The 72089-nt window shown below is 41.7% G+C and overlaps 2 protein-coding genes and 1 long non-coding RNA gene across 5 annotated transcripts in view; 2 read left to right on the top strand and 1 right to left on the bottom strand.

Moving 5' to 3' along the window:
• Nucleotides 1-1319, top strand: part of LOC124049645 — a 12300-nt gene extending 10981 nt beyond the window's left edge. The window contains exon 4 of the long non-coding RNA XR_006841439.1: nucleotides 896-1319. This is a non-coding gene — a long non-coding RNA (uncharacterized LOC124049645). The remainder of the gene's footprint in view (nucleotides 1-895) is intronic.
• Nucleotides 1320-25523: 24204 nt separating this feature from the next.
• Nucleotides 25524-33561, bottom strand: zic4 (zic family member 4). Its single transcript, XM_046371287.1, has 2 exons — nucleotides 28915-33561; nucleotides 25524-26823 (listed from the first exon to the last, which is right to left on the bottom strand). The coding sequence occupies exons 1-2, from the start codon at nucleotides 30077-30079 to the stop codon at nucleotides 26384-26386; spliced, it is 1605 nt and encodes a 534-aa protein (XP_046227243.1). The 5' UTR covers nucleotides 30080-33561; the 3' UTR covers nucleotides 25524-26383.
• Nucleotides 33562-34032: 471 nt separating this feature from the next.
• Nucleotides 34033-58770, top strand: zic1 (zic family member 1 (odd-paired homolog, Drosophila)). 3 transcript variants are annotated; one of them, XM_046371288.1, is made up of 4 exons: nucleotides 34033-35290; nucleotides 35748-35911; nucleotides 36408-36598; nucleotides 58655-58770. In XM_046371288.1, exons 1-4 carry the CDS (start codon nucleotides 34330-34332, stop codon nucleotides 58680-58682), a joined length of 1344 nt encoding a protein of 447 aa, XP_046227244.1. In that variant the 5' UTR covers nucleotides 34033-34329; the 3' UTR covers nucleotides 58683-58770. The 3 variants fall into 3 exon arrangements, with proteins under 3 accessions (XP_046227244.1, XP_046227246.1, XP_046227245.1); XM_046371289.1 differs by having other exon boundaries at nucleotides 34036-35290; nucleotides 36411-36598; XM_046371290.1 differs by lacking the exon at nucleotides 58655-58770 and having other exon boundaries at nucleotides 34035-35290; nucleotides 36408-36964.
• The last annotated feature ends 13319 nt before the right edge of the window (nucleotides 58771-72089 follow it).

Below are 72089 nucleotides of genomic sequence, written 5' to 3'. Positions count from 1 at the left end.
CATGCTTGTACTCGCTCGAGAGGTGGTCCAGCACATTATTTCATTTTGATTATTTCCTTTCATTTTTTTCCTCCCCCTTTTTCTCTCCTTGCCTGATTCACTTCTTAATCTCCTTGACATGCTGTCCTCTCTTTGCGTCAGCAAAGCAAGGTTTGAACTGGCGTTGAATGCAATTAACTTTCTACTTGTCGTGCACTTTTGTTTAATTTTGAATAACCCATTGCTCGTAATAAGGAAGCTATAAAATCTCATAGCAGAGATGCATGTGGTGATATTCATCGGGGTTCACACCTTGCTTTGCTCTAATCTATTTGCTCTCTCTGATACCCCAAATATTGTGACACCACACACAACACCGAGGCCCCAGCATTGCAGGCCCGTTGCTCGGTGCGCCACCCAGAAGCATGTTCACAAAGAAGAGACATTCACAACCCAACTCAGGAGGCAAGGGTCAAGCTCTCAATCAAAGGTAGAGAGAGAAAAGGCCGTCAGACGTTTGGTAATTAGCTGAAGCTTGCTGGAGTTGCACCGTGCCAACACACGATGAGTGCAAGTGACACATATGCTCGATCCTGTATCTGCGCCACTAATCAGCCGACTTCAAACTAAAATAGATGTGTGACTTGCCAACTTGTCTGCAGACGTGTTGATAAGTGGCACATATGTCAAGCCATTATTTGTGATGCAACTCTGAGGGAGAGAGCACGCCAAGAGCCACAGCAGCACACTGTACAAGAACAAAGAGCAGAGGTGAGGATGGGTAATAATCCCTTGCTGTCTTGTGGGACCATTCACCCATCAGGGGCCCCGTGTGCATTCCTGGAGCAGGTCTGAAGAGATGTGGCATTTTCTAAACTGGCCAGACACTTTCTGCCTCCTCTGCTGTTTCTCTTAGGTGGCAAGAATGACCCGGACTCCCTCCTGACCTGCCTCCGTTAATGACCGTCATACATCATGTCTTAAGTGCTGCAGCCCTCGTCGGCTGATGTCGCCGGCCTGTCCAGCGCTCATTTCCATCTGACCCACCGAGTCCTGGACTGGGGCCACGGCAGGGAAATTAAAAATGCATCATGTGATTCATCTTCTGAATGACTCCCGCCACATGAGGGACCTGACCACTGGGGATAAGTCATCACAAAGGACCTTGGTGGCTATCCTTTCTGGTCGAGGTGTCAGCCAGTGATGCTCAGACTTTATTATGATTTGATCAGCATGCCAAAAAATACCCCAAAAACATATCATTATCAAACTATACGTGCAAGTGCAGAAGGTCTGCAGTTCAGATAAAGATCATTACTGACCAAAGATGGTGTTGTTTTTTAAAAAAATAATCAGCTCAAACCTTCTAGACAACACATAAGAGCAGCTTTGAATTTTGCTCATCGGTGATCAATAATATCATATTTGCTGACATGTTGACAGTTTTAATTTCTCCTGAGCTGGAGGATAAAACACCTGTCAATATTAGCAGAAAGTCCACAACCCTGAAGCTGAAGGGGTGGGGCTGCTCAAACGTTATGCTGCCGCCACCTGCTGGTAAGCAGCTTTTGAAGCCTTCTCCCCCTCCCCTTTTCTGCCATTCAAGCTCACCAACCCCCCAAAGTAACCAACAGTAAAATCTCTCCTGCCTCCAGCTTTTTTTTTCCTTTTTCTAACAAATCCCAAAGCTGGAAAAGTGTTTATTTTTTGGCCTGTAAAAAATATTTCCTTTCACCTCTTAAAAACTTGTCTGCTGTGTCCCACATACTTGGGAGTAGAAATATGGGCCTGTGTAATTCTATCGCGCACAGTGATGGGTGCAGACAGGGTGGGGTTGTAGATATGAAAGGTCAGCAGATACACAAACGGTCAGTGATGGTGAATATCCGGTTTCAAGTTACGCAACGTTTATTATTCTATAAGAAAAAGCGCCTCTCTCACATTGAGGAGGCACCTGATGAGGAGGCCATTGTGCCCCGTACAAAGGCCACGTGTTTTCCTCACATCTCTTTTAAGTCGCCACTCAAACACTCCTGAGGCATATCTGCAGCAGGCCCGGGTCCAAGATCAGACAAAGACAGTTTCTCAGCCATTTATCTTTAAGCTGGCATAAGGTGCCTCCGCCACATTACTCTAAACACTGTCTTTTCAATCGAATAAAATAAATTCTAGTGCTCTCGCTAATGGTCACACCGAACACTGACCACGGGAGGTAAGTCTAACAAAATTAGTATGCAAAAGACCTGCCCTCGCGAGGCCTATAATTTCCTTGCAAATGATTTCTGTATTTGAGGATGAAAGGGGTGGAGAAAAAAAAAAAAGACAATGGCTTTTTTTTTTTTTTTTGAGCTTGCGTGCGTGCGTGTGCAGCCTCCCAATAGAAGCTGCATTTAAATAACTTAACCCGCGTCAGCAGGTGGGATCGGATGAAATAAGGTAAAAATGCAGAGTGGAAAGATCCGACACTCTGCATCTTTGATGCTTGCTTGATAGGCTTTGGCATGACGCCCCGACGGTGTGAGCTGAGGACAAAAACAAGTGCCTCAGAGAGCGTCCAGCTATAAGAAAGCTCTGCCTTTGCTCTTTCGCCTACATTATGTGCGACGGGCAGGCTGGTTTGCGGCATGCTGTGACATCTTTTTCATGAGTTAACTTAATTAAACGTATATCCGCCTTACATTGTTCGGCACAGACAGACCTTTAACTTCGATATAAAAGTCTGTCACAGCCCGCGACCGTTTTCCAGGAAAAAAAAGTTTTATTTTTCCAAGAAAACAGCTAATAACAACAAAAACAATAATAAAAATAATAACAATATTAATAATGATAGTCTAATGCTTTTGCCAAACTTAATTAAAGTATCTCTGCATTTTTGCTGAGCTGCACAGGCCTACAGGCTCCATGCGAGGCTGCATTTATTCAGACCACGAGTCTATGAATGTTAATTGCATCGTTTCCGAATCATAAATACTAACATAAATCATCGGACTATACAATATTATGCTCTACTTATTTTTTTTTTTTTAATGTCCCCTACGTGGTCTGCAGGACTACACCCTCATCACTATAAATCACATCCCTGCAGCTTCCGGGACTGGTTGCAGGGACCGAGCAGTACCCGCGCACTCTGCACAGCTTAGAGACCATTTCTTGGTATTAATTTTAATGTACTTAAAAGATAAAGCTGCACCTCCCATGTTCGATGTCCATTTAGTAATCAATCATGACTTATAATGGATCAGTAGGTATATTAAAATCCGGCCTGGGTAATTGCAGTTTCTGTGATAAGTCAATGAAATAAACTATGGCAGAGGAATCCGTAACAGTAATAAAATTTTGAACTATTATTATTATTATTATTATTATTATTATTATTATTATTATTATTAAAATGCAATTTCCGTCTAAGAAACATCTTGCTTTTTCATTTTTAATCTTAAGATTTATCTGTGGACCATTCATTTAATATGCAAGCATTTGACAAGCACTCATAATATTTGACAGGTGTTAAAACGTGTGGACACTGACTGAGATGCTGCAGTATTTCACGAAGGATCTCAACCTTTCACACGAAAGAGTTTTGCAATTTTCCAAAGTGTCTGACATCTTGAAAATTCCAGATCAATTAAATTCCAAATGTTCTTGGTGACTGATATTTCCTCTCCTAGTTGGGTCCCCTTATTTTAATTTCAGAAGAATGATATGCATTTAAATAAGTTGAATTTTAAGCAGAATTTCAATCTTTAAAAATTAATTTTGGGGTCATAATTTATTAACACTTGATAAAATCAAACTGGTTCTCACATTAATAAGACCAGAAAACAAAGAAATTCTTGTTTTAACTTTTTAAAAGCTCTCTATCTGTGGTGATACTGCAAAAAAAAAAAAAAAAAAAAAAAAAAAAATGCTGTTGGAATTGGAAAATCAATTCAATCCAAAGAACTCCATTCTTTGGAATAATTAAACACTGACTTCCAATGTACGAGTTGCTTTAAAAAGCGGAAACAGATTTAAAAGATGACCCAATACATCAACAACAAAATTAAATCAGAAATTAACATTTTTTTATTATGGTTATTTTATATTCTAGCCTTTAAGTTTTCTAACAAATGAGAGTTCAGTGATAAGCTTTTCTTCAACCAAACTACATGCAAGTTTTGGCTGTTTTCCGTCTGCTGCACACAACAGCAGAGACTCGAGCAGAGTGGGCGCCTCAGCCCTCCAGTGTACGTGTCTCTCTATGTGTCTGTGTCATAACCTCCATCAGGGTTTCATATTTCCCTCTTCCCTCATCTGTCCCAGCATGGTAGCCTTAATATGCATGTCTCCGCACTGACACGCTCTAACTAAATGGCCACATTTGCACATCTTTTTTTTTTTTTTTTTTTTTTTTGCAGCCTATGTCCAATCCCCTTGCTCCGTTAATGTGAGTTAATTTCTTCCTCCAAAATAATACTTGGGCAAATCATTCTTACAAAGCGCTACATCATTTATTGTGAAGACTTTGGTGAACTTCTTTGAAAAATTAATGCCTTTAATTTTGGTTGATGGCAACATCAGTGCAGCTCTGTAAATTGCACTTTAATGAGATTTTGCTACAGGGGATAATCTGCAACTGACAGAAAAAACATCTTGAAAACATCTGTAGACCTATGATTTCAGTCTGACGGTTCTACCCCCTGTAAATCTCGGAGCCGAGGGATGAGCAGAAAAATGGTCACTTGATAAGTACAACTTTATGATTCAAACTGTTCAAAGTTAAACTATAAGAACTAAACTTAAAGTATGTCTTATCATTAGTCTGAACGTGCAAGTAGGACAGGAAGCAGAAGGACAGCAGGGATCTTTACTAAGATGAAAAGTCAAAATAATATTCATTATCAACTTGTGTAACACTGTGACATGTTTAAATGAGCGTAACTGACAAATCATCAAGTTACATCAGACATAAAAAGAACTGTGCAAACTTAATCATAAAGAGAACAAAAAAAATTTACAGTCTAATGTGGGGATCAAAAGATTGTCCAGGCTGACGAAGTACGAGAACAGCTGGGGAACTTTTGCATTTGATGATGAAAAAAAAAAAATGGAGACAAATTCCATGCAGATATTTAACAACGATCATAAAAAAAAAAAAAAAATCAGCACTTCCACCCTTCCAATCCAAACTGAGCCCATCTGAAGCGCTGTGGTGTAGACTGCCTTCCTTAGGGTGTCTGGACAAAGTCCCATGGCCCAGTAACTCATCCAAGGAGACAGATTTGGACGCCGTCCAGCAAAAGTATGGACCAGATCATCTGCAGCCTGAGCTAAGCCAGAGTCCCCCCAAATTAAAGCTGACACATTCAATCTCGTCAACATGGTATTTTTAATGTGTCTTTCTCACACTGTCACCTGATCTCTTTGCAGCACCATGTTAATCTCATTTCTTTTAAAGATCGCCCCCCCCCCCACTTCTGTAGCTTTAACCCCACCGCTCTCCAGTCACTGTACAGAGGAGTGGCACTGAGAATCTGCCAGGTGAACTGTGAATGTCTCATTACTGTTTTATAGATGTGTCCAAAATGTCCACCTGGTCTGTATTTTCCCCATTCGCTCTTTATTTCCCTGTCTGTGTTTTGTCTGCCTCTTGCTTGCTCTTGCTGTCATGGAAACAATAGCTTGCCTGAGCTAATTACATAGCAGACAGCAAACTGCAAGGTGGTGAGGAATGTTTGTTCTCATAATGAATGCAACGCCGGATTGGCGGCAAGTGATGGAGTCCCACCCTGTCTGATTTCGTCCCGCTCTCCGAAATTCCTGACATTTATTGGCCCATCCTTATTCAATCTGTAAAGAGCTTAATGTTTTCCATGTGCTACCTCACAACCCTGCAGCGGAGGAAGACATGTTTCCAAATGTTTCATGGTGAGAGCTTGTCTCCTATGAAAGCAGTTCCTTCACTCAGTTTCCACGTCTGCCTCTGATAACAAACAACATTACACCTATTGGAGTGCACACCCTACTATGACAATTTGAGAAAAGAAAAGAAAATACTCCACGCTGGAGGCTGAGGAGAGATTTTTCGTCTCGTGTTAAACTAAAGGTGTAACAATAAATGTTGTTTTCATGGTTTTGTACTCCACTGCAACCATGCCTTTCACTTCTGTTTTCCCCAACTTCTTTTTTCCCCCAAGAGTGACACAATTAAATCAGCTCTAGTGATTGGTGCTGTGGTCAGTGCCAAGTTGGGATCACGCTCCCAGCACGGCTCTGGGTCTTCTGCAGCTCAAGCAGACAACTCTTGTCTGGTTGGTGGCCGAGCTGCGCTGTTGGGATGGCAGCACCTGTCAGAGCCAGGCGCATCATGCCAGCATCTCGCTAGGAGCTCCTGAACCCAAGAGAAATGACGGCCCTGTGCTGCATAAATGTGGCATCTCTCCTCGGCCGCAGACACTTCAGCCCGAAATAAACCGAGCTCAGCCGCTGAGAGCAGTGGAAACACAGTGTGGTGTGTGTGTGTGTGTCATGTGTGATTGCAGGCCCGTGTTGTGCAAGTTGGTCTTGGTCTCTTGCTCTCCCTCTCTGTCTCTCTCCATCTCTCGCATGATTTCCCTGACTCCGGCTCCCCAGGGGTTAGTCATCTTGGTCATCAGCTCCACTCGCAGGTCAATTGTAGCAGCAAGTGGTCGGCCAAACAATGCAGAAAAAAAAAAGGAGAAAAAAAATTGTTATAGCCATGATCCACCGCCTGTGTTCACATCACCGGTGCATGACAAGATCAGACCAGAAAGCTGGCCATAAACAAACCAATGAGTGGTGTGAGAGATTTGCTGAAGCACTTAAAATGGATCAAGAGAATGCGTTAAAAAAAAAAAAAAAAACAGAAACCTGCTATATATATATATATATATATATATATTTGCATCAAGTGTGTCTCTGTGAATCTTTGAGTGACTGAGGCAGGCTTTTCTCCTGCTGATCTCCAGTAGGGGAAACAGTCCTGCCGGGGCAAATTAGCTGGAGAGCCTTTGCACACAGGCCCCATAGACTAATGAAGAGGCCCAGAGGATATTTGCAGGGTCACACAAAGGAGGTGGTATAGACGCTGAATGAAAATTGGGCATTAAGCAGGGTGCCATGGGTAGCTTCAAACTACTGCAGGCCTCGCTTCTAGGGAGCCATCACTGAGAGAGGATTGCCACACTATTTTTTATTTATTAAATTTCTTTCAAGAAATGAGATGATTATTCACAGAGTATCTGCATGTTTAGCAGAGAAACTGTCATCATTTCTCTTACCCCGCAGAACCAGGAAAAGAAGAAAAATTAACATTTATGCAGGGCCACGGGACTTTTATTGGCTCCATATGCAGGCTGCAAACCCACAGGAAATTTCAATTTGAAGCCACTTAACTTCAACACCATTGCAAGTGTCTCCAACAATGAGGCATTTAGGTTTTTAAGTATCAAGGGGGAATCCCAGAATGTCAGACGCTGTATTCCAGTCAAATGCAGTGGCCACAAGGCATCACCGTCAACGCTGGCATCCACTAATGTTTTACAACACTGCTAGTTACAGAAGGATTCCGACTGTTTGCCCAATATGAGGTAAAATGAAATTAATATCGTTGACCATACATTTTGTGTTAAGTCCCACAAGCTATTGTGATTCAGAAACCTGCGGTGTAATATTACAGCAGTTGTTGAGTTATTGTTGAGTATTTGAGGATTATAATAATATTAAAAACCCATTTCTTTTTCATCCATGCATAATCTGCTCACAACACAATCGTATGCAGCCATATATCCTCCGAGCTTCACTTTTCTTTACGCTTTTAGTTTGCCCTGTGAATATGCTGTGTAGTCGTTTTCCAGTGGCGATGTTATTCAATTGTTCATCAGATTTTGGATCTTTTTTTCTTTCCTCTCGGCCAAAAAAGAAGCAGCAATTACAGAATCTAACTATCCGTTTACTTGATGAATTCTATTCCTCCGTGTTGTTTGATAAATAAGGAAATACGTCAAGGCTTGCACTATGTACAGTAATTAAAGTGAAAAATACTGTCACAATGTAAATCCTTAATTGGACACCCAGAGAGATATCAAAAATTTGTCTTTAATAATAGGTGATGACTGGGGACAGAAAAACAAAGCGAGCTGAAATGTGGCCTTGGAAGTTCAATTAATCACAACATAGAAAACAACCAATTTAGCATAGCTCATTGAGGGAATCACCAGGCCCAGGTAATGCACTTTTAATCATCTCACTGCAGCACCTCAGCACAACAGTGAAAAGGAGAGAAGCCTCACTCTCTGGGAGGATAATGTTTCTCTGGGTGTTGCAAAACGTTCCATTTTAATAGGACACGATTAATAAAGGAGTCGATAAGAGGTCTGCCATCCCCAGACTGGGCGTGCAACATTTCTGCAAAAGAAATCAGGCTGCTGAGCCGGTCATCCGAAGACTGTAAATGCTTCCAGTAAAATGTATGACACAGAGTCCATGAACTGTGTGCTAAGTATCTGGGCAGGACCTTATTAGCAGGGGTCAATCAAATCGTATGTGTGAATTGCCCTTTTGCACTCCACTGCTTTGACAAGTTCGAGCGGCACACTTGGTAAAACAATCTCGCATCAAAGATAAAAGTTTTCTGGTGTTTACTATTCTCTCATTAACAACGCTCCCAGCCATCTGTGAAGTGCTGCAAACACACCTGCTTCACCCTGGGCTTGTAATGGCTTTTCTCAATGTGCATGTGGGTCTCCAACTATCTCAAGGGGGGTGGGGGGTTGGGTGGTGGTGGTGGTGGTGGTTATAGACCTGTCATTCCAGGATCATCAGCCAGACGCGCAGCACCTTGTATTCCACTCGCATAATTATGGATATTGTAAAGCATTCAAATGATCAATTTAGCAGACTCTGTCATCGGAGGAGTTATTAAGCCACTTTGTGTTGATTTCAATGTTCATAATGTGGTGTTTTAAAGCACGCCCGACTGCGTGGATTCGCAGCCGTGTTACAGAACACAAACTTGTGCAGCTTGAGGCAGAAGTGTGTTTTGTGAGTCATTTTAAGCAATATTCATGTTGTTTGGGCTGAGGCCAAAATCAACAAAATCTCTAAAAACCTTCACATGTTGCCATCCACAATTGTCACTGTACTCAGATTCTTGTCCTCATCACATAAACCCATTGATTTCAAAATTGTGATGAGCTGAGGAAAGTAATTTGGAATATGTGAAAACAGATTTTTGTTCAGTGGTGAGCAAACCGGATGCTCCTCGGAGGGTGTAAATTTTACTTTGGCAATGCAGTTAAAAAGACTCATTTCAGATTTTAAACAAAAAAAAAAACTCTTAATAAAGCTGCAACCTTTGAAGTCTTGCACTTTAAACAGAAATGTGTCATGACACAAGGAGCAGTGAACCACATCAGGTGCTGAGATGAATGAACCCCAACAAATGAACTTTGGCAAGACCCCTTTGGATCCTTTGAACTTGCTATAGGGTCTGTTTCTGCTCTGTCAGGGGAGGGTGCAGTGTTGTGGTCACTCTGTGGTATGGTCATCAGGCTTCGGCCCCTCCGCTCCTCTCCGCCAATGTATCTGTTTCCAAATGGGACTGACGCAGGCCTTAGACGTACCCTGCTGAGGTCCTCTGAAACCAGAGACCCTTGAAGTGGACGTCTGCCTGTGTCCAGTCTGCTCCCACAAACCCTTTCAGATACAAGGACTCCAAATGTGGCCTGCTCCATGAAGACATTTTGGACACAGCCTGGTCGGTCGGCTATGTCCCTGCCCCCGACGCCTTGGCCCTCCACACAACACCACCACCACCACCACCATCTCTGCCATGCTAACCACCAGCAGTCTCTCGCAGACCAGGGAGCAGACCACCCTGGGCTGGTCAGCAACCCCTGCTTACACCTGCCATAAAACTTAAAAGCTACAGTCTCATCCCCCAGCTTTGAAGTGTTCAAAGCATAGCTTAGTGACCTTTGATGCGACTTTGGCCGCAACACATGTTTTGCACCCATGTATAAACGCAGGCCTCTCAGTAGACAAGGCGGGATTGTTTACCTACATGTGCAAAGCGTAAGGGCCAATGCACGGCAGCCATGCATGGAGCCTCTATTCCCACACGTCAAGTTCCCCGTGGTGGGAAACTGACATGAGTCGAGCCGGACACTGTTTTGAGCTAACACACTCAACCACCATGTGTTCAGCATTACTTCAACCACTTTCTCCATGTCCTCGCCCTGACCACAAGGCCACAGTCTCTCTGAAATATCACGGAAGCAACAGTTGCCTTTGAGATTACACTGGATATCCAGAGATGAAAAGGAAACAGAACACATTTAGTCAGTGCTGGAAGTACATTTACTAAAGTACTGTACTTAAGTGCAATTTTGACATACTTGTATTTTACTTGAGTATTTCTGTTCTGTGTTACTTTCCCCACTACATTTCAGAGGGAAATACTTTACTGTTTACTTCCCTACAGTTCTTTGATACTCACAGTTACAAGTTACTTTTCACATAAAAATATGCTTATATGACATGCAGATGCAGTGCTATACTACTAATCTACTCAGTATTATACAAAGTATATAATTCTACTACCCCACAATGATGACTACAACATTAAAGCGCTCTTCCATGGATTTGTTAGTGATAAAAACTATAAAAACACACTGATACAATATTCTATTATAATTTAACACTGTAAAAGGAGCCGTTTTGCATACTTGACGTATATTTGCTTGATAATACTTAGTCAATAAAATCAACACTTGAGTAACATTTTGAATTACACTTTCACTTGTAATTAATCATTTTTAGACCATGGTATTTCTACTTACACCTAAGTTAAGTACCTGAGTACTTTTTCCACCGCTGCATTTACTTATGTATACTTACTTGGTACTGACCATATGTGTCTGTGGCTCCGTGAAAGCTGTAATGTACTGAACGCATCAAATGCCTCATCAGATCGGCAGTCCTGTAGACTTATTCTTTCGTCAAACATATACTGTTCTAAAACACAGTTACAACTGCAGTACTCAGATGCCAAAATGTAAAAAATACTCTGTTACAATTAAAAGTCCTGCACTGATAATAAAATCAGCTCAAACATATGTGAGTATCATCTGTAATAAGCACTGGTCCAGTCCAGTGTGTAAGATTTAGTGGGATCTATTGTCAGAAATGGACTACAGCTTTTAGTGGCCGAAGATGGTTCAGTTGGTTGCAACCACACCAGACCACACTGGACCTTTAAGTATCCAAAATAACAGTAGTTAGATAGAGCCAAACAGCTTCTGTGAGGGTTATGCTATCAGTACATTATTTTTGCAGATGTAGGCCTAATAACGTGTAACCATGCATCAAAATGACTTGTTTAGCTTTTAAGAGTGATCCGTCTAAAGGTTTGTGTGCACGACTCTAACTTGTACCACACTGCTGCTTTGCTGCTTTATCGTAATTAAAGGATGTGAACTCCTCTTTCGCCATTGTGCATGTCATTTTCACGGTTCAAATCGCAGCAAATGCATGTAAGTGATGTTAAATTGTATTCTTTACTTCTGTGAAATGCAGCGTGCTTTGTTCCACCGAGTGCCGTAATATAAGGGTGTTGTTTTTCGAGTCCAAACGTGATGAGTTATTGGCGTCTGCTGGCATCTTAAACTTGCGTACGGTTACGACTATAATCATGTTTACTGTGCACATGTCAAGGATTATATTTTAACCCCCTTCCTCTTCCCCTCTCACAGATAGCATCGCAGCCTTCACTGTACATTATAAATAGCTGGCTGTTTTACAAGGCATTAAATATTTGACTGAACAGTAAGCTCATAATTACACGAGACCATGGCTGTGTATAAATGTCAAACAAAGCAGGCTGATATATAGCTGACCATGGGGTTTACATGCTTCACATGCTAGTGTCTGAATGACAAGGCTCAAGATGATGTAATTATAACACGAGAGGCTCTATAAGTGCGTGAACAGTCACAGTATGCACACAGAATTAAAATAGCACAGGCTTGAGTCTGGAATAACCTGGCAGCAAAATATAGGCTCCCCTCTATTTACACAATGTGTGCGAGACCTGCTGCGCATGTAGTGTAAGTACACCAGTAATGAATTTCAATTACAGTGCACAGAGAATAAGTCGAAACATAATCAGGCGGCAGAATGCTTTCTGATTTTGCTGTTCCAGCTCCCTGCAACAATCGGAGAGCTGGCTGCGCCGGTGTCAGTCCCGTCGCCGCTCAGTGGAGCCACAGGAGCTGGCCTTTTGCTAACTATAGACTGAGAAATCCCGAGCGTGTTTCTTTAGGCTTCGGGGCTCTGCGGCCCACACAAATGTTGATGAGGATGAAACGGCGCGGCTGCGTGGTGTCTGCACTGTGACCTATGGAATGTGCCTTCAAAGAGGATTCTCAGGCTGCGTGGATTTCTCTGAGGATTTCAGTCCTGTGGCACAGTGTTAAACCAGCATTTATTCACTTGGGTTTGGCCATTTATAGCAGGCTCTGACAATGGACGGCACAACATGAAATGTCATACCTGCTCTGTGCCGCTTTTCTTTGCACAAAGAGCCAGTTGCATGAGACCAAAGTCGCTCCTGTCTCTTTACTGTGTGTCCAAAGGCCTGAAAAATGGCATCTGTTTGTTTGCAAAATATTGTAAACTTTCACACGGCTGATGCAAAGTGATCCGGACAGGAAGTCACCGCGAGCCAGAAAACCGTTCTGTTCCTCAGCCCAGAATGCGTGGAGAGCATATACAACACATAAGAGAGCGACAGCAACGTTTAAACAGTGCGAGCAAGAAGCTGTCAAGTGTGGCTGTCAACACCTCTATTTCAGCAGACATGACAGGCCCTTTAAACCTTGATGGATATAAATCAGGAGGCCATTTTGAAACATCAGGGTCATATTCGATCCTTGTTGAAAGTGTGTGTGTGTCCACATAAACCCTGCCAGCATGGGACTTCCCCGAGGGCACGCTGGCCTCCCATTTCCATCTCTGCCTGGCAACAATTTCATATCCAATTCTACTAATTGTATCCAATAATCTCTCATTACTGTTAATTAAAACACTTGGCCTTTAAACTCATTTCTGCAGTTTATGCATAACTTTAAGGAATTGTTTTTTAATGAATATGAAGAAGAACTGGAGGAGGGATTGTATATATCTCAGCAAGAAAATGTTGTCTGTGGCCTTAAATTAAATCAAATGAAAACAGTTTAGATTTGCTGAAAAAGGTGACTGCAGTTGCATGTAATAGACAGACAACGTCTTCATAAATTGTTCTCTAGTGACATAGATGGCCATATGGCGAACACACAAGAATTTTTTTATGACATTAGGTGGTTGTAATGAAGTAGTAACACAGTTTAAGCCCTGTTAATATGATGTGCAGTATAAGTTTAGATCCTGCTGGTTAAACAGGTGAGCAGACTCTTTTCTGCTTATTAAAGTCTGGGTGCGTTTATCCATCCACTCCATACCTAGTTAGGAGGGGAAATCAAGCACAACAACAAAACTTCCGCTCTTTCTCTAAATCTTTCGACCCTCTTTCAGAAATGTCCAGCCCCTTCATTCCTTTCACTCAGATGGGACTCTACGGAGAGCCTTTGTACTCGGCAGATCAGGCTGTGTCCACTACTCCCACTCTTTCAATAGAGAGCAAGAGGACTGCTAAGGGCTGGAACGACAGTGTTACCCATGCAAGCAGAACATCCCTCTCTTTTTGTGCAGTGGGTTGGTGAGGGGGCAGTGGGGAAGGATGCGGTCAGTCTGCTCCGGGATAATGGAGGGCTGGGCAGCTGCCTTTGGCACAACAAAGGGACTAGTCTCCTGTTAGTCCTGTTTACTTTAGTGTTGTTTCTCTGCCGCCTGTGCGTGTCAGGGTACCTGAAAGGGCGCATGGATGAAAATGTGCGTAGGCCTCACAATTGAGACATTTCAGCCATCCGCTTCCTGTCGGCTTTTTTTTTTTTTTTTTTTAAACAGGCAGAAGAGAAAAAATAGTTTAACTTGACTTTATTTATATTCCAGGTGTGCTGCTGAGGATCTTTTAAACCACGCTGTTTGAGAATATCAAATTTAAAAAAAAGGTCTTTTTTATTATACGAAATAAATCTTAATCCGTGCAGTTAAAGTGCGCTTGAGAGGAGCAGAACGTATAAGCCATCTTAGTGTCGACTTCTTCAACGGAGTTTGGATCGATTTCTCTCAAAATGCTGTGGGTTGTTTTTCTTTTTCTCTTCTTTTTCTCAAAGCATTGATAATGTAAATGAGGTCGAAATTTATTCATGCAAAAATAAACAGCAACTCCCGCACAGTGAAGAAATCTTGGTGTAATGTGCTTTTAAGGTCACTTTCGCAGATTGTGGTTGGACGTAAAAAAAAAAAAAAAGTGTCTCCAAAATCTTGCCAGCACTTGAAAGTCAACAGCGTCCATCTTTTCTTCACGCAAAAAAAGCCATCTCGAGCCCAGCCTTTGATCCCTTTGACCCCCCCGCACCCTTACACCCCCTCCCTCCCTACAACTGATCTGTTATGCGCTAAAATTCTTTAGTTTTCCATAGAAACGTGTCCTTTCCGCGGGGATATTGATGTTTTTTTCCTCGCAGGGGTTATGATATGGTGAATCAGAATTTCAAAGCCGGGGGACAATACTTGCATTCATGCTTGATTTTTTTTTTCTTTTTGTGTGTGTGTGTGAGAGTGTGTGTGCCTTTGTCGTGTTTTGTCTCGATGTTCAAATCCTCATTTCTCAAATGAATACAAATATTTATTCTGTGAATGTCTGGGCTCCAGTCACTTCGGATGCTTTTCAACTGTTAAAGTCTTTAGTGGAGCAGCAGGTTGCAACGCCGAGACGCTCCAGCATGTGGACGCAGAGACTCTCTCTCTCTCTCTCTCTCTCTCTCTCTCTCCCCCTCTCTCTCCCCCTCTCTCCTACACACAGACAGACAAGATTAGACTAAACGCCCTCATTTTATTTACTTAAGGCGTCTAATTTCATGGCAAAGTTTCTGGATTTAGTCACACGGTCACCGCGCGTCTTCTAAGACGCGCACTGTTTGGAGGAGATTTTTCTCTGTGGCTTCCATATGATCAGTGCTGAATCTTCCCCTTTCCACCAAAAACAAAATTAAAAAAAAAAGTTTAAAAAAATCACAAAACCTACAATATCAAACCTGGACTCACTGACGCCCCGTTGTCGCCTGTGTTTAGCAAACACACGCGGATCACAGAGGCTTGGTGGAAGAACGCTGAGGAGAAACCGACTTGGCCACAGCTAAAAGCTTCAAATTCCTCCAGTTGGGGTATTAAAGCGACACCCAGGCCTTTCTCAGCCTGTCCTCCCTCTCCTTTCTGCGGGCTGACATGTCTGATAGACCACGCTTTTCTCTCTGCATTGTCGCCCCGTCATCTCAACAATGTACATCTTCGGGACACCAATTTCAGAGGCCTTTGATCTGCAGACCGAAAGGAACAAAGTTATGGAGAGAAGGAGATGATAGAGGAGGACTTTTCCCCCCCTGCTACCCCCCTCAGCCTCGGTTTGAAAAAGCAGAAAGACAGAAATTGATTATCAGCACAACCCATAAAGAATAACACTGCCTGCACTGTCATCTCCCATGAAAAATAATCATTTTAAACAAGCAGCCCACATGTTAAATTTATTTAATTCTCCATGCAGCTACTGCACAAGCAAAGAAACATGTCAGCTGAAAGTCCTGCAGGAGATACACAAGTCTGGTGTGTTTGCAGCGTGCAAACATTCTGACAACTACATTTACTGTTTGCATCTCTCCGTGTTCTTAAGGAGATGTAACAAACTGTAGCCTTTAATTACTGTGCAAAGAGGGAAAAGAGAGTGAAAATATGACTGAGGAAGTGTGAGCAGTGACTCAATTTGCAGATCTTTCTGCACAGGCTAAATAATAGGCATATGAAATTCCACACATTCCCTTTGTGCCCCGAAGGCCGCCAAAGAGTCTACATTTCAAATCTACCCTAAACATTAATTATGATATTCTGGGTATAGCCTCGTGGGAGCTTTAACATTTGACACAGTCTGGATGATCCTTGTTTTCACCTTCTGGTCTTCACCTCTGAGGCACGCTGCAAGAACATACAGGAGCGAATGCTGTAAAGGGTGCAAAAGCTCCTCTTTGGTGTAACACTCCCTACACCCCTGAAATGTGTTGGAGGGCTGCTGTTGTAGCGCTCAAGTCGTGTATGCATTAGTAACAGTTTATTGGTGCCAAAATATTCCCAAATCACCCTTTGAAGGCACTGCACCTGTGGCAGAGAGTTTGGGTATCAGTCTGTAAACTTACTAGAGCAAAGGTTGCCTGAGTGGCCAATAAACTCAGAAAATTAAATGTTTTGTAGATATTTATTGCTTTGGGCAGTTTAGAGATTTAATCTGTGGCTCGAGGACTTTGTTTCTGTGTAATTCAAGGTTATGTGGCTACTTAATACTGATGCATTTAAGAAGGATGCAGCCCATAGGAAACATGCACTTAGATGCATACTTGGATTTCATTTCACCCAAGTCAAGAGTCACCCAATGAGCTCCATTCTCAAAAATGAAAACCTCAGCTTTTATATTTAAATGGCATAAATCTGTGCATGCATGAGAAAGATCACCTCCAAAATGAAGGCTGGCAGTAAAAATGGCAACACCTCCAACACTCAGCAGTGTTAATTATCATCATATAGAGTCGTTTGATGAAGCTTTATGATGAAGAGGAAGAAAAAAAAAGGGGGGGGGGACAGCTTCTGCTGTCTCTGTTTTCCATGTCATCTCACGCGCTGCCACTCCTGATAAATGAACACATTCCCGCTCCCCTATAGGCTGCGAGCAACGCAATCATGTCCCCCCTGTCATAAACAGCAGTCGTTTTACTGGCTCCGTTTGTATTTCTATCGCTCCCAAGCAACTTTCCCGCAGTTTGCTGAGAGAGTGCTGAGAGTTACTGCAACGTAGAAATAAAGACACTGTGAAAACTGACAACTCGAGTGTTATAACGTGTCAAAAGCCTGTTGGAAGGAGGGTCAGAGCCCACTATGCTGTTAGAGGGTGCATCAAAATAACTCCCCCAGTGATGCTACAACATATCTGCGCGCATGTGCCTTTCTTGTTTGGCTGATTTGTTGGAGTATTTGTGGTACCAACACGATCCATTTTTCTTGCACGGTTTAATCGCGTTATCATAAGTCCAAACGCTAAAATTCAAAACATGTGAGGCACTATAGATTTGGTATCAGGGTGAGTGACATTGTTAGACTAAAATAAGTCTCTGTATAATAATAACTTTTTTGTTTGTTTGTTTGTTTGTTTTTGTTTCTTTTTTTTTTTTTTTACAAAAAAACGTGAACATGCGCTGTTAACTGATCACTATTAGACTATTTACACAATTTGTTTAAAAATTACTGGTTAAGAAAATGAAATGAAAATAAATAAATAAGTCAGATGGACGTTGGGTGTGAGGCAACTTGTTATTGCGCGTTATTTTATCTATTTATTTATTGCGAGTGGGGCTTAGATTATTTTAATTAAAAACGATATATCTGTCTCTTATTGAATTTGTGATTTATTTTCTCCCCGTTGCTGCTGATTTGCCTTACAGTGGAGCCACCACACGACTGCGTGTAGGCCAGTGTTTGTTTACAGTCAAGCCATGGGAGAACAATGACAGAAACCTGGAGGAATCCCACCGTCGAGAGCTCCACTGACCCGTACGACCATCCAGCAGAGACGTATGTGGGTGACAGGAATGGTAACAAGTTTATCCCTCCCGCAGTATGGAGCGTGTGCGTTCAGTAGAGGTCTTTAAACGCGTCTTAAACGTGTTTGCGGCACACAGAAGCGAGAAATGAATCACCTATGGGGAAACCTGAGACTTGAGCAGTACATTCTGGCAACTTCTGAACAATTTCTGCAAGGTTTCTCTTTTCATCGCGTTGCCAATTTTCTCTCCACGGTGGGCCGTTTTAGCGTTTTCAGGGAGCAGACCATGAGAAAGTTTACAAACACCTACGAGCCATTGAGGTCCTCTCCAGTCCGTCTGACTGCGAACATCCATCCGCTCAATAGGACGTGTCACGGCAGCGCATGTCCCCTCACAAAAGACAATTGTGATTTAGACAAACATTGGGGGGAAAACATAAAAGCAAAGGTCAAGTCCTCTTTCAGTTCAAGTGTGCTCCGATTCACCTACAACACAACGGGGACAAAGAGTTGCAGCTACCTCCGTTTCTAAAGGGGAGGTGATTACACGCTTTACGGCGGAGGAGGAAGAAGATGCTGCTTCTCAACCCGATTCACATGAAAATAAGAGGACGAGCATTCTCCACAAATCAGCAGAAGATTCTTTGGGCTCCTTAAAGCAACTCCCCACCAGCAGCAGCAGCACCACCAGCACCACCCGCTTCTCCTCCTCACCTCCTCCTCACCAAACATAGGAAACATAGAAAGGGAGGAAAAGAAATTAGAACCTGAATTCCTGATAGGACACATGATAAACAAATTATTATTATTATAATTATCACCCCCCCCCCCCCCAAAAAAAAATCTACAATGTAGGTGCGTGTTTTTTTGTTTTATTATTGCAAGTACAATTATTTCTAGAACAGAGGGATTAGCAGAATAAGTAGTGTTAATTGCGCGGCAGGTATAACGAGCAGGTCTAATCCTTCTTCCCCCCTCTTTGTATTGAGTTTTTGTGGGCTTAATGAGTGGCAGGTAGGGCTGCTTCCTGCTTTCTCACATGCTCAAATAGGCCTCTCACTGCTTGCAGTCCTGGACCCTGGCTGTGTACAGGAAACAATTGATTTTGAGCATAAAGTTAATTATGCCTAGAAATTAGACAGCCTTAACGCTGGGTAAGGACTCAGAGGCTGATTTCCTGACAGCTCTTAACACACGTTCACGTATAATTCACGCTCGTACATTTTTACTATAGGTTGTGCAATGTTGGGGGGGGCACTTACCTCCTCTGCTCCCACAGTGGTTATGTTTATTTTTAGCGTATTCCTTTAGATAGAAGTAAAAAAAAAAATACTCCTCTAGTAGTCAATTTTATCCAAACCTTTATGGCGAATTTGGAGAAATAAATGGACAAAACATCCTTTGGGCTTGCTTCTGCACTGCTCTGAGTAGTTTCCTAGGCTACACAAATCAGCATTATGAAGATAGCCTAAGCTCAAAGAATGTCGCAGTGGTCGGCGTATTATTGAAAGCGAGAAAAAAAATCTTTTGGAAACTTTTTTTTTTTCTTTCTTCTGCTTCTTTTGATGAATTAACTCATGGACAAGGAGGATAAGCCGCGCATGGCGTCTACTGCGCTGAAGTAGGAATATATTTTTTTTTTAAAGTACATCTTTGTGTTTCTTTAGACAGGATCAAGTGCCTTTAATTCTTCAGTACTTTTGAAGACCCTCCAAAATAAGAGTTTTTAAGCAGAATTATTGCGTAAAACGAACTAATATTGTTATCAGTGTCGCCGCTGCTGAAGTGAACAGTGGCAGTGGGGTTTTCACGGACAGATAAAGACCCACTGACCCCTCAGAGAGGGACTTTAGCCTACATATGGTTTACGCGTCAAACTGAAATTGCCTGCCGCTGAAAGGGTTTTCTTTAATTCTATTACCGGACGTGGGCTCGCTTTGTTTCAATACTGTCGTATCAAAATGATTGACAAAGTAATAAACGCGTCATGCTGCTGCATCTGATTATGCTGCGGCATTTGCATTGGACATTGAGGAGAATATGACAACCTTGACACGCTGGGGATTTGCTCTGTCAAATAAACACGTCTCCAAGGATCTATACTGTCGCGGTGACAATACCTCCCATTCATTGAATTTCAAAGTATTTCAAGTTCGTGTAGAGGTTTTGATCAGCGGTCCAGTGTGTGTGGATGCGCAGCAATAGCCAATGTTTGGGCCAAAGGAAGAAGAAAAAAAATAATGATATGAACGAATGAATAAATAAATGGTTGGCCTGAGCGGAAATTAAGTCTACAATGGCGACACTCTTCTATAATTAATACCCCTCCTCTTTTCCATCTCCTCTTCCTGCCTTTTCTTCGTTTCACAGGTTCAGTCCTCCAAGTGGCTCTTGACGTTGTAGTGGTCACATAAGCTGCCTTTGCAAAATATTCATTTTTTAACAAATCATGGATTACAGTGTTTAGATTTATTTACTTTTACTCGAAGGAAATGGAAAATATCCAAGTGGGATTTTTTTTTTAAATCATTAATTATTTTTCTTTGGAAGGTTAAAACTAACCATAATAATATTAATGACAGTCATAGGCGTTTTTGTAGCTAAATAATTTTTTTGTTCAGTGTTAGGATGCTTGCAGAAAAAAAATATTTATTCATTCGTTCAAAAGCAAACAAATAAATAAATAAATATCTAATATCATTTAGCACTTTTTCTACAGGCTACTGGCATTATAGATGGAGGCCATTTGCGTCCCACGGCGTGCCCACCTACAGCAGGTGATCCTGATGTCGTAACGTGTCAGCGGTGGCCTGACATAAGTATAATAATAGTTAATAGAGCGTGATAGAGAGAATGGTATTAAACCTAACAAAGATGTGTCAAAAGCAAAAGTCTATGTCTTCATTAGCTTGATCTCCAAGGACCGTCGAACATTTCATTAGTTTGTAATTTATGAATGTTTGACAAATATTAAAGAGTATGTAAATATGAGAGGCGTAATGTCTTTCCTGCGGGAGATGGCGAAATGACCCAAAGTCTTCGATACTGCTAGACTGATCACATGCATTATGTTTCTTCTCAAACTGTGCATTTGCTTGTCTGTTTGGAACATATTTCCCATCTGACGTGTGAAATAGTGCAGATAAACCAATGATTCATAATGTTGGCAGCATTTGCATCCCCTAATACTCTGTGTTATTTTGATATATGATGATGTACTGTCACTTTTATCGAGTGTGTAAACGCACTTTTGCCATTACGGCTTTGGCTAAATCAGTAGGAGGGTTTTTGTCCTAAAACGGTCCATTTCCTTGTTTGTGAACCACTTCCAGTGCGGAGCAGGAAGAAAAAAAAAAGTATTTTTATTTCAATAGCTCTGGCTACTTCAAAACTTTCTGAGCCACATACGCGGAGTCGTTTTGTTCGGTGCTGAAGCTCGAAAGGCCTCTGGAACTTCAACAGTTTATGTCTTTAGTAGAATTTCTCTGAATTGAACACACCTGTTCGTCATGACTGCTGCTATTGTCAGACATTAGAGTCACGGAACAATCTCAGATCACAGATCAGCAGATGATAAATCCAAACTATGATAAACCACTGCACCACTCAATCGCCAAAGGGCAAGTCCTCAAATTCACAATCATTTATTCTGCATGATGCATGACCCACTTTTCTCAGTGTGATGTTTTCCTACACACGCCTTTTTCAAATATTTGCAATCGTGGCTTTTGAAATCTAGAGTAATTCCTCTTAGTCTGTTGTCGCGAAACAGTGAGAAATATTTTATTTATTTATTTTTTCTTTAAAGAAAACTCAAGAGCCTGTCAGAGCTCCCGTGTGCCATCAAATTACTGTTTATACAAAAAGAATTGCACGTTTTTAATTCCCCACATTTTTTTTCCCTTCCTCTTCACGTGCACACAGGATGCGTGACGAGACTCCCGACAACGTTTAGATGTAGCCTATATGTTTACAGCAACAAGTTCCCCTGCGCGTATGGGAAACGTAACGCCGCCCGCTGATGAAGGAAGTCATCACGGCTCTCGCTAACTCTTCAGTTCAGACTGCGGAGAAGATCAAATGGGAAGAAGGAGAGATGTTAGATCAAAAGAGAGCAAACAAGCGGCTCGCTGATTCATTCATGCAGCTGCATTGAGACCAGGGCCAACAGGCGTATCACACACTGAAAGGGAGCTGCTATTCAGAGCGCAGGTGTGAAGTATGTGGCACATTCTGCCATATAATGTGGAGGTTGTTAGAAATCCGTGTTCGGTCCTATAGGCAGAGGAGGGGGTCTGATTCCTGGAGCCCGCTCGCCTATGAAAGTAAAAAAAAATAACTTCTAGAACTAATCTGCGGAAGACGGTAATCCTAAAACCTGGGGAGTGGGATGGAGGTGTTGGGTGGGTGGGTTTAGGAGGGGGTCTGTAACGTCTTACTGGCACAGTTTTTTTTTTGTTCCAGCCTCTCCTGATAGTGACTTATGTGAGGTTTGCCTGCTATATACAAAAGCTACCGCAGGGGTGTAGCCTTAAACCTGCCGAAACTCTGCTTGCTCACCTTTTTATATGCGGAATACAGTTAAATAGCTTTAAAGGTTGTCATAAATCTTTATGACGGAAGCTCATGGTAACCTATACATCACGAACCATGTGATACAGTAAAACGCCCCCCCACCCCAGCCACCCTCTCCGAAACTAACCTTGGGTGTTACTCGAATAAAATATTCAATATTCACGACAAGCTTTATGGTTGTAGTTAACTTGTGGGGGCGCATAGTTTGCCTTTTGACCCCACTGCTGCACACTCGATCAAAGTCGAAGAAATAAAGTGCAATGCTCCTTTACGGAAAGGAAAACAGAATTAATCCTACGATAATATTTTGATGGAGACGAAAGGAGCAATGCCGTAAAACAGTGCTGTTTTTGCATGTTTTATCCACATTTAATACGTTCCAAGTCAATTTTTTTTCCTGGCTATAATAACTGGTGAGACTGATGCTGATTGTTTTCTTTGACCACGTCTTCCCAGGATGCCAGCTCTGTTCTAACCACTCTGTCCTGCTTTTCCGGTCTGTTTATGGTGGCTCCATTGCACCTGTCTCTCTGTCTTTCTCTTTATTTTCCAAGCCAATTTCGGCCACTTCATTCCTGATAATTATGACCTGGTTGGTGTCGGAGGTGCTGATGGTGGTGTTGGAGCGTGGGGTGGGCGTGGAGGAAAAGGGGAGGGGGGTGACGAGGAGTGGTGTGGAAAGGGGGAGTGTGGAGGGGGGCTGAGGCTTTTACTCCTAGACTGCTAATCCCCCTATTAAAAGGGTTTTGTTCAATAATGCCGGACAGTTTCCGGAAGTCGGATTACCGCCTCCTTTATTTTACAAAGAAATGATATTTCACACTCAAATGAGCCTTAGGATGCAGCAGTGGTGGTGAGAGGGCCTTGGAAGAAATGACATGGATTCATTTTCTTTCTTTCTTTCTTTTATTGTTGCGCTTTAGAAGCTGAATTCCTCCCCTTTTCTTTTCTTCTTTAACCCCCCCTCTCTCTATAATTAAAGTGAACATGTATATTTCCTGTGCAACTGCAATGCTGCCATCAGTTTCCTGTTTTGCTTCTTGGAGAGGGCTGGCTGTGGTGTTCTCTCTCTCCTCCTCTATCTCTCAAACAACACACACACACACGCGCACACACACACACACACACACACCTGTTCTTGATTCTTGACCCCATAGCTGATATCAGATCAGAGGTTGTCACTCAGCTGAAGGTGGGAAGCCCTGATGAGTGAACCCAACGGGATCAGTTGTCAAAACTCAGCTGCCGGTGGTGTCCAGTGTCTGCACGCCGGGAATTCAACTTTTACAACGAAAGCAAACCATCATCTTATTTTTATTTCTTCTGCGGTGCAAACACCGCTTGTAACAGCTTCTATTGTGACCAAAGGCAAGATGTTTATATTTAAGTGAAAGTCGTAAATTATTACGCGTAAAGGTCACTAAACCGAGTAGACCTGCAGCTATGATTCATTATTTTATTGTACTTTTTGGCTTCTAAATGAATTCAGAATCGTTTGTCCCTCGTTCCTGCCTGCAGTGAATATCAAATTCAGGAATCGTCTGCTGAAGAAAGAAAAACAGAGTTTTTCCATAGCTCACTGACTCATGCTTTAACTCTGCCTCGCTCGCTTCTGTGGCTAATGAAACAAGCCTTTAAATGTTGCCTATCCTTCACGTCCAGCGCTGAATGGAAAATGTTTTTACGCGACTCAGTTAGTTCTTGTCCATTTTGACGACTGGAACTAAAAGCTTTAGACGGCCCAATAGAGAGCAGCGCAATAGAAAGGAGCCCAACAAATCGGTGACAAAAGGCTTTCCGTGTCATCAACGTCGTTCAGACGACCTAGAAGAATCCCTCTGATATCAACTTTCACTTCAAAGACTCCCACTTTCAATTGAGATCCAACTATCTTGTTTTTTTTCCTTCCTTTGTTTTTTTTTCTCCTTTACGCACAAGAGCTGGTGCCAAAAGAGGCATCATGATCATCCTCGTCATCTTCTTCTTCTATTTGCTTAGTTTAGTGTTTTTTAGTGTTTATTCTTTTCTTTCAGCTGGGCCTCTCGCACAAAGCAAGCTGTCATGCACTTAACCAAACTCCATGAACGTATCACAGAGTTGTAGCTCTGCTGTTTCCACCCACTTCTGCCTCAGTCAAGGCCGGAGGGGTTTTTTTTTTTTTTTTTTTTTTGACCTCCTCGGCCAAAAAGTTTTCCCAGCACAACAGAGCTCTTCAGGTTTTTGGTTAGCTGCATGTTTTCACTCCTCTTCACACTAATTTGACACTTTTCATTTTATTTTATAACCTAGTTTTGAAAAAAAAAAAAAAATCTGTCAGAGCAAAATACATGTCTGTGATGAACATGTGCAGTTATCATTACGGGCAGTGGAGCTCCTATGGTTTTACACATTTCACGTAAAGAGCCTAAAATATGATTATGGTTAAACGTAGGCCTGTTCAATGGGCAGTTCGGCCCTTTTGCAGTGCAAGTCTATTATGTGGGACAACTGCGTTTTATAGCGGCTTCTCCTTTGATTGTCGTAAAGTAGGCCTGGAGCAAAAGAATATATTTTTCTTCTTTATACTGCCCTCGTCTGCAATATAAAGGACATAGATTACCGTTTCCTACCCCATGGGAAGCAAATATTACATTCTTTAGAGCGGGCTTTTGAGTCCACGGACTTGGCCCCATATCATTTGAGTTTGACTTGGCTATTGCTATAGAAATCTTAATTCACCATGAGGATTCACCGTCGTGAAAAAAATGGCTCTTTGTACGAAATGCCCTTTGAAGTCTGGATCAGAATATTGTAGCCCTTCATCAGTCTCTGCCCACGTCTGCATCAGACCACAGCTCAGCTGAGGGAAGACTTTGACACAAGTGGAGCCACAATTTAACTCGCCACGTTTAGCGATGGGCTACAGTACAGTCTTTAAATGTAATGTGGTCATTACATTTCATTTATTTATGTATCTGTATATTTATTGTTTTTTTGAGAGGGGTCATTTCAGCAGGAAAAGTAGACGAAGGTATATTATTACTGGAGCTTTCATACAAGCTGTGCGTAAAAGTGGCAACTGTTTTTCTTTTTTTTTTTTTTTAAATGGAAATAATATTTTTAGAGACACACCAAAAAAAAACACATTAATTTTGCACGTATTCACCATAAAACTGAAGAATTCTTAAAATTAGAAACCGGATGTGAATTCCAGATAGACCCGAATGGCTCAGCAGATTGTCACTGATTCAATTCAAGATTTATTCAAAATACTCACAAATTACAAGGCAATTCGGTACGCATTTTGAGTGCCGCTCTTTTTCAGATATTCAAAAAAAGGAAAAAAAAAAGAAAAAAGACGACAATAATACAAAACCACAAAATGCCCACTTTGATAAAACATTTATAATTTCACGGTCGTATATCAAATACTGCAGGCTTATTAAACAGTTCGATTGTTGATCCTCTGCACAAATGGAAAAAAGAGTTGCTGTAAACATAAAATGTTTGTACAAATAACTGCAGTGATCAGTAAGAAACTGCTTTGAAGCAGATTCTCACAAAACTATCAACATCAACACATCGAAACTTACAAAATTTACAAATGTACATTTTTGCCCCAATTGAAACATGCACTTTGGTTCAATAATACAAAAATCCTCCAAGATCAGATTGAAAAATAAATAAAAACATATTGAAGTCAAAACCCGAATTTACAAAATAACTTTACACAACATGCCTACCCTACTATAATGTATCACAGAGTGTAACGGATTTACACGACTCTCTCCACAAGTGGAGCACTGGGCCGTCAGATCGTGCAGGCACTGAGCCAACCATTTTGGATCGCTGAGGTTTGAAAATATATCTTTTATTGTGCCTGGAAATTAGCACGTCTTTAAGGTTTGCACATTTTCCTTCCAATGTGGTTAAAATGCGTCTGTTGGCTCAGGGTGTCGGCTTGGTGGCTCATCCGAAAAAAAGGGGAGGGGGTGGGGGCACGTGGGCCTTCACAGGCGTAGGCTATAGGCACCAAAGCCAAACCATTTTTAATAGTTAAGCCTTTGGAAACGTGTTCTGTCACTTCTGGCACCGTGTTCGATTGGGTTAAAACGCGTCCCTTGGTTCCGGGTTTCTGTAAGGTGGCTCGTCTGTGGGGTCGGGCGAGGAGGGCCCGCTGGGTGGTGTCTGGGCGCCGCTGGCACCTGAACTGTGGCACACGTACCATTCACTTAAATTCGCGGGCTGGGAGGCTCCCACCGGCTCCGACAGCACCGAGGATCCTCCTGGCTCCCGGCCCAAGTCTGAGGAGGGGGAGACCAGGGACGGGGTGGATGACTCGTAGCCCGAACTGGGCGGGGGTGACTTGCAGTGCACCTTCATGTGTTTCCTCAGGGAGCTGGGGTGTGTGTAGGACTTATCGCAGCCTCTCACTTTACAGTTGTACGGCTTATCGCTGGTGTGGACGTGGGAGTGCTTTTTCCGGTCACTGCTGTTGGCGAAGCGTCTGTCGCAGCCGTCAAACTCACATTTGAAGGGCTTCTCACCTGTTAACATTCACGGTGACAAAATCAAATACAGATCAGTAAATTAAAGAGACACTTCATTTTATTTTTACGAGACCATGCTCTGCCAATGTCTCGATAGCGGAACAAATCTCTAATGTCTGAGCAAACTTTTACAAGGGCCAAACTAAGCAACAAGTGCCCAAAGTGTGTGTGGAGCAAAATGAAAGCTGGCACTTTGATTATTTTTGTTTTCCCTTCAAACTCATATACTGTTATATAGATTTTCTTTCAGTAAACACACTTTTTGCCCCCCCCCCCCTCCCCCTCCACTTGCACTTCGAAAAGTTTGGACAGACCTGCCATGAGTCTCAGCCTGGTGTAAACAGGAGGGGGGGGCTGAACCCCTACCGTCCTGGGTCTATACCTGGCGTCTGCATGCACCAAGACATACGTCAAAACAGACAAGCTATGAGCTCAGACGCAGGCCTAAAACGAGCTGAAACCGTGCTAAATGAAAGCACAGCCAGGCTTCACCCACTGCGTGCCAACGGCAGCCTGTCTGCTGTTTGAAAATCCTGCAAATGGTTGTGGACTGCGTCTAATTTTGCGTCTTAATAACATGTATTCCTACCTGATTATGACAAGGCAAAAAAAAAAAAAAAAAAAAAGACAATCTGAATAAATTACACGGAAAATCATCCACTGCTGATTTTTCTCCTCCGATTAAAGCTTTTGAGAATATGTAATTGCCTCTGTCTAATTACACTTGCGGGTTGAATATCAATTTGACCTTCAGCTGTTGGGTTGAGAGAGCCAATCAAGGATATTAGTGTAGTACAAGAAACAGTCGAGGAACAGACCCCAGGGGCAGCCCCAGTCATAACCACACTTTCGGATAGGTTTTAAACATGATACCAAAGACCAGGCCCCTTGGGAGTCAACACGCAGAAATAATTTAACAGATTTGTACTTAGGTAATGTGAGCAAATTATATGAATAATACATAGGATGCAGAAACGGAGCAGAGGGTAGAGGGGTGGTGGGGAGGTGGGGTTGCCATGCAGCCACCGAGAAAAAGGAATGTAATCACAGTATTCATTTACAAGTCTGACTCGACATTTTGAGGCCTTTCTCTCTCTCTCTTTTTTCCTCCCCCTTCTTCTCCCTCTCAGTAGCTCCACAGCACCTCGCTGAGCCACAGAGGCAAGCGGCCATATTGTATTAATATACGTTTTTTAAAGTTAAATTCAACTTGTGCACACACACACACACACACACACACGCAGTCAGATCCGCCAACCTGTTGGTGAATTATTTTAGCCGTCTGCACTCGTCAACTTGTTGCTTTGGCTACAGGCTATCAAAGGGCTGGTGGTCACTGCAAAAGCAGGATTATTACTTCACCGTGCATGCAGGTCACATCACTGAGAAACAGCCTGAGTAGGAGGCTTCAAATGCTCCAAAATAAAAGCACTCCTTTCTCTGTAGCTTTAAATAAGTTAATATCGTTATTATTTTTATTATTATTGGTTTTTGTTAGATTTTTTTTTTTAAAAAAATGCACAAAACAGCTGACATACAGAGCAACAAGTTTCTGCAAAATCAAAGAAAAAGCATCATCACTGCATCATCGTATCATCGAGCTAAACGTGAGGATGCATCTTCTCCAAAACGCTGCTGCCAGTCATGTCTGGCACGCACTAAGCTACATGGACAGGACCTGACGTGGGCCCCAGTCTTCGTGCTGTGGTGTAAACAAGAGGTTGAACCGTCAAACGCCTGAGTGAGCTGTACCATAATCCCCCCCACAAGCTAAACCTTTGGAAAACTTGCAGTGCAGCTCATAACAAACAGGTGGCTCAGTAGATGCTGCGTGCTGATGTATCAGCAGCACAGACTAATTAATTGGCACATCGGAGTATATTTGAAAAAGCTTAAAACCAAAGAAAATAAAAATGAAAGCTGATAACAAAACGGTCATAATAATTATGCAAAACATCACTTAACTTGTGTCTCACTACTGTGCAAAGCCTGCAATTGAATGTCAACATACAACAGGATGATTTTATTTTATGCTTCATATTTCTCCAACCTTTCTACAACATTTTCTTTGCCGGATGTAGCACTGACCTGTGTGCGTCCTTTTGTGAATCTTAAGATTCTCGGATCTTGCAAACACTTTCCCACAGCCAGGGAATGGGCATGGAAACGGTTTCTCCCCGGTGTGCACTCGAATGTGATTTACAAGTTTGTACTTGGCTTTAAACGGTTTGCCTTCCCTCGGACACTCTTCCCAAAAGCATATATGGTTCGCCTGCTCCGGTCCTCCGACGTGCTCCACCGTCACATGCGTTACCAGTTCGTGCATGGTGCTGTAAGTTTTGGAGCAAAGTTTCTTCGGCGAGTGCTCCGGCTCCAGCCATTTGCAAATCAGCTCTTGCTTTATCGGCTGCCTCATGTAGCGGAAAAAGGCACCGGCTCCGTGGTGGTGGTGGTGGTGGTGAGCGCTAAGATTCATGTTCAGATTCAGACCACCGTAGCCATGCAAAGGCGAGGCGGAGAACGGATCAGCCCTCGAGCTTGCCACTTGACTTAAGTGATCAGACCTAACATACATTTCTCCAGGTAGTCCTAACCTTATTTGTCCATTCAACGCTTGGCCACCCGGTGATCCGCTAGAAGGCTGGTCGTGATGGAGTCCGGAGAAGAGGGTATGGTTCCCAGCGTCAGGGTGATGACCATAGTGTCCGGGATAGCTACCTGTTGTTGAGACAAACATTCCGTGGTGAGAGGGTGAACCAGCAGTCTGGTCAGTCAGCACTGGCATGGCTTGAGCTGTCAGATCTCTCCGGATGAGGAAATCCCTACCTGCGGATAAAGCCTGGGCCGTGTGAGACATAGAATAGGGGACCGATGTCGCCTGAACCGGGCCAAAAGCTCCCGTTTGACTGGAGACCACTTCACTGTGGCCTGCCATATGATGATTGTGGTGGTGGTGATGGTGGTGGGGATAATGATGGGCTGGGCTGATTTTGAGGGCCGCGGAGTGCCCCATGTGTTCTGGCCCGAATGGACTCGGCCCCAGGCGGGGTTCCGCAGTAATCTCCCCAGGGTGCGAGTGAGCCATTGAGTGTGGATGGCTGCTGAACCCCGGGAAGCCTGTCACGCTCTGAGGGGTATGGTGGTGATGATGGTGATGGTGGTGAGCCCCTGCCAAGTCAACTAATCTCAGCGCCGTGTTCCGTTTGGAAAACGTAGGGTCCATCACGGGGCTTCCCAATGCATCCACGCTCATTACTTCCTAATTTTAGAATAACTTGACAGCAGGCAAAATAATAATGATGATGACAAATATATTTTAATCGCAATGAAAAATAAAGAAAAAAAAAAAGACTTTATAAAGTTAAGTCTATCTGCAGACTACATGGAATCCCATTCGCTTGAGAGGCAGCAGCAGGACGCTTTGATACTGAATAGAGATTCATGGTAGGCGCTGCAGCCCGTGGAGCTAAACAATCACCCTGCGCTCTAATTGGTCAGAGCTCGGTGATTGACGTCACCAGTGACAGTTTCCAACGTGAAGAAAAATGTCTTAGTGACAGCAAGCAGCCAGCGCGCATGCGCAGAGCCTCGGGCAACGCTTGAGAAAAATAGTTGTTATGCAAAGATTATTGTAGAATAAAACTGCTAAAAAGTTGATCCACATACTCAGTCGCCTTTCTTTTGTCGCAGCAAACAAAGGCAGCGCGGCTATGAAACAGCACTTTCCCCGCTTTGATTATGCAATTACAAAGCAGACTGCCTCGCAAGAGTATGCATATTGTCTCTATAAAAGTTGTAAGGATCATAAATAATGCAGTGATATCTTCATTTTCCCCCTGCAACGTATGAAAGACAACTTTACGCACAACTTTACGCACGTAAAAGATCGGCGTCGGCGTAAGAAAACTTGCCAGCTTAACCGAGGGAAATCTCCACGTGGGAGTTTAAAATAGTCCGGAGTGTATTAATGTGCGCGCTGATAAATACGCATATTTACATATCCAGTCGTTTGCCCTTCAGCGCGCACTACGCTGTTGACTCCGTGCTCTGCGTGCTGGGATCCGAGTGTGTGGGAAGTGTGAACAGGGCGAGCTGCGGCCATTGTCCCGAAGAAAAAAATTGTAATGGACGGGACCTGTTGTTATGATCCGGGGTAATTTTGCTTTAGACCCAGGACGGCAGCAGATGAGGGTCACAGGAGGTGGTGCCGTTGCAGACTTAAGTTCAAAATAAAACGCGTGTGTGTACTGTAAGTATCGGTTACTGCAATGTAGTGTGATGCTTTATCTTTGTGATTATTTTCTGCATTTTTGCTTGAATGCTTAAAATAAAGATATTAGTTATGGATCATAACAACATGCCGTATAAACTATATACTAATCCTACTGATTATTACTTCCATTGACTATTTTTTTATTTATTATTTTTTTAAACCATTAGGGCTATTTTAAAAATCCAGTGTAGTCATTAAAATGTGGAGTAATGTTTGCATGTGACTGCACACGGATTACAGTATCCAGCATGGTGGACTTTTCCCGTCTCTCACGAACACGAATGGCAGAAATCTGAACCAACTTGCGTGAATGTCACAACTGGGAATTTTGGATTTTTTATTTCTTGTCTTGTCACAGCAAAACTTTTAGAATTAACAGATTTCACTGACATATTTTGAAGTTTATTTGAGTTACATCTTGTGTGTTGCAACCAAATCTGTGCTGCCGAACGCTTCAGATTCATGTTGCAGGATGTGGTGGCGTGTTTGGACTGAAGGCTTAATCTCTGTAGTTGTATTTAAAAATAAACAAATAAATTAGACTGTGAAAAGACCTTAAAGACGGTCACTCGAGGTACTGATGGTTTTGAAGTCGAATATGAAGTGTGTTACGAAGTGTTATTTAACTGATCATAAGTCTGTCAGGGCTGGAAGACTGCAGCCCAAATTTATTGTCACAGGCGCTCGTCAGTACGTTAACCTCCTCACACTTATTTTATTTATTATTTATTTGTTTATTTATTTTTGTTAATAAGAAAACCAACTGTCTGCACATAGTTTGAACTCGTTTTTTTAGGATGACTAACAGTGTCGTTTTCATTTATGAACTGAAGTAATTGAATACGATGAATAACAGGACACTCACTCTCACCTGGCTGATATTTTTACATGACAAAAATAATAATAATAATAAAAAAATACTATACTCTTCTAGGTTATTTCTCTGGATTGACTTGTCAAACTCGTTGCTGACAGCGTCATATCCAGCACGTTAGAAACTGAGTCAATATTTTGAGACATGACGGATCCAAAAAGATGTTTATTAAATGGCCTTTGCGCATGGGGCTCATGAGGCTCACAGCTGTAGCCTTCAGAGGCATCACAGCCCCAGCGTAATGCTAAACTTTGAAGTGCTATTTCTGGTCCAAGCTGTGCATGCAGTCAGTCTTGGAGACAAGTAAGCAGGGAGTTGTATAAGATCCCAAACAACAACAACAACAGCAACAAAAAAGCTGAATATTGCAGAGAGGTCTCATAAAACGCTGCTTTTGCTGTTTTGGCTCAGTGTCTTTTCACTGTAAATCCCAAATAGCTCCTGGTAGCCGTTTTCCACTCTGAAGTATGACTCCAGCACTCATCACGCTAAACGGTTATTGGCCTTTTAATTAGGACCTTATCTTTTACGCATAAACGTTAAATATGTTAGAACCATTTGGAGACACAGCTGGCATAGAAACTTTAGATACAGATGCAAAGTCATGTATAATTCTTTCAACTCTTTTCTTGACATAAAATTTTCCCATTTAGCCTCACTTGTTGCAAGTCTGTGTATACGACCTTTCGTCTTGATGTGCCATTCTTACCGTTTTCCACCTGTTGAAAGATCCCTCCGATTTTTGCATAGCAGAGTAGTGGGCTACCTAAAACGTCGGCTCAAGTTGGAGGTCTAACTTGTTAAGTTGAGAACAACAAAACTTGCCCTCTTTCCTTGGTCTCCCAAGACTGACTTGGAGGGTGCCTTGTAGAAACTAACCTAGTAGCCGAGCAGATATTTTAATGGTTCGCATGGCACGTCTGTGCATGTGGCTTTGAACTCTAGCAGCCGGAGGTTCCTGCAGAGAGCGCCGCAAATCCCACTCGATAACTTCGACAACCCACAAGGTTTTGCACACAAGCTATGCATCACTGGCCTGCAGAAAAAAAAATGAGTAAGCTGCACAAGCACAGTCAAACCTTGATGGACACATTAGGCATACTAGTGCATCCGAGCTAAATGCTGGCCTATATATTCAAGGTAACCTTTATGAACGTGGGGTACTGCTGGTAAACGTGATGATATGGAAATCTAAAGGACAGATGTTCCACTGGTGTGACCCGCAGGGGACTCAGAAACACTGTGTTCAAAAGGACAGAGCTGCGCACTGGAGTCGGACAACAATAATAATAATAATAAATAAAAAACGTTACGTGGAAACGAAAGGGATATGATGATAACAAGTGGCCTTTAAAGAGAGTGAGGACAGTGGGCAGAGTTCATATCAAACTCCAGGCTTTCCTGAGAAAAGACGTAAAACTGGACCTGACATGCGTAATTAGGGTCCACTTTGAATGCCGTAAGGCTTGTTGACTACCCTGTCAATCCACCCTGGTTGGAATAAATCAAAGTGGTGCCATAATTTATTCTTCTGATATTGTCTTTGTGGATGTAGATAGATAGATAGATAGATAGACAGATAGATAGATAGATAGATAGATAGATAGATAGATAGATAGATAGATAGATAGATAGATAGATAGATAGATAGATAGGTCTGAGTGCTTACACCACTAAATGGTTTGCTTGGTAATTTAATGTCCCCATTTCAACAACACTTTGCTTGATAAACAGCTAATTCAGTATGTGGCTGCAAAACGTGCTTTGATTTGCCACAAGGTCGTTTGTTTATCTTGCGTTTCTCAACTTTTGTTTTGCTGTTATTCAGCCTTTTAACCAAATTCACAGTCAGCAATCTCACAATATCTGGGATTGATGATGCAAAGAGGCCAATAGAAGCGTGGGCCCTGCATCGTAGATTGTTATTTGGTGAGTGGATGTTATTGGGGGGGGAAAGGGACTCCACCAATGAGCGCGCAGCTCCGAGGCCACGTGACTACCCCCCTCCTCTCCCATTCATCAGGGCTGGACTGTGTTGTCTTTTCAATTCATTTATCTGCAGGAATGATTGCGACTATCAGTCTAGAGCTCACCGCCTGACTGAGGAGGTGAAAGTTGCGCCACAGGAAGATAAACCGCAAAAGACAATATTGCATGTATACACGATTTTGCGTGCGCGTCGGATGAGCGGTATAGGGGAATTCCTCGCTTCCTAAAAAGTAAACAGAAAATCGGTGGATTTGAGAGTTTGCTCAGTCGAGTCAGGTCCAAGAGATAGAGAGAGGGGGGAGGAAGAATATCTGCGCGTGATTTTGTGATTTCTGCTCTCAGTCGTCTCGGCGAGTCTAGACTGAAGATGCTCTTGGACGCAGGACCGCAGTATCCCACCATAGGAGTCACTACTTTCGGCTCCTCACGGCATCACTCAACAGGCGAAGTCACAGAGAGAGAAGTGGCGTTGGGGATAAATCCGTTCGCGGATGGGATGGGCGCATTTAAAATAAACCACAGCTCCCACGATATTGGCTCCGGACAGACGGCGTTTTCCTCCCAGGCGCCCGGCTACGCAGCAGCCGCCCTGGGACACCATCACCACCCGACCCACGTTGGCTCTTACTCCACGGCGGCTTTCAACTCCACCAGGGACTTTCTCTTCAGAAATCGGGGATTCGGGGACGCCACAGGCGCGCAGCACAGTTTGTTCGCCTCCGGAAGTTTCGCAGGGCCACATGGACACTCAGATGCAGCGGGGCACCTGCTCTTCCCGGGGCTCCACGAGCAAGCGGCGAGCCATGCGACTTCCAACGTGGTCAACAGCCAGATGCGGCTGGGCTTCTCGGGGGACATGTACGGACGGGCCGACCAGTACGGCCACGTTACAAGCCCGCGGTCCGACCATTATGCTTCGACCCAGCTGCACGGCTACGGCCCCATGAACATGAATATGGCCGCACACCACGGAGCAGGGGCCTTCTTTCGATACATGAGGCAGCCGATCAAACAAGAGCTCATCTGCAAGTGGGTCGAGCCGGAGCAGCTGACGAATCCCAAAAAGTCGTGCAACAAAACTTTTAGCACGATGCACGAGCTCGTGACCCATCTGACGGTGGAGCATGTGGGGGGACCGGAGCAGACCAACCACATCTGCTTCTGGGAGGAATGTTCGAGAGAAGGAAAGCCATTCAAAGCCAAATACAAACTTGTAAATCATATCAGAGTACACACCGGAGAAAAGCCCTTCCCGTGTCCGTTTCCCGGCTGTGGCAAAGTATTTGCCCGATCGGAAAATCTAAAAATTCACAAACGGACTCACACCGGTAAGACCAGCGCAGGCTGACCGCTTCTTCTGTTTTTACTGGCAAACCCATGCTGACAGTATGCCATCCAAAATATGCATGCGATCCGGCTTATCATTTATTAGGCAGCTGGGGTCTCTTCGCTGCCATGCAGTTGTCAACAGAAAATATTTCGCATGCTTTTTCTTTTTTTAAGTCTCCGTTATTTTATACGAAGAGGATTATTTGTGATTCATATTTAAATCTAATTAAATGAATTAATTCACGAGCCCAAAGTGTGTTAAATCCAATTAATTTGCAGTCTGTGAGTAGCTAAGTAGATTACAGCTGCCTGTGTCCAATCTTTTTTATTTTTCCGTTGAATTATTTCTCACAGTTAGGTTTTCCAAAATCTTAAAAATACGCGTGATGTTGGATTGTGCAATCCAGTGTTAAAACTTGTGTTTATTTTTTTTCCCTCCCTCCTTCCTTCATTTAGGTGAGAAGCCTTTTAAGTGTGAGTTTGATGGCTGCGACAGGCGGTTTGCAAACAGCAGTGACCGCAAGAAACACATGCACGTCCACACGTCGGACAAGCCCTATCTCTGCAAAATGTGCGACAAGTCATACACACACCCCAGCTCCCTCCGAAAACACATGAAGGTAAACACCCGATGGCTTCGGCTCACTTGTCCTAAACACGATTACAAAATGTAAGAAAGGAAATTTCCTTAAAGCGTTTTTTTTTTTGTTCTTGTTTTTTTTTCAGTTTGTTCAGACTGTAATATAGGAATAAAATAAATTCATACTATGTGGTATTACGAGAAGAGCTTGCAGTTTCCATTCCACCAACAGAGAAACAGAAGTTAATTTGCTTTGACACTTTCTTTCTTTTCTTTTCTTTCAAGCGAAAAATGAGATTAAGATCTTAATGAGAATAGCGATGGTTCGGCTGTGCCTTCTTTAAGAATTTTAGCAGACGTTCAAAAACAGTCCAATCAGACAGAGTTTTATTGTGTTTTAATGTGTGTTTTGGTGAATTTCTCATGTCGTGTATTTGCACTAACACAAACCCAGCATGTGCAAGGATGCGTTTTGAAATCTTTATTTTTTTCTTCTCTTCTCTTTCTTCTTCTTCTCCTTCTTCTTATTATTACTGAAGGTGCACGAATCCACCAATCCGGGACCGCAGCCATCTCCAGCAGCCAGTTCAGGGTACGAGTCGTCCACACCGCCTACCATAGTATCACCGTCCACAGAGAACCAGAGCAGCAGCTCCATATCACCAGCAGCCTCAGCAGTACACCACACAGCCAGCCACAGCACGCTGTCGTCAAATTTCAATGAATGGTACGTGTAAATGTTTTTGAAACAAAAAGAAAAAAAAAAGAAAGACAGAAAGTAAGCGAAAAAAGAGAGAGAAAGACTGCAGATTTTTTTTTTTTTAAAAAAAGAGAGAACTGCTTGGAATCAAAGACTTTATAAAGTCAGCCAGTGAAACATGGACTGAGAAAACACGGGAGGCCCAAACGATCAATTAAAGGCTGTCTTAATGTCAATGAAAGAGAATGCATGGACAAAAAGGAGGCGAGGACAGCCACCGAGTTTAACTTTTTTTTCCTCTCTCCCCCCTCCTCCAACCCCCACCTCAATATTTCTTTTGAGTCTTTATTTTTACTGAGAGACTTTTCTCGAAAGAGATCTCCAAAAACAAAACAAAAACAAAAAAAAAAAGCATGCTATCTGCGGGCCTGAATTTTTGTACATAAGGATTTCACCAAGTTGGGAAAAAAAAATGTTAATATTTTATTTTGTAAATAGTTCTATCACAGTCTAAGGGAATTTGTGAAAATGTGGTCCCTAGATATATGGAAAAATGAGATGGTTTTAAGAATATTGCGATGAATAGACTTCATTGAAAAGAATGTTATAGTTGTGAACCAAATGTGAATTATTCAGTATTACTACAGTCTACACGTCGACCTAACCGACTCTTAGTATTAATGTGCTTTTGTAGCCTATTCAGTGCAACATTTTCGTCCAAGGTCCAGTTTGAGTAGCACAGTATCATTGTTGTTATTTAATGTCATGTCGATAAATCGTGTAGTGAAAGCCTGAAATTCCGTGTCAATCTGTTTATGTACGTGATAAATATAAAATCTCTGTCAATTGCTTTGTCTGAAAGGAAGTATTATTACATGTAAGTAGCTCAATTTTCCATATTTATCCGCATGTAAAGGACCGGTAACATGTTAGAAATGATCGGTATTTATGGAGAAATGCGCTCGTTATGTAAAATTTAGTTTACAAAAAAATGTTTGGATACATTTCGTACTATATTAAAGGATTAAAAAATACAATAATGCAATGCGTTGGAGGTTATTGGTTTCATTTGCTCTCTGAGGTTGATCTCAACATGGATGCTGTGCTGGGTGAAACTAATGGGTTTTTTGCATAGGGGATAGTCAAAATAGAATAATTTGTTGCAGATAATTTACTTTTCTTCTGCATAATAATTCATTTAGTGATGTTTCAGTGGAAGAATTAATTCACGTGTCGTTGCACAAATAATTTTAACTCTTTCCAGTGTGTGTGTGTGTGTGTGTGTGTGTGTGTCTCATTCAAAGCCAAAGGTTGTGTTTTAAACGCACTGTCACAACTTCCTTAACAGTTAATAATAAGTAAATCCACTCCCCCCCCCCCCCTTCTGCATCTTCTGTTTATCCAAAATTAACATCCAACACTTTGCCCTGCAGTACTGTGCAAATTAAATCGATTAATCACGGCGGTTGTTCCTCAGTGTAAACCGGAGTAGTTTGCGTTACTTTATTGTTCGGGAATCTAATTTTCAAATCTAATTTATTTTCTTTCCTGCGTTTGTCGGATTTCATAGATTTAGAGGGTGGGGGGGGGGAAGAGCTGAGGAGTCAGTGTGGCCCCCTCATTGTTCCTGGCTTGCAGCTTGCTTGACCGCCCCATTAGGCAGAGATCACATCAGCAGCCGCCAGTGATCACGGTTAACACTGCCAGTGTGCGTGGAGCCACGATGTCAGTCTGCAGCTTCGTCAGAACCGCTGCGCGCACCGAAAAGAGCCAAATAGCAATTTTAATCTTAGAAAGAATCCACACACACACACACACAGCAGCACAAGAGGTGTGTGTGTGTGTGCGCGCGCGTCTCCCGTTTATATCAGCCAAAATAAGGAAGAAAAACCAGCCACGACTCCCACCATCTTTAGATGATTTGTTGAAATGTATTGAAATGTATTCATATTTTCTTTTCACGGACTATTAAATTTGGAGATAAATGAAGGATGGTAATAAAATGACTTTTTCGACTCTATTTAACACTATCTATCTATCTAGGTGCCAGTGCTGGTGCCTCGCTGCTTCAGAACAGACGCACTCCACGCCGTGTGAATTCGTTTGAGGAAAGGCACTTTGTAGCTTTTATAGAAAAATGTTCACATGTAACTGGGAATATAGACGACTTAAAGTGGATGTTAAAAACCATCTCATGTGGTTTCTGGTCCACACGTGCGCCATATTTAAATACGAAGCTGAAGCCAAATGTGGCGATAGAAGCTGAATTCACTTTAAGAAAACAGTTGATTCGTCATGTGAACTTGAAAAAGCTCTTAAAATGTAAAAATTCTGTTTTAAGGGTCCGGACTAATAATGATGGGAAAACACTTCCTAAGGATAGCCTACGTTTGGAGTTTTGCTTGAACTGATGGTTATTTGCCTCGTTATGGCCACAGTCCATACTTTACCCCCCTTTATTTTTTTAAATTCCCCTGCACATGCTTTTATCCGAGGGAGAAACAACAACAACCAGACGCTGCTCCTTTAACGTGCCAACGCCAGGCATGAACCTCGGCTGCTCTGTTTAATTTCCACTTCATGCTTGTGGTGCTGAAAATAAAATGCTCGTCAAAAACAGGAGTCGACGACAGGCTGCAGCGCGTCTCCGTAGCTGACGGTGACTTCAGATCAAATAGGAGCGCAGGAAAAACATCCACTTTAAATGTATTTACGCTCAAGTCTGGGAAATGACAAACACTCAGATATCGGGAAAGCGCAGGCGCCAGCATCATGAATATTTATCACCAACACTTGTGGCCAGTAAACCGAGCCTGACGTTTGTATTACTAAGGTAGACACTGCAGCTCAGCATCGGATATTATATGGAATAGTGCTTCAGCCTTTCACTTCACGTTTTTTCCCCCACTCCTTCCTCATTTTACAAATTTCAAAGTCACAGTTTTGTTTTTTCTGTAATTTATCTGCAAACAACATGGACGTTCAGCACATGGATGTAGGCTGCAGTCTAATGGGAGCCATTTGGAAGTGCTAGTTCCTCTTTATGACATTTTGGACCTTCTTGGTATTTTCTGGTGATCTTCCTCCTCGGAGACAAACTGTATATGTCTGCTCTTTTTGGAAACATCATATGTGCAGTAGGCCTATAGCAATATAGTCCAAGATTAGCAGAAAGCTATAATCCGTGCCTCACTGATGGATGAGGTGCCCATGCATGTGCCAGCACTGTGATCTGCATGCCCAGCTGCCGTCACTCACTGAGACCTAAATCAATAAGTTAAACTTTTGCAGTTGGGTTTAACTATTAGGTTTCCTGTTAAATGATCCTGCATGCAAGAGCCGTGGGTTGGGGGCATGTGATATCTATTTTTATCAACTCTGGAGTTTAAAAACCTAAAGAGTCTACATAACGCCCCCAAGTTGCAAGTCATGAAATATTTTGGAAGGGGGAAAAAAAAGAAAGATCTCCTACAGCCTCCATGTGCCGAGTTTAAGAGTCCTAATACAAAAAAGGTCAAATTCAAGTCAAGGCCACTTTCGTTTATTGGCATGCAGACATTTCAAAACGCCTCCAAGAAAGCCTGTCGTATTTGCAGCCGTAAAACGATTTCATTGCCAGACTCTGGGTAATGGAGCAATCCATCCCACAGTGAAGTTTGCATACAACGATAATCCAGACATTGATTTTTTTTTTCTTTTTTTTTTTTTACAGAAAATGATTGACAATCTTCATGCTTAGTAGCCTAAGTGAGTGGACGATGTGAAAGATGCTTATTTTTGTCCTTTTGATGGTGGAAAACACGACTTTTTATATGTTTGTGGTTTTTTTTTCCTAAGAAGAAGCTCAACAACAATAACACCCTAAGGAAAACATATAAATATAATTAACTACTTTAATATGAGCAAATATCCCGCCTTAATCATAACTTTAGGCTTCTATTCAAATTAACTTCCGACATCAAAACTCAAAATATGACTGACATAATTTATGACTTACATCCTGCTTGAACTCTTTCTTTAAATCTTTCTCATTTGCTAAACAACACCTCCAGCCTGTGTGTTTGAGCTGCTCACAGGTGCGCCAACAGTCCAGCTAATGGCGCAGCTATGCGTTTTATCCGCTAAACAGGCTTCATCCATCGCCACAAAGAAATTGTCAAACTCTTTTCACGAACTTCGTTTTCTTTTAAAATGTAGTGTGGACGTTTTTTTGTTTTTGTTTTGTTTTTTTTTTATGATAATCCAGCCTGCAGCTCATCTAGTTCACAGCTATTTTTATTTAACCACATCACTGATTGGGACATCAATCTGCGCTGGGCCAGCACAGTCCCAGAGCCGCGGCTTTGGAGAGGCTTCGTTATAGTGAAGCATTAGGCTCACGGTGACCCCCGTTGCATCAGTTGTGGTCTCTGACATGCTATTAAGTTCAGACCGTGCAGGAGATTTGTGGAGGCGCTGACACGGTGTTGTCGCGTCCCCCTCTTTGACGTGCTGCTAAATGAGGCCACTCCAATTAGCTCTTTGCGACAGGGTGAGACTGCTGCACACCTCTGCACAAAGAGGGGGGAAAAATCGTCCCTGTCTGAGCCGCAGTTGCTCAATGGAGGGAGGCAGAGTGAACGTCGTGATTCACACCTGAGCTGCCCCACAGCGGTGTTTGTTTGGTTACCGGGCGGTTTTCGGTGCGAGGTGTCTTGCTTCAGGGCACTTGGGCAGGAATGGAGAATGGGAAGGGGGGGGGTCCTTAAATGCACGAAATGGTACGGCAACTGACGAGCTTCCGGCTGCAAAATCTCGTTCGTTTAAAGCCTCTTGCGACCGTCATGCAACGCCCCAGTTAAAGGGCCAATTTGTGTTTTTTTTCCCCCCGATTAAATGACACACAGAAAATAACTGACTCGATGGATCTTTTTTGTGTGTTCCTCTCAACTTGAAGTTGACTATGGACAGATTTTACTCGTGCATTTACAAACACGAGAAATCATTAATAACTTAACCATAGCAGTTTGTTTCCTTTAAGATCCGTCAAAGAAAATGATGACTGATGGCAGTTTCTTTGTGTTTTTAAATGTTGGTAAGACAAGCGAAAAGCCTTTTGTTTGTGCGAGTGCAGGCATGGCCTCTACATCATAAAGTACTTTTAAGAAATTCATCAGGCAGAGTGAATGCAGTGTGTCACTGCAGCTCGACGACATCTGCTCATCTGATGAGTCCAATTGTGTCTTGTTATTTTGCTGAGGAGGATGACCATCCAAAGCTAATCGCTGACAGATTTCTCCTGACCTGTCCCACACTGCAGCTCAGGATGGTTTGGGGTTCAGGGTTGCAGTTCACACTGAATCTTGTCAAAAACTATAAAGATGAGAACAAGTGCTGGCAACTATAGTCAAAAACATGAACAATTTTATTCTTAAAGCCAGGTCAGTGGATGAATATTTTTACAGCAAGCAGTACTTGAACATATTAAGAACAAATCTAAGAAATTCACCAGCCGTTGCACAATCACTTTTCTCTTTGTGTTGCCTGAAATCCATCGTTGTTTTCCTGTTGGGCTACTGCTCAAAACCTTCAAATATTTTTCAGAGACAAGAAGCAATAAATATGGGTCGCTTTGCTTTCCTGTTGCTTTGAGTGCAGATATTTTATCTAGAAATGGATTTAATATTTTTTTTTTCTGTCCTCCCGAGTAAATCATTTTAGAAAAAAAACAAGAGCAATGAAACAAAGTGGAATAATCGCCTGCTCAGTTGGCTCGTGCATGCAGAACTGTTATTTCCAGTGCTATGGTAACATCCACACTTTTTTTTTTCTGCAAACATTTGCTGCTTTATAATTGTTTTGGCTCACTGTTGTTCAGTTTGAGCCTGATAATGGAAGTACATCCATCATTAGTCCATCCATCCATCATTAGAGTCCAGTGTGTGCTGTGATTGTGTGTGCATCTGTAGATATTTTCCATTCCTTTCTGCAGAAGCATTTCTGACATCAAATCTATTCAGAACGGAATAAAATTGCGGTCGAGTCATCAAGTCAAAGCCTTAAACCTTGTAGTAAAATATCGCAACTCAAAAGAAGCATGTCGATAGATAAAAGCGTATCTTCTCACCGCACATTTTCACTGACCTTAGCAGACGCTCCCCCAAGCCACCCTGACATCTTGTAGTCAGTGTGCAGAGGGTATCAACAACAACAGAAACATACCGACTGATGCGGTGCTTCAGTCACACCCGACGAGCTCCACCTCTCCGCAGTGCACTCGTTTATAATTACACTGGCATCACAGAAAGAGAGCAATTAAAGTAAAATCTGGCAAACAAAATGTGATATGTAAGGTATCATCGTAACAGTGCGCTTGGCAATGGAGCATTTTTCAACAGCTGCATCAGCAGGACGCAGGTAGAAATGCAGCTCGACTGGTGATGGGAGCCAAGAAAGATCTGGAAGCTGCACGTGTCTGTCTGTCTGTCTGTCTGTGCAGTAAGTGTTGAACTTACAGCAGGCAAAGAATATCAGCTGGCTGATGTTAGCAGAGGATAGATTTAGGAGTCAGAGAAGACAGAGAAAACTGGCCACATGCAACACGCGAATTAAAAGTACGATCAGAAAAGCACACACAAAAAATGAAGCAATCTTAAATCTTCTGTATGAGCAGCAGCTTTACAAGACTCAATAAAAGATGCTAAAGCGAGACGTACCAAATCCTCACAACTCACGGCCTGACCTCTCTGCCCCTGTAGGAATCTCACAGTTCGATTTTATGTCTGTGGCTCTAATATTCCTCCATATCACAACTGATTGAGTGATACAATGTGGTTTAGGTGAGAACAGGTGATATAACAGGGTAACATCACCTCCCGAGGCTGCGGTGACCTCCGTGCTCCCGTGTGAAAGCTCCTCTCTAACAATGTTAAATACAAACCAATGGTTTTAAAGTCTTTTCAAGGTCTTTGAGGCCAACATATTACAGTGAGAGGTGGAGGTGGAGAAAGGGGATATTTTGTAAAATATTGAACGCACACCTCAAGCTAAAAGGTCAGGGTTTTTTTTAACATCTTGATGCCATGTTTGTTTTTGATGACTCGAGGTGTAAGGGAGCTGAACAAACATGACGAGTGCACATGAAATTAATTTGTTTGAACTCTGGAGTGACCAACACTTGGTCAGTTGTGATCACTGAAATTGTTTGCTAATAACAGTTTCTAAATAAAATGTCACATATTTTTGACCTTATAAAGCCCGTGTATCCCTTCAATTCCAACTGTTTGTTGCTCACTCACAGTTTGATTGATAATCATTGGCCTAAATTTGCTTCCTCCAGGTGTTTGCCGTTTATTATTTTTCCACCCCTTTCAATTAATCACTAATTGGTGTTTCCACCTGCAATGGAAATTATACCACAACTGTGGCCAAAAGCCTCACGCTGCCAGCTCTAGCAAATGCATCAAAATATTAATTGTCAAAATGCCAGGATTTTTAAGTTTACATGATGAACAACCCCCCACTCCATGAAAAAAAAAAACAATACAAAACTAAAAACACAGAACTGTTGTGTCATTGTTGCTTGCGCAGCATGACGCGATCATTGTTCGAGGGTTTTGAAATTAATGACAACAAGAGCTGATTTCAGTGCTTGCCATGTCAGGGGATTATGTCTTATTATGTCTTGCTTGCGGAAAGGTCAGTGTGTGGGATGTAACATGACATTTAACGTCTGCATATGGAAACGGTTCACTGTCAGAGTGGAATGTGCTTGAATAATATGGCATTAATAAATACTTTTTCTTACTAAATGTGTCACGCAAAGGCAGAATTTCTCTCAAATATCATATGCTTTTCCCCTAAGAACATGGCTACTTGTAGCACTAAACTCTACTTTACTGAGGTCTGTGGGAAAAAAAATACTCCACTGCACTCCACTGAAAGGGCAAACAAAAGCACTCAAGAAAGGTCAAGCTCTGAAAAGCAGTGAGGCTTTAATCGACAAATAACATCCAAACTTAGAAAGAAAAATGGCAGGAATGAGGACTGAAATCTAGATGAAAGTTTGTGCTTCTGGAGCACAGAGCAGAGCAGAAATACAGCAGAATGTGAACCCATCAGAACATCAACGCTCACATTGCACAAGTAAAGTTGCACTGGTGGTTTATGGCTTACTGGGAACGTGTCAGCAGCTTTTGCAAGTCAGAAATGAATGCTGAAACTCTGCATGCACTGCAAAAGTTCAAGACGAATCCGCCTGAGCAAGACTGTGACAAGTGTGTTAATGCTATTAAAACTATTATATATGAATATATAATTGTGGTTTTAATCCACTGCATGTCTGTTTACTTGTAGCAAAGCAAAGCAAATAGCAGGACTGGTGTTTACATGACTCGTCTGCAAGCCCTCGTTTTTTGTTGTCTTTTTTTTTTTTTTTTTTAAACATATGACAGCCCCCTGCATTGCATCCTCACTCAGCTATTTGGTACAAAGCCACGCACAGCAGTGGTTTGTGTCTAATGGACAAGTGTTGATAAGTCCTTAAAAAGAGCATCCAGCTGAACTTCTCACTAAAGGTTGTTTCCAAACTTATGTAAGTATCCATCTGTCATCGCTTCACAGAAAGCCGCAGCCTCCGTCATCACACCGATGAATGGCAGCATGTTGCTACACCTAATGGCGAGTGGAATGATTGTTTAAAAGCAGCCATTTCTGCAAATCGCTTCAAATATGTATATTTAAAATTTCTTAAAATCTGTCCACCAGTTGTTTGTATTTTCTTTTTATAAAATAATTGGCTTATGCTTAAAAAACAAAAAACTGCACTCTATAATTGGGTCTCAATGTTGAAACTGTCTCTGCAACACCAGCTTTGTTTATGTTTTCATTTATGTGATTGATTTTTCATGTAAGAAAAAAAAAAGAAAAAGCTGAGGGGTTAAATCAGACTAAAACATCACATTTAAATGTTTTTCTTCAGTTCAATTTTGTCTTCATTTAGCTTGTATAATAATAATAAAAGGGTTTTGGGCCAAATAAACAAATCATCTGCTGGTTCCAGTTTCCCTTTAGGAACTCAACTTTGTGAATTTAAAAATTTTACTTGCTTGTGTTTAAACAAGGCCACTAAAAAACAAACAAACAAAAAAAATAAATCAGAGCCCTCACACTCTCTGTTTTCATTAATGTATTCAAGTCATAACCCCCCCGTGATACTGGCTGGTGAACTGATAATATGAAGTAAAGAGAGAGTGAACACAAAATGCACAAAGCCATGCTCTTCTTTTGTTTCCTCTTAGCGCTCGACACAGGAAGAGAGACTGAATCAGGAGCAGAGCCCATAGAAACACATCTTTAAATAAAATAGTGTCAGCATCAAGCGCTGCAAGTTAATTATAACCAAATGGAGCGTGTGTGTGTGTGTGTGTGTGTGTGTGCGCATGTACGCGTGCTGGGGGGGGGGGATTAGTGTTTTGATCCCGAGCCCTTGCTACACAGAATGGTGACGTACTGTAAGGTTTGAACAGTTTATCCCACCGGGTTACAGTTCGATTGTTTGTAAAAGTGCACTGCGGCTTTCGTCCTCCGAGCCTTTAAGAGCAGACGACATGTCACACACCTGCTTTTGTGAGTTACATGTACTAGAGTTATTTTAATATACGGAGACCCCAAAAGCATTGTGCAATTAAATTTAAAAAAGAAAGTGCCTTGAAAATCTACCACAGCTTGGACTCAATTTGAAATGACGAATCGTGTCTTAAGGTTTTGTCACCCACGTTGTAGAATAAGATATATGCGTGCTACAGAGGACTATTTAGGATTATTTGCATGCCTATTTTGGGAAGCCTAGATCTGAATGTCTGACTGATCATAAATAATTACATCACTCCATGGCTTTAAGCTGCTTCTGCTACAACACAACCCAACCTCATGGCCACGTGCAGCGTTTCAATAAATCACTCATTCCTGACGCTTTTCGCTGAGGGTGTCTGACTACAACCTCAAACATCCATGACAAAACTTTTTGTTCCCTCCTCGTCTAAACATGTGTTTCAGACAGAAACATCCAAAAGTCCAAACTGCATTTTCTAACTCTTAAAACCTTTATTTTTCTTCTTCTGCAATTACGTTCATTCAGGACTGTTGCATGTGCAGATGGTTTGGAGGAGCATCAATCTCTGTCAGCAGTGTAATAATGCAGACATTCCATACTGGGACACTTCATGAGCAGAGGAGGCACATGAGAGGGGGAGTTCCCTAAATCAAATAAAGGCTTGTGTTCTGGCTGAAGTCTGAGAACCAGCACCCCGGTGAGGATGCAGTGGGAATGAAATTATACACACACCCCCCTCCGGTTACACTGTCTGCAGTTTTACACATTACAGTTACAGAAACATTGTTAAGTACTATCAAATAAAATTCAAATGTAACATGCAATAAAATGTTAACGTTTGAGATGTGTAAGCCTGAACCATGGTAATGCGTTTTAGAAACGATTGCAGTTTTATTAAGAAGGTTTTATTGTAAAAACAAAGCTATATAATAGTCAGGTGGGGAGTGCGGCTTTTAAAATTAATGTATATGAACTTTGTAGTCAGATTTCACAAATGCTATGAGGAAAATGTGTTGTGAACTTGCCTAATCATGTCAGTCTTATCCCACTTTGTCACACAAACATTAAGCTACATCTCTATTTACACCATTTCCCCAACTTTCTGGCATGTATCTCTCATAGCGATCTTTCATCCACTGTTCAATCTGAACATGGATTCCAAAGCCATAAAATGCTGGCAGCACTTCTGATTCAACCCCCTTGTACCTCCCTTGACTTTGGGTCCTGGCTTGATGTTGACATCACATGTAGAAAAATTCTCAGGCACAAACTGGAATAACACATGGAAAGTATTGGGGCTGCAGGGAGACATGGGATGGGGAATGATAAGACTGGATGCCCTTCATCTTTCTCTCTGAATACGGGCCTAAGTCAATTTTACTCTCAGCATGAGACTTTCTTCAGCCCAAGTTTTGAGTAAATCCAATCAGCTGTCTGCAGGATTGAGATGTAGTGTATCAGTGACGACAGAGTTTGCTGAACAGGGAAGATGCAGTCCAGCATTTTTAATAAGACACTACACTTTAAGCTCCTCCTAAAGTAGTAATTATCACTTAGAGGGAATTACGCTTTAGGACTTAATGTACGTCGATAAATTATTAAGTATTACTATATAGTCTAATCTGACATAATGTGCTCCCCTGGGACAAACCTGACCCACAGTTGGTTATAAAGTTCCATTCCAAAGTCCATTGCTACTGAAATAAATTAAAAGAGTAAAAAAAATTAAATTAGACCAAACTCTTTATGATTTAGACACCTACATTACTCAAAGTTGTCCGCGACACTTTACTTTACAGTCACAGCAGCAGAGAAAGTGTTTATATTTATGGGCTCGCTCGTGTTTTGTGTGTGTGGCGAGCAGAGGATTAAGCTCTGTGCTTAGCATGGCATTGCTTGAGCGGTTTGGCGTCGCAGCATAGCATGAAACCCCTCGGCCTGCCAGGTGCGAGTTCCCAAATCATACTTCCCCCAAATGTGCATCAACAGTTTTGACAGGCTGAGTGTACAGTGCTATTGTACACTCAACAGTGCTGCTGTTCCAAGAAGACAGAGCACACATACATCACATGCTCCTTTTTTTTTTTTTATTCTTACTGTTTTTGGGCACCTTCCCATCTCCACCCCTCTCGCTTTCTTTCCTCTCTCTCTCTCTCTTTTTTTTTTTTTTTTGATTGGCTTGATTCCATGCTCATTAGCATGTCCCATTATCTTCTGGAATATTCAGGGGAATATTTCAAGTTGCTGCCATTCCAATTATTATAATATACAACATGGTTCATGACTTTCAAGTTTCTGGAAGTGCTTCAGCTTTTCTTTTTTTTTTTTCTTTTTTTTTGTCAAGGTCCTCAGTCACATGTGAGGGCTGTAGATTTTTCAAGGGCATCTGTTCCAAGCTGGCCCAGAAGAGAGACAACATGGCAAAGAGGAGGTGGGCTGTGTTTGTATGTGTGTGTGTGTGTGTGTGTGTGTGTGTGTGTGTGCTGGTGGGGGGGGGGGGGGGGGGGGGGGGGGGGGTAACCCAGAGCAAGCTGGAAAGATCCACCTAGAATTTGTTGAATCAAATCCTTGCACCTGGATATAATTGTCCTGCTGCTGTGCTGGGAGTTGCCAATGCCACAAAGAGACCAAATTAGTGGCTCGAAAATGGCGACCTGTCAAGACACGCAGCCTCACCTGGTATCATATTTTACCAAGACAAAACACTTTCCTTGCATTGCTAGTTAATGATTATTTTGTTTACGGGCTCGGGTAAATACACCACTCTGAATTGCTGAGATGATGAGCATGAAATCAAGCTGCAACAACACCAAACAATACAGCAGTGTGTAATAGCTTCTCCAAGTGCCAAATGAATCATTTACATGTGAACTAAATCAAATGCAAATGGTTTTGTGTTGTATTCAAACCCTCTTCCCCCCCTCTTTTTTTGTGTCGACTTAAGGCTTTGGTACATGTGCTCTTTAATGATCAATCGTCTAGTTCAGATAACTCAGCATCAGGTTTGGTACCGAATCAATGCTCACGTATTTTCTTTACAGTTCACCATATGGATGCACGATAAACAAAGAATTAACATAAATAGGTAACCAAAGGAATTATCACATAGTAATAGTAATGTTGATCGGATTCTTGGGTGTGACCAAACTTTAATGACTTCTTGTGCGAGATGAGGGGAGTCCTTTCATCTGTGCTTTTATTCTCTTCAAATATATAACTTAAAATTATTACATGAGAAAACTCACTTATGTGTGGCTCCTTCAGGTCAGCCTGCTGATTGTGTGAAGGGAAAAGAATTACATCTTCTTTAGTAAATAATGTAGCTTACAGAGGTGGCAAGGATAAAGAATTACAACCCTGGGGGGTCACACCAATAACTAACATTGATGAATCTTGTGGAAGGTAACACCAAGCCTAAGCATTCTTCTAAGAATATTAATGGAATATCCTCTATTTATATTCCTACATAAACTCCAGCTCTATGTGAAGTTTATGGTATCCATCTTCGGCTGTGACAAATTAGTGTTGTTGCATGGCAAAAAAAGATTATCATCTGTATTTTTAATTTAATTTTTAATCTTGCCGAGTTATCTGGTGTAGAAAATGCAATTTATCACACTTTGTGCACTAATCTGGCCACTTTGCAGTTTGTATCTCACATGGATGAATGATTATGCAAAGCTTTGGAACAAAAATGATTCTTTCAGTTTGTAATTAAAATCAGATTTTTTTTTAATTAAAACTGGATATGTTGTATGGTGCAAGGTTTTATGGATAGGAGCGGAGGGAGAATTCTCTGTTTCCATGTCATTTTGGGTTGGGCTTGGCGCGGAGTTAAAGCAGTGCGGTCGGAGTATGGTTAGGTGTATAATGGTTGCTGGGTGAAGCCGTATAAGCAATGTGGCAGCTTCGCGGCCTGTCAATGTTTTCACTGGGAGAAGGAAACATATTTTGGAACTGGAGGAAAGCTGAGAGCAGAGTCAGGAAGAGTTCTTTCTTGGTGTTTGCACTTTTTGCACATATTCACATTCTTCGAACTGGATGCAAAGCTTTTCAACTCCATTTATGTTTACAATGTCAAAGTTAACATTTTAAAATCGGGAATTTAAAAGAAAAAAGCATCACAGTTACCTCATTTGACATCAAAGCACGCTTCCTAGGTGAAAACATTCCTAGTTCATTTCCTGTGGCATGAAAACAAGTTGGAAAACATGCATCCAGTTGTCTCATTCATGGACGATAAAAAGGGTTTTCGAGGAAGTAATTGCTGAATCTGGAGTAATCCATCATGGTTTCTGTGCCTCTGCACCTGCATGATGAGGGACATCCTCAGGGGATCGGGGCTATAGACAGTGTGGTGCGTAGTCTAATGGTTGAATCAGCTGGCAGGTGTGCCCCAGAAGCTTCTCTGCCACCTGCACACTGGACAGTCCATAAATGGTCTAACTGTTGTATTGCTTAGCTGGACAGGAAGACACACCTGGGCCAGGCTGAATTAAATGCTTAATGGGTGTGTCTTGTTCTGCCAGAGGGGGGGAAAAAAAAAGAAACACCCTGTGAATCTCTGATCTCCTTCTCCACATTTTCAAGCCGATATTATCCATTATTATCAACCCTCCACTTTTGTCTCCACCACAAACATTATGCTATGAGCCATTTGGAAACTACTATATTCAAAAATAAAGAGGGCACATTTCTGTTTTCATCAATCATCCAATCAGACTGTCGAGGATGTCGGATGAGTCTCAAGGACTGTTTGTTGGCAAACCAGGATGTGCACAGTATAAAGTAAATAGCAGTGAACAGCAGTCTAAGTGGCTTTGAGCTAACAATGATACAGACGAGCAAAAAGCTCAGCAACACCAATATTTTCTTGTAAGACGGAATAAATTGACCCCTTTCCTCCCCCAGAGTGTAGCTGTGGATTTGAATGGCCATTAGTGCCATCACAAAACAAATTAATCTAACAGAGGATCCAGGAAAGCCGATGCTAATTTCCGACTGCAAAATTCAAAGTAAGCAATTACAAGGAAAAAAAAAAAAGCTCTGGATACTTCTATTGGCTCTATCACTTTTGTTTGTATAAGAGTTTATCTACATTTGATTCAAAAATGTACCTAATCAGGTCACCATCAGAGTCTCATTCTGCATAATTTTTACCAATTCAAGAATCATATTTGAACAGATCAAATCAGTTATGATAGTATTATAATAAACTGGTGTTGTTATTGCCAGTGTCCCTCAGAAACTATGGCAGACTTTCCACTAATCCTTTCATTTGCTGCCAAGCGACTGTCCTTGTTTTGTGCCCACAAATCAAGGCAGCACTTGCACAAATTCGAACAACAAGGCAGCTCACAACCAAAAGCAGTTACAATATAGCAGCAGTTGGTTTCAAGTCATATTCTGTTCACTGCTTGGCCTCGTCGCCGTCAGAAGCAGCAAATCTGTGACTGTTTACTACGTCTAAAGGGAGGCCACACTGGAGATTAATAAATTAAGATATTTTGAAACTAAAGCTTTTGGTGAAGTCACGGTATATGTTTAAGGAGTTTGAAGAGGATGCATTGAGGTAATAGGATGGCATGATCGGGGACAGGTCTGGTATGTGAAGAGATTATGACCGAGTGGTCACAATAGGTAAGAAAAAGCTCTGACAGCGCACATTAACAAACAATTACAAAACATGGAAACCTGAAGAACTAATGCTGTGGTGTGAACATCACCTGCCAAAGCAAAATGAACATCAAATTTCAGCATGTGAAGCGAAGACTTAAATTTATGTGTGCGTGACCCCTACCCCAGTGAGCAACCTTACATAACCTCATAACATCCTTATAGGTTTAATATTAACAGCGTTTTGTTAGTAAAATGTTCAAAACAAACACCTCAATGCAAAGTTAACTCAATGAAATCTTCTTAAAGATGCACAGCCTCAGAAACGTTATTACTAATAAGTTTAATACTTCACAACACATTTCATCATCACACCTCCATCCACATGACTACTAACCATTCAGTATTTACAATAATTACAGTATAGTAATTGCAGTAATTACAAATGATTCTAAACATGGCATTTATTGTAATTTGCTCTTCATTTTCAACTTAACAGCCTCGTGACACACATCTGACACTGTCAACTTACAACATTCAGTGACTAAAGCAACTTGGCTGCTTTTTAAGTTGATCTCATCATTAAAGTGATAAATATGCATCACATCTCGCAATTGTTTGTTTTGATAATGTCACTTATGATGTTTTGAAGCTACTTTTACTAATTATGATTATCTCCAAATAATAGATTCCAAAATGTTAGCTGAGTTTTAAAGATGGGGAAATGAATAATGTCCCTGTCTTGTACATAAATGATGCATCTGTCTTATTATTAATGCTGTGTGAATAATTTGGCCTCGTCACAGCTGAGATGGGTGATTTAAGAAAGAACAGGCAGTGGAGACTTTTAACGGCAGATGTACTGACTACTTTGTTGACGGCTGCAAGCTTACATAAAAGGATTTGATGTTTATCTCCTCAGAGATATCAGATGTAGCTTTGGGTTGATGTTTGAATACGGTACAAATAGAAACACAGTTTTTGCTTTCTGCGAGCAGCTCCCAAGCCAGCCAGAGCTCCCAAGTGTACTCTTTCAGGGGGCCGACCCCGTCTGCGGCGCATTAGTTTCTAGTTCTTGAGATTTAAACTGTGGCAGCAACACATAGTGTAACAGCTCCCCGGAGAGAACCAGTGATTGCACTCCAGTGCATGAGGTGATATTATGTTTAATGTGTCGGTTTATTCCTTGAGGGGTTCCCAACATCTGGCATGCTTTTAATTCTTGGGACGTTCCCATTTCTATGTCTTTCACTTCTCCTGAGAATCACTGATGCAAAGCTTAGACTGCATGGGTCAGGTTTTTCTTTATATGTTTGTCAGTGTGGTTGTCATTATCAATTAGGCAAAGGAAAAGTGCCCATTTCCTGTTGTTGTCTTTCAATTTCTGTCCTCAAGTAGCTGATTTCCTGCAATCTTGCACGTGCCGTCTGGTTTCAAAAACTGTATTTGTTCTCACGTGTTAGGATAGTCTTCTTTAAGGTTTCAGTGTCACCCAGCCTCACAGGTAGAGCTCTCTGCAGGCCCCGTCTGCAGCTATCCCTCAGTTAGCCATCCCATATTAGAGGCCAGCTCTCTGCGGTAAAAGACCCTGCCGGAAACTGGGTTTGATTTGTTGATGTGAGTGCGCTGAGGGCAGAATGGGGGCCAAGCATTAATGGGATCGAGACAATAGGCCATCACTAATCAGAGACCTCAAGGTTGCCATGAGGTTAATTGTAATGCAGGTGGCACTAGGGGAGGGGGCGAATAAGAAATGTCGACTCCTTTACTGCCTTGGCGGCCATTGTGTTCTAACATTAAGCCCTGGGGCTAGGATTTGGCTTTCTCTCTCGCTCTTTCCCCTGTGTCCTCTCTACCTTTTAATTTCTGATTATCCGCTGGTTCCCATTCAACCACCGTGGGTTAAAGAAAACCTTTTGCCACATGTCAAAAGGAAATGTTAATATTGAGCCTGTCCTGGCTGTTGTGATGCGTGGCAATCCATTGTGGGGCTCCACTGGTGATTCAACAGTGCATTTCACATTCACTGGAAGCACTCCTGTTGCATCATTATTTGTTTAAACTGACAGAAACAGCAGATCCTGCTTGCTTTTGTGTCAGTGAAAGAGCATCTCCAAACAACAGCCAGGTCATGAATACACAATAGGAGAGTGTCTTCAGAGCAGCATTTGTTTTGGGGTTTGTTGTTTCTTGTGACCATTTTTCTGGGAGGTTGGACTGAGCCACATTTACCATGCTGATGTTTTTCACAGTTTTCCTGTGAGCTGTTTGAAATGTGGCGTTTACTGAGAGGGACACATCACTGAAACTGCCAAGAAAATGACACTTATTTTCTGTGGCTTTTTTTATCAACATATTGAGGAAACTTTTTTATGTGCAAGTTGCAAAATGTTAATACTGAACCTGGAAAACATTCAGTGGCGACGTATTTCATTTCAAACAACATCTGTGTATGCAACCACAATATCTGCTGTTAGCATGATTATGAAATTTTACGGTTGTGTTTAGGTACTCACAGCACTTGGTTAACATTAGCAAAAGATCTTGGTTAAGTAATGAACAAGCTTGTGGTGCTTTGAGCTAAATGCTAATGTAAACACACTAACATGCTTGCAATGCCAATACTATCAAGCTGTTGTTTACCATTTCATCATCCTGGGTTAGTACATTAGTGTGGTATTTCCTGCTGTTAACAGTTTGATATTGTTTATACCCACGATTTTTTTTTTCTCGTATAACTCAGTTTCATTCAGTTAACAGGTTAAGCTGCAATTACATCCTTTGTATTCGGGCACATTTAGCCTAACCGAAAACCCCAATTTTTCCCTAAACCTGACTAAAATTAATTTGTTGCCCAAACATAACTCAAGATACAAACTTTGATCTGCAGTCAAAGTCCTGCCTTCCCTTTGTAAGCCTGTCAACCAGCCTGATCATGAAATATTGTGTAGTACAGAAAGTTTGCTCCCTGCAGAAAAACGTCCCACCAAGCATAATGCAGGCAGCAATTACGTTTCCCTCAAATCCAAACAGGAAAATTAGTAGAAATATAAATATAATTTCTAAAGATCAGGGTTGGATGTGGTGCAGCATTTGATGGCTCCAATCAAATACGAGGATTCTTCACAGATATGTAGTTGGTTAATTAACCTGAGTATCAATATTTACTTTTTGTTTAATCTGTGTCTCAGTATGCAGATCGGATTTGTCATTAAAGTGATTAATCTTTCAGAAACCATCTCTTTCATCCTATTTGATTTGGTCCCTTTGTTAGAATGTCCTCTAAAGTTTGACGTATTTTCTCCTCTGCTACACTGGCCCTCTCACGACTTTGAATCTTGAAATGTAAAACACCACAAATGCTGTCCACTCATGTCATCCAAGATTGTTGGCCAACCACAGCAGCTCTAGTACAGGAGATTACAGTGACTTGCAGTAGTTGTGAGCTCTTGCTCTCTTCCCCTTTGTATTTGAGAGGAAAGGGGTCAACTGGAGTAAAGGGAGGGAGGTGGATTGCCTTGAAAGACAAACATCTCAATGTCTGCCAACCTGCAAATGGCCCGTGTTTATTCAGCTGAGGATTGGACAGCAGCCAGAGCATCACTGTGGCAGACTCCTTGTTCCACAGCATATGTGAGGGCAATACATTGAAATTTGCGTTTGATACCTGACAAATGAGATGATACTGAACAGCAGGGATGCTGGTAAGGCATGACTGGATGAGGTACTGCGGTATGGTGGAGGGTAAGAAGAGGGACGGAGGTACTATGTTCCTGCCAAGATCCTTCCTTTCATCATCAATGTTTTTATTGAAATTTCTGTCATAAAAATGTGGTACAAAAATGCAAAGTATGAGGAAAAACTGGCCAATGTATTGTTATCTTCATTACCTTACAACGACATGGCATTACTGCTGAACCAATCTCCCACTGACCAAAGGCTGGATCACTATACTTGTCTGCTCTGATCACCTGTCTGTGTCAAAAATGCTAATTAGCCTCAAAGCAGCCGCCTTTCGTTTAGAAAGCCTTTGCATCTTGCATGCAAAAATATGCATTTCGCATTTCAGCTTTATTTTTAATCCAAGAGTTTCAAACTTGCACCATCCAAATAGTATTAACCTGGTGATTATACAGTACACTGGCTTTAAAAATTGCAAATGTTATATACACCTTTCATCTTTCACCCACTTCATGTGACCAAGACCTTGGTCTGACAAAACCAGATAAAGCAGCATTATTCCAACTATGGGCTGATATTTACCACATTTATCCGGATATGTGACATTGAGAGGGACAAGCAGAACCAGCAGGGCGATTAAGGCCCTATTATCACCTGTGCCTCCAAGACATCCGTGACTTCGCCACATATCCACATGGGCAGGAAATCTGTCGAGCTGCAGACTAGCAGTGACTTTGAAATCAACCTCTTACGATGAGTTGCAATGTAAAGCACTTTGAAAAGCAAGATGGTGCTTACCTGAGCAGATCATCTGTTGTCACTACACGTCTTTGGGGGGTTGGTCGATCACATCCGTCAAAGTGTTTAGGAGTGTTCATATCAAGCGGAACATTCTTTCATCTCGCTTAAGGATGAGTGTGGCGTTCACGCCTCCAGCTAAGCTCTGAAGTGACACCTCCGTCCTGATCGGTTGGCCTTCACCAGGGATTGATCAGCAGCTCTCACATTCAATCATAGTGGAACCTCGTGTCAGTGTCAGGTTTTTAATCCGAACCTTTCCCCAACTTCACATCTCATTGATGTTATTTCAAAGTCAAGTCCCAACTGCAAGAATAGGGGGAAGCTAAAGAATTTAATCTGGATACTGAAACCATTTTATTTGAGGGTTTCTGATTGGATCAGTCGCATTATAGTGACACTACACCACTTCATATTCCAAACCATGTGTGTGGTGGTTGAAGCTTGCATCAGTGCAGTGTTTCTACTGTTTATGAGTAACAGTACCACCTTTTTTGCACAGAATAAAAAAAATGTAATAAATATTTCATTTTGGACATTTATTATATCTCATATTTCTCACTGTATATAACAGATGTGAGTTCATGCTCGACACTATACTTTGGTACGGTGCATCGAATGGCGAAATTTGTGTTTGGGAACATTTTATTTTAAATAAATTAAATTAAACTAAATTGTTTATTCATGTTGTGTTTGATAGGGAATTTCCCTTAAAAGTCATAAACTTGCTATAATAAATAATGTGTACAGGAATCTGTGGGCATTAACTTACATGTTCAGGTATAACTTTAAAGTTAGTTTTGAAAGCATAGATAACACATTTTGCACATATTCACTGGTTGATAACTTCATCATTTTTCTGTGTCTTAAGGTCTAATCACCAAGTCTGGTGCAACAAGTCTCCTTCTCGAGATTTCTCCTGAAATCCTGATTGTTTGTCACTGAGGAGGATCTTATGTCTAAAACATCAACACATACCATCTCTCATCTAAGACATAGCACCTTTTGGGAGGTGTAGACTGCGTTAAGTGAGACTGTGAAATCCTTCGAGGCTCAGCTATGGAAAAATGTGTCTGAATTCCCAACATGACACCCAGCTTCCGCCACCTTTGCTGCTGTAGGATCCAGAGTCTTTGGGCGAAGGGGGTGTAACAGATTATGAACTGACTTCCTAGTAGCTACTCAAGTGTAAACACACAAATGCCTTCATTAGGAGGTGTTTCCATTTAAGATATATATGTTGACTAAAATACAGGATCAGCTGTCCCCGGATGACATTGATTACAGAGTGTTAAATACAAGACAGGAAATGCTGTAGGTGGATAATTGTGTGATTAGTGGATAAATGAAGTTGTAAAAGCCATCTGGTACATTTCATTGTAAAATTAAGGAGCACGGAGGTTTCTTTTAGCTACTATACACCTGAACAGGAGTTTATTGCTTGAAGGTTGTTTGTACTGAGGCAATAAAGACATCTCACTTGTGTATTTAGCATCTAGTCTAGTTTCATTATGTGCGTTTACATTACCTACAACACTGAATTACTCTATATAAATGGCCCTTGGGGGAGGAGGGGGGGGACAGGACTCCAGACTCCCTGCCTTCTACCCAGGAACCAACCAACTGGGATGGTTTTAATGCCGCCACATAATTTGTATTTTTACATTTGCTTTACATATGATTATGTTATTACATATTTTCAGTTCGCAGTCACAATCAGGTTGCATTACGGGGTTAGATGTAATCCCAAAGTAATACAAATTCAGCTCACAGCTAATGATATTCATGAGGTGCAGCGTGTCTCAGCCCTCTGCCAGTAGCTTGTACCTATTGTTAAGCCTCCCCGTCTTCCCCTGAGGTATGGGCTAGTGGCAACATTTAAGGAAATGACATAATCTACACTTACACACAGAAAAGCCATCATTGAAACCGAAAGTATTCCTGGCTGGTTTGTTCATGTTTGCACTACACCAAATGTCTTTCTCTTTTCAAAATAAATGGTTGGGGAATAGAATTTACCTCTTCAAATTATGAAGACTACCATATGAGGTATGAACTTGTCCTTCAAATAAATTATTAGGGAGAAACTACATGTGATATATGACAAGCATTTTCTCTTTTTTCGAGACATCAAAGCGGCTCAGTCTGTTGTTATCCTTCTTGTCACTACCAAGAGCTTTTCCAAAGGACATGAAAACTTGCAGCCCTCGTCTATCTCACTGCTTGCCATTTAACATAAGACAATAACCTCCTTAAGTACTAGACTAAGTCTCAGCTCCGCCTGCATTAGGCAAAAAAGGCTTGTGTAATTAGTCTTGCACTATAAATCAAGTGGTGTGAATCTATTTCGCCATGCCCTAATTGAAAGTGCTCTCTTTTTTTTCCCTGTGCTGTAGTCGGACACAGAGCTCCATCGGATGGTGATAGATGTGGAATCCAGCACAAACAGTTTGAACCAGTCAGGCTGTGATTGATCAGTACCCTCTGGGATGTCGGGTGGATCTTTCTCCTTCAACCAGAAGATAAAAGCCTTAACGACTCTCCAGTCTTGTTGTACCTCCCGATTGTGTGTTTGTATGTGTGTCTTTCTGTGTGTCAGTGTTTTATTATTTCGCAGTGTTTGACCTTGAAGGTTCTGTGTGCTTTTGGGCTGTGATGTCTCAATGATTTCTCTTTTAAGTGCCAAAATGCAGCCTTTATGCGCTATTGATGCTGCTATACACACACTACATAAATGCCCCATGGAGGAGGCCATTTGCATGAAAATTTAGTTGATTTATGACTGGATTCTATAGCATTTTCTATAATCACCCAGCACATTTTTGCAGGGGCTTAGTAGTGGCCGTAGTGATGCCACAGTACAGTGCTGTAACCCAACTTCAAAGAGCGTTTTGTTCACACGCACCCTCACAAAAACACAGGGTGACTTCACTGGCTTCCAGTGGCAAAGGTGGACCAGCTGGGTTGTTTTGTTCTCCACTTGTGTTTTTTTTTTTCCTTCTTTCTCTTTTCCACTTTTTCACCGTGTTTCTCCTGATCTTTTTTCTCTGAGCATTTGCTCTGGAGATTTACAATTGCTGTTGTTTATAGAATAAAAAAAAAAAAAAACTGCAAGCAGGAGAGAACGGACGATGTCGGCGATCAAGGTTTGGTGTGTGGTATTTCAATGAAGTCTAGGCTGATTGTCCTATAGCGGCGATGGATGTGGCTTTTGGAAGTGGAGGTGCATCGGAGGGGATCACTCGGCATCTGGCCCAGCACTCTTGTGTCACCGTGACCCTCCTGTGGGGGAGGCGGTGAGGGCCACAGTAGGGGGTCCTACTGAAAAGCAACATAAATTTCAGAGGGAGAATCAATAGACTGTGAGAATTGTAAGAGATGCATTGGTTTGGACTCTCTGACTGCGACCCTGGCACTTTACTATATTGAAGTCGGCGAGGATGCACCTACAATCCTCAACAACAGTGAAAATAACAACATAAAACAACAGCGAGTATGGTCCCCTAAGACTAGACGGGTTTGTACGACTTTCGATTACCACGCTAACCTACTCCCAATTCTGTGGCAAGGCTTAATTCTAGGGATAGCCTCAGAGGAAGGAGGGGAAAAAAAGGGGGAAAAAAGTCTGTTACGTGGGGGGAAACCTATTCTCCCACAAGATGTATAAATAGCCGCAGCCATGGCTCTCTGTGTCAAAGTTAGGACACTCAGTGGGGTGCAGACTTCAAAGCAACCAGGGATTTCTCCAAAACAACTGCTGGCAATTTTGAATCAGCATTCCCTCTGAAAGCAATGTAACCTTTCACCTGTATTCTGGCATGAGATAACTAGAGGAGAAAATGTCAAATTCAGAATATACAGTATAGTTTGTATCGTGAAAAAGGGAAAGCTGTTTAGTTAGGATTGAAGAACGTGCTTTTCCCATTTAGAAATGCTCTTAAAATGACTGAATAAACTTTTAAATAGCCTTGATGCTTGAATAAGCCATTGCATGCAACATAATGATAAAAAATTATTTTGTTTTTTCTGGGGCTTTGGCAGCAGATGTCATCTTAAGAAACTGAAAACGCAGCTGATCAGGCTTCAAAAGACGCCTCATTTGCCACTTGGTGGGAAATGAAAATGACCCAGGAGGGTTAAAGGCCAAAAAACATGTCAAGAATTTCCCGGGAATATATTTAAAGCAGCAACAGGACAGCGAAGCTCTTAACTCTAATTTGGACAAAAAAAAAAAAACATATGTGTTGTATTTATTGTTTTTGGTCTTCAAACCAGACATTTGAATTCACTGTAAGCAGACAAAAAGAGAGAGAGAGAAAGAAAGAAAGAACGTTAAGCCTATTCAATGAAGACATGGGGTTAACATGGTATTGTGTCTTTGATGGTGTCGGCCTGTGGTGCATTGTGGGTAGCGGGGTGTTCTCTGGCCACAGCAGGATACTGGCGGCTCTGTCCAGTTTTCAGGTGCTGTCGCTCTCTCCTCGGTCATATTAATTATGGGATAGAAAAACTCTAATCCCTCAGCCTTTGAAGCGCCAGGCCACTTTTCAAGGCTACACTTTGGAGTAGGGCTACAACATCACACCCACACACACACACACACACACACACACACACACAGAGGACAAAATGTATGCTACTTCAGAATATAAAAAATAGCATATGCACACTTATTTTCATGCATCTTCTGCTTTGGTTGCTAGCAGGACTATGATTTAGTGTGACAATCTTTTCATAGCTGCTAAAACTCTATAGATCATAGTTCCTTTATCTATGTAATTACAACAGCATATAATTTCCTCTCAGGATTAGTTCACCCATCTGCTTTGCTGTTTGTCATTTGGCGTTCAGCACCTGCAACATTTCCGAGCTATGAATAAAGATATAATCGATGTTTAAGTTATTTTCACCAGTATCAAGGTGCGCTGCATTCATGTCTCCCTCATCGCAGGTGAGTGCTCCACAGAGAGCAGAAATCATTCACAGGAAGCTACACAATAAACATTCCCCGAATTTTACATTTTTCAACTCATTACCCATAATCTTCTCGAAGAACGAACATCAGCATTAGCAGAGGCGACACGAGGGTGTCTTGTTCCTTTTTCCCTCTTTTATTAATTTGCTAATGCTGTTTGTTATTATGTCTGAAAACACATTCATGCAGATGGAAAGTCCTCTCCTCCAAGATCAAAGTGGAGTCCCTGCTGAACGGTCACACAAGAGCGTCACCCCTGTTTCTCGTAAGCAGACTGTGGTCCAGTCCAGCCCCCCCCCCCTCCCCTCCTCAGGCCTGTAGAAAGAAGGGAAGAAAACAGCCACTGGAGATTGGCAGTCTACAACAGGTTTTATGGCTGTTGTTTCAGGTGGGAGGCAAGTCAGTCGGATGGATGACTGTCGGAGGGTTTTTACACTGCCCTCTTGTGCTCTGACACATACTGTACTCCCTCTCCCCCTGTTCACGCTGACTAATTTTTACTGCTTTTTGTCCCTGCAGCTCAGACGGCACAGCAGCAAACAAGAAAAGAGGCAACAGTACAGCTAAATATTATGTAAATATTATTCAAATGCTGACGGATAGGGGTTTTTGTTGATCTGTAGTGTTTTTGTTTTTTTTTTATTTTTAAAGCTGCAGGTTACAAAATACACTGCAACGCTGATGTGCATTCTTAGGTTTAAGACTCAGCCTCTGACCGAGCTCATTTAGCCCACATACAAAGGGATTAGTGGCATATTGCTTTCATATAACAGTTTAGTTACAGTTCATGGCACAGCATGGGTAAGAAATTGATTTGTGTTTTTTTTTTAATTAATGTATTTTTTTTTTTTTTTTTTTACAGATGACCTTTCTCTTCAAAAGATGTGCTATTCTCTGTCTTTAAAAAAAAAAAAAAAGAATTTCCAAAATGCTGTTGATTTTTTCTATTTTAATTAAAAACGTTTTTTAAAAAGTCAATTTTGGATTGAAAAATCAAACAGATAAAAACAGCACCCTCAGTATTCTCTTCTATTAAGACTGATTAGAAATGGCAGAAATTCTGAGCTGCACTCTCTTCCTGCTCTGCCACGTGTCAAAAGGATGGAGAGGAGGGTGAGGAGGAATAATTGTTTGATCTGTCCTTTTGCCTGTCGCTGCCCTAATCACTCAAGACTGATTCAGAAAATGCAGGCTTGAATGTCAGAGGGCCTCCTGCGGAGAGGTGGAGCATTTCAGAGGCTTTGGACAGCCGTGCCCTGGTAATCACCACTCTCAACCTGGCCGGGCACTCCAGCACTCCCCTGATTGAGCACCTCAATCTAACAAGGTGCTATTGCCGGAGCCAGAGATTCTGCCACGTTTTGACAAACCACTGGATTGTCCCTGATCATCATGGGACATTTCTTTTTCGCAGCTCAGCCATGCATGCTGCAGTCTGCCTCAGAGTCAGACACACCTGCCAGCGCTCTGAACGTGAGCGCTGCATGGGAAATTAAAAATGAGCTTGAAGGTTACCGTCCTTTAAAGAAAAAAAGAAAGAAGGGAAAAAATCTAATAATTCCACATCATTTGAAGGATGTGTCAGCAGAAATCAGCTTGTTTCCTGTCATGTCTTACTGTGGAGCCATTTTGGGGGAATTCAGTTTACATTTCCCATGTGATTTCTGACTGCTACCACGCTTCCTCTGACCTTGTTTCTGTCTGTGACACCAGGGCTTGCCCTCAGGGAATATACATCCAGATCTTAGCTAGATAACAGCATGTTTACAATTACCTTTAACCTTAAGCTTTTGCCTCTAGAGACGTTACTGATGACAGCAGCAAGCTGCATTCTGGCAGTCTTTGAATTGCTATATTTTCCAAGATTTAAGACAAAAAGGGGTGCAACTCATGATCAATGAATCTGCCACTTTTCCCAGTAACATAGTTAATTTAATTGATGGAATGCCCAAAAATAATGAAAAAATGGCCCATTACAGTTAGCTGTGACTTGTTTTGTTCCACCAGCTGCCTAACTAAAAATATTCTGTTTACAATTATGTGAAATAAAGAAAAACAGCATATCTCACATTGTAATTAGTGAAAGTTTAGCATTTTGCAAAATGAACGTGTTAAAACAGGCGTCGACACATTTCTGCATCTTGCAAAAATCATTGCAAACACAAAGCTATAGATCAGAACTACGTGTGCACTGATATGAAAAATAGAACAACACACAGTAGACAAAAATAACCAATACACAACATGAAAACACCAAACAATCTTCTGTCCAAAGTGTAGAATTGGTGTCGAGTCGTTATTCACAACAAGTACATAACTCACCTCATCAACAGAGCATTTTAACACCACTAATATTAGCTTCTTGGCTTGGGGAAACAGTTACTCATAAAGAATTCATGTATTTGACTTCAACAGTCTGGGACAGTCAATGAATATTTATGCCAGTGAACAACTCTCAAAGCAGCTGTAGATGTAAAACTTGTGATGACTAGTAACTGATTTCACACTCCCATAACTTTTCAATCAAAATGGATTTTTACTTCGAAAATGCAGCTACAACAGCACATCATAAAGGCAGTGAGGGATCGCAGGTCTAACTGGCCAGAGGTTCACTTAAAGTTTAGTATTTTACATAAAATGTAGTTAAGGAAATGTAAAAAAAAAAAAAAAAATTGGCTTGAGGTTGAAACAAAAAGCAATTCTTGTTTTGCTCGAAAAGCTTAACTTCAAAGTCAATGCGAAATGACTTGCTTTAAAATATAAAAAGCCTGAAGACTGCAGTGATTTCTAGAGTAATAATCTTTACAGGTGAACTGGGACAATTTAAGTGGTACTTCCTGATGGTTTCAGCCGGCTTTAGAGGTTCATATTGTAAAATCCCTTTCATAGCATTTTAATACATCACAACAGAGCTGTGGAAAAACGACTAAAGTACTTCTGAAGGGTTTAAATGCATTTGGAGTAACTGCTAGCTGCAGGATGTTCGGCAACGCGTTCAGAAATTATGATAAATTGTAGTTTTTACAAAGCTGGATTTAAAGTGTCATAAATGTCTCCGTTCAATGGAAAATAATAGCCTTGTACAGACTTGCGAGAGTTGAAATTCATTGTAGACTTGCCTCCAGTTCCTTAACCTCTCATCTGTTTTCAGCTTAATATAATATTGTTGATTTATCTGTGATATATTTGGAGCTGCGGGCATTTTTCTGCTCCTATTCTGAAATAAATAGATGGTTCTCAAAGGTGTGGATGGGTGTTTCATTATTCTAGTTGGCTTGACTGTGAATTGTGGCAAGAACATGGCGGTCACTCCATCAAAAGGAATTATGTTCAGTTTCTCACAAAGACATTTGTCATATGGGGACAGGAGGTATTAGAGCAATGAAAGACTCTTAACTCCCGTTAAAATCGCCACCTTGGACTTCCTGCTACAGGAGCCGAGGGAAAACAGCCAGTTGGTCTCCTGCGATCCTGTTGGCATTTTCAACGCAGATCCTCATAACTTGAAGCTGAAAGTTGATTAATAGTACATTTAGCACAACTCACAGCCTTCTTCTCTGTAATAAATTAGGGTCATTAATCAATAAAGAGCACAGCAATTCCGGGAGACAGGGGACATGCTGGTTCCTAATAGAAAAAGAGAGGAGTAACGCTCAGGCCTTTCCCACCATTGACCACCCTGGCTGAGGTGTTCATTGTGCACCTGCCTAAATCCAATTAAATGACATAATTAATGAACATCTTTTGCAACAATAATGGGCTTTGCCTGTCTGCCAGCCTATTGATTTTTTTTAGTGACAAACCGGTTAGGATAGCCTGTCAGTGTCAACCTCGGGATTTGTTGGGTATCCTTTACCTAATAGCTTCAAAGTTAGATGACAACTAGTATTTGGGGGGATTTGTTTTTTTTAAAATTCAAACAGAAGGATAGTTAGGAGACAGAAATCTACACTAGCACAAATAGGTTACATGCTCAAGTGGTGGATGAATGACTCTCAGGTTTGCCCAGCTACCTGAAAAAGCACCTTCTCCATCCAACGCTGTCCAAAGCTGTCACATTGCCTCTGCTTCATTCAGCTTGATTAATGGTAAGCTGTGGGGCACAGCTAGAAGGTCTAGTCTCAATTATGAAAAAGGCAGTAACTAGTCCATTGTGCTGATGCCTTTATTCCACTGACAACGCTGAAAAATAGCAATATTTCTAATCAGAGCTGAATCATTTATCACCCAAGTATTGGCGTTCTTTGACTCCCTGCCTCATCCATCCAAACCTGACCTATCCTTTAAGCCATGGAGCTGCGTGCTACACCCTTTTCATCCTTAAGCAGTCATTCTTGTGGTGAAACTATTTTACTCTACTTGTAGACATTGCTCCTTTTAATAAGAAAATAAAATACTATGCTGTGGCAAGCTCCTAAATGGCTGTTTGCATCTCTAAAACATTTGCCAGTGTCAATTTTGTGTTGTAAATAAATTTGCCTTGGTAGAAAAGAGGTGACTTCCCCCGTTTCACCATTCGCCACGTCTAGAGTTTATAGGGGAAGATAAGTGAGTTTAATATGCACTGGAGGGTAAAGAAAATATTCTATTACTGCATGTAGTGTAGAAATTACCCCATAAAGAAAATAATATGGCAATTTGGGGAGCAATTTTTAATATGATTTTTATGATGCACAGTTCTACTTATGGTAATGAAGTTGTCGTCGTACTTGTTCACTGCTGCTAATGCTGAGCCCATCTTTCAATTTGTACGAATTAGACTAAACTGTTACGAATGAACTTCATTAATGCTGGAATGAGAAAAAAACATGTTATTGCGTTTCTGGACCAGTGGCTCTGGGATTGCGTGTTTTATATTGTTTTGATCTAATTTTGGAGTTTGAGAGAAAACACTCTCTTAGGTATATAGGACTGCTCGCAAATACAAACAAACAGCAGGGGATCGTTCTCTGTTTTGAAATGGATACTACGCCAAAGTCTCATTGAGAAGAGGGATTGTGTGGTTTACGATTGTAACTGAGCCAACACTTTATCTATTCCAATTCTAGTATATTTAGTGTCACGCGGGCATGAATTGGGTATAACAAAGTGCTGCTCTCATAATTTCTCATCCTACGTGGGAATGAATTTAATGTGGTAGTTTCTTATCATTAAAGAAAAGTAAAGATGAAGCAAACCTAAAATCCACCCAAGAAACCACCCAGGGCCAGCGTTCACTCCGGTGATATGTGTATTATATTCTTTTATTGACAAAATGATAATACCTTGTCTGTCATCAGTAATTGCTCTGCTTGTCAAAGGAAATTTGACAAGTCAATATAAACGGGTGTGAAAGCTTTCCTGGGAAATAACAGGAGATGCAAAATCTATCGATGTAGAGAGACTTTATTGATCTTGACCTAAAACTTACATAAAAAAACAAGAATTGTACAAATGTAAATATTGGAGTTTACGAAACTATCCCACCACTACATAACTTCTTCTCTGCTTTTACTTACTGGAAATTAAAGTCATTAAGAGGCATATTAAACCACATTTTGATTAGCATGTCAAGGTCATTATGTAATCACTCTACCCACATTTCACCTATGTTGGCCTCTCTACATTGGCTTCCAGTAAAATTTAGAGCAGAATTTAAGATCCTCCTCCTAACCTACAAAGCCGTGCATGGCCTGGCACCATCATATATCACTGATCTCACTGAACCATATCAGCCCTCTAGGGTGCTGCGTTCCTTAGATGCAGACTTACTGGTAATACCACGAATCTCCAAATGTAGATATGGAGCCAGGGCCTTCAGTTATCAAGCTCCTCTGCTGTGGATCCAATTACCAGGATCCCTCTTTTTTAACAAAGTCTATAGTTAGGACTGTTCAGGCTCTGCCTGGACCAAACCCTAGTTATGCTGCTATAAGTTTAGACTGCTGGGGGAGATCCTTAGACACCGAGCTTTCAGAGCAAGGGGACTCCCTCATCATGTCCCATCACTGGTACAGCACTAACTCGCCCTCTCCCCTGGAGTTTTTGTGCTCCATCTTTCCTCAGCACTTCCGGATCATGTTGCTGGATCCAGAATCTCCTACCTCGCCCTCCTGAGGCCTGGTACCGCTGCTGGATCCTGAGCCCTCTATGGCCCTGCCTATTGCACTGATAGTGCTTCTGGATCCAGAACCTTCTCCATGGCCCTACCCGGATCCTGCTGCTCCTGCTCTGCACTGTTCTCTCTATCCTCCCTGTCTCTCCTCTCTCCCTCTCCTTTTTCTCTCCATCTCCCTGTCTCTCCCTCCCAGCCGGTCTCAGCAGAAGGCCGTCTACACTGAGTCTGGTTCTGCTCGAGGTTTCTGCCTGTTAAAAGGAAGTTTTTCCTCACCACTGTCATCAAATGCTTACTCAGTGTGGGGTTTTGCCCTGGAACCTGTTTCTCTCACTTTTGTCTTGAGATAAGATAAGAAGAGATGTTATGAATAAATATAAATAAAACTGAATTGAAAAAAAACTGAATGTTGGATATGGAAAGCAGCCTCAGAATGAGCACTGTTTTGTGGACTCAAATGTTGTCCATGGTGATCAATGCAAATCAGAGAAAACTCAGTTATCTTACCCCAGTCTGGCAAGTGGAGGGAAAAAAAAATCAATGTCCAGTGTCAATACCAGGTGGAGTAATTACCTGTTGAGTCTTCATTCATTTCAAAGTGAACACTGAGCTTGGCTCAATGAGTACAATCCCTTAATCTTATTCCGTTCGCTGATTAAGAAACCCGGAAACGGTCAAATGCGAGTGGACAGATGTTGGGAATCAGGTTTGATTTTTTTAATTGCTCTGTGCTCTTCAGACTCAGTTCACTCTCTGCTCCTTTCCTTTTAATTTAACAAATGGATAATGCTGAAACCTACGAGGTTCAGCTGTTCACGCAGACAGTGGTGCAGTTCTTTGTTTTTCTAGAAGCAACAACTGCCGGTAAAGTGTAAGGCTGACCAAGCAGCAATCAGGCACAAAAAAGGCTTTTGTTTAGCAGTCTAAGTGTTTTTATTTTTACAGTAGGAGTGGAGCAGTATATTTAGAGTGCATGCCTGGCCAAAAAGAAAAAAGCAGACTTAATGTCCCCCTCCAATCAAAAATATGCTGTATTTATAGTTACCTCACATGAATACTTAACCTTCATGTGCAGAGTTTGACACAGATCAAATTTTATCATCACTTACAAATTCATACACAGCACAACGTACAGAGAAATTTCATCTCTGCATTAAACCCAACATAAGCACTTAGAGCAAAGGCCTGTCAGTCACTGCCTTATTTAAGGGCAATGGCAGGAGAGTTAACCTAACATATATGTTTCTGACAGCCTGCAAATGTCTGGTAAACTCACTTCTTTTCAGCTCCACTTTCAAACCTGTAGTCTTCAGTCCCGACTAATATTGCATCAAGTGACATCACTTGAGTCAGATGACACGCAGCTCAACTTAAGTAATCAACATAAAGTCTACTTGTCCTGAGAATTGATTAAATTCCACAAAAATGCACTGGATTTCATTTCTGGGTCTAACGCAGACATTGATGGCAACAAATTACAGTAGAGAGGAAAAGTGTAAAGCCAGTTCAGATGGGATTAAATACAGAGGTTAGAAAATACAGATAGAGGAATCCAAAATGTGCGTTAAAATGAGCCACAAATGACACTAGATGAACACCACTATCAGGTGACCAAGTATCAATTTGAACACATATCACCGAGCAAACCAAATTCCTGCTAAATGTTGTGACATGTTACTTTGGAGGGCTCCTTACTCTCATTTTCTTGACTTCTTTCAGTCTTTATCTGACATTTGTGAAATCAGGGTATTCCAACTTGTCTGAGAACGCTGTGACATCTGCTATTACGCATTTCAGAGGGTTGTCTTCGGCGATTTATTTGCAGGTTCGGAAAATGAATTTAACATCACGGGATTAGAAAGCATGGGATTTATTATATCTATCACCATAGCAATGAGTGACACTAAGCTGTCTTTCAAGCATTCAAATGATACCCTCAAATTTAATGAGATCTTAATCCCTGCCAACATATAATTAAAAACGTTGACACAGAGAAATAAGAATGCAAAAACGTCTCTCAGGACTCTTCAGTGAACTCAAAGCCACTACGCTTAGCAAGTAGAGTTCATTAAGTAGTAAGAGTGCAGTATGAGGCTACCCGTTACTGCTGTCGAGCAACTGTTCAGAGATGTCTTCATTTCTGTTCTGTTCTCATAAGTACACATGCCTTTTATTTCACTCCCTGCCTCCTCTCTGTTCTCAGAGTCAAGTGCTGTTGTTAATAGATCCCCGTGCTGTGATTTAATCATTAATTGGCAGTCTGTCACTGAGTAAACTCAACAAGGCCTTATTTTGAAGGGCAGGCACTGACTGAAGTGTTAGATACAGGATGGCACCCCATTTTTATTTGGCTCATCAAGCACAAGACAGCCAAGCTGCTACAAAATGCTGCTTTGAGTATTTGCACTGAAAATGTTTAGAAGTCTCCCTTATTCAACTAAAGTTTTGTCCAAAATCACATGAGAAAATTATTATAGATGGGCCCTTAAATCTGGTTCTGTGGTTATTTTGTAGAACCACACCAAGCACTGGCCTTGTTTATAAATCCTAACCACATTGTACAACAATGTCTAAAAAAAATAAAATAACTGAATACAATGAATTATTGTTTTGGTGGGGTGTCGATTTTAAAGATTTACAGGTGCTTTGGAGAGTTTTCTTGTGAATAAACAAAAGTTATGGTTACCGGAATGCATTGTGTGTATCCTTGAGGTCAAATAAATCTTCTCAAAGTATTTTCTTTTGAATGTTTTAAATCTGGCATTGTTTACATCCATGTTTACTTGCTAAAAGTCTTCTTCTTCCTTGTTTGACGACACATTGGCCAGCGGGGCTTGCACACCTGTGGTGCAACCAAAGCCATCACACATGATAAGATGTTTTAAACATCTGACAAGCATTTAAAATGTTTTAAACAGCAGCCAGTAGTTATTAAAAAATATTTATTAATACTTTCTGATGCTGTGACTGTGTGTAAATCTGTAATGTTTGCAAATAACAATTATGATAGCAAATTTACACAAAGCTGATTTCCCTTTAATAAGACAAACTCACCTCATACTGATATGGTAAAGAAAAGATTAGGGACTGATCCTTGAACTTGCAATGTACCCTGATTGCAGTGTGGTTAAAAACACCATCAAGTTGTTTACGTTGCACATCCAACAGCCTGTTATAGTTAAAATAATAAAACCTAATTTAATTTGTCCTATACATCTCCCCTACATATCCAGTTTCTTTCCTGGTTTCTGTCAAAATATCTAAGGTGAAAAAAAGTTTTGTGCTGTAGGACTCCAGCTCTTGGATTTTAATAGCTGCATGCAGCCTTCTGCTCCCAGCAGGTGAGGGTGATGACAGGGTCTGGTGGAAGGCCAAAGCCTGGCTGGCATGTGTTGTGCCTTCGCCCAGTCGCTTCCTGCCATCGCCAGCATATGGGTGGAGACGTTGCTCTCCATTGGCTCTTTACCAACAATCCATCACCTTTGCCCACAAACTGAGCAAGACCACACTGGACTGGAAACTAAAGCCATATATTAGTGCTTTGTTGGAATAACAGCACTGCATAGATCTGCTATGAAAAAGCACTGAAGCATAAGAATACGGGATCTGAGATCTGATGCCTGTTTGTTTCATGTCTGTACAGATACTTAAAAAAAAAGTGACCATTTGGTTTTTGTCAAATTTATAGTGTGTATCTGTGTTGTGCTGAAACTTCAGCACGTTGTCTGACTTGTGAGGTCGTCTTCAGAAATGATTAATTAGAGTCCTTGAGCCTGGACGATGATCATGCAAACAGATCTTTCCGTTCTCTCAGTGCCATGTTTTCTCACTTTACCCTTGCAGAGAGGAAGCAACGATACACCAAAGCTGGCTTGGTGTCTTCGCAACTGTCGACCTGAATATTTGTTATGGCGCAGACTGCAAAAATAGCATATGGTGTAGGCATTCGCACAGTAATTTCCATTCAAGGTGGTAGCAGTGCTTTTGAGTGGTACCTTTGCTGTAGCTCTTGCATGTGCAAAGCCTTTTCACCTTTGTGTTGTAGCTGATTAAACCCAGATAATAATAGAGGCAAGAAGGGGAAGAACCAACCCCCACCCCAGAAGCCCTTGCTGGACGTACAGTCTCGCTTACACTTTCAGGAGCTGTCGCTTTGAATCGGCAGAAGGCAGCCAGGCTGAAGATTTCCCACTGACTGGAGAGGAGTCGTTGGCCAGGCTTTCCTTGTCACTGGGAGTTAAGGCAGTCACTGATCCTAATGCTTACACTGTTGTTGCAGCATTCCAATTTTTAATCACTGCATGACTTGTCAGACTTAATGAGGGCAGTCGGGTAAGAATGATCAACATACCAATAATGAGAACATCACAGGCTGAGCACTACTTCCCGTTTTAAATACACATATATAACCAATGTCGTTTATGGCCAGATATAGAAGAAAAGAAGTTTTTTCTGCTTCAAACGACAGGGCAGCATGTTTCGTTCAGATTGGCTGGTTGCTAAGGTGACTAACACTCTGAACATCTTATGTAATCACGGCTCTTAACATCAGTCTTGCCAATACGAACTGTCGTGGGCTCACCTTTTCCACAAACTGAACAGACATGTTTAAGACAGAAAAAAACGGGTTGTCCAATGATGTATAATTTATCATCCTTACGTTTAAATGAGATATAGGTTGTGTCCTTATTGTGAACATCTGCAGGATTCTCCTCTGTGTGAATGAGTGTGTGCAGGCACCTCTGTGGGTGTGTATATGTAA

Source organism: Scatophagus argus, chromosome 18 (genome assembly GCF_020382885.2).
Source record: "Scatophagus argus isolate fScaArg1 chromosome 18, fScaArg1.pri, whole genome shotgun sequence".
NCBI classification, from domain to species: domain Eukaryota; kingdom Metazoa; phylum Chordata; class Actinopteri; family Scatophagidae; genus Scatophagus; species Scatophagus argus.
This window is presented reverse-complemented; position numbering and strand designations above follow the sequence as displayed.

Excerpts from the sequence above, each read along its gene's own strand:
- zic4 (XM_046371287.1), bottom strand. The coding sequence starts at position 30,079 with ATGAGCGTGGATGCATTGGGAAGCCCCGTGATGGACCCTACGTTTTCC. Across the intron at positions 26,824-28,914 it reads TCACAAAAGGACGCACACAG|GTGAGAAGCCCTTCAAATGT; the intron begins GTCAGTGCTACA and ends GAATGTTAACAG.
- zic1 (XM_046371288.1), top strand. The coding sequence starts at position 34,330 with ATGCTCTTGGACGCAGGACCGCAGTATCCCACCATAGGAGTCACTACT. Across the intron at positions 35,912-36,407 it reads CCCTCCGAAAACACATGAAG|AAGGTGCACGAATCCACCAA; the intron begins GTAAACACCCGA and ends TTATTATTACTG. Across the intron at positions 36,599-58,654 it reads TCGTCAAATTTCAATGAATG|TCGGACACAGAGCTCCATCG; the intron begins GTACGTGTAAAT and ends CCTGTGCTGTAG.